Source organism: Uloborus diversus, chromosome 9 (genome assembly GCF_026930045.1).
Source record: "Uloborus diversus isolate 005 chromosome 9, Udiv.v.3.1, whole genome shotgun sequence".
In the NCBI taxonomy this organism is placed as follows: Eukaryota; Metazoa; Arthropoda; class Arachnida; order Araneae; family Uloboridae; genus Uloborus; species Uloborus diversus.
Window position 1 is genome coordinate 157,299,425 of NC_072739.1, and position 57,505 is coordinate 157,356,929.

General features: G+C 31.7%; 1 protein-coding gene across 1 annotated transcript; it reads left to right on the top strand.

Annotated features, from left to right (window-relative positions):
- Nucleotides 1-5,466: 5,466 nt before the first annotated feature.
- LOC129229292 (putative E3 ubiquitin-protein ligase UNKL) lies at nt 5,467-55,642 on the top strand. The gene is made up of 16 exons (XM_054863565.1): nt 5,467-6,019; nt 6,123-6,332; nt 12,090-12,373; nt 15,043-15,178; nt 29,269-29,386; nt 30,382-30,466; nt 30,543-30,652; nt 31,774-31,875; nt 32,040-32,189; nt 35,572-35,764; nt 37,555-37,671; nt 43,603-43,769; nt 44,762-45,010; nt 50,367-50,450; nt 54,592-54,753; nt 55,303-55,642. The coding sequence occupies exons 1-16, from the start codon at nt 5,952-5,954 to the stop codon at nt 55,471-55,473; spliced, it is 2,406 nt and encodes an 801-aa protein (XP_054719540.1). The 5' UTR covers nt 5,467-5,951; the 3' UTR covers nt 55,474-55,642.
- Nucleotides 55,643-57,505: the final 1,863 nt, after the last annotated feature.

Consider the following 57,505-nt stretch of genomic DNA (forward strand, 5'->3'; position numbering starts at 1 on the left):
AAAACTTTTTTCTTAAAAATTGTGCAAATATGGAATTTTTGCTACACAAACTAAAATTAGTTATAAGATATATAAAAATACCTTAGCTTTAAAAATAAAAGGAAATAAAACAATGTTAGAAGCACAGTGCAGGATCACTGCAGACACATGTTTTGGCGTTACGAGGAATTTCTTTTTCAATGCACAAAATGTGAGCTCGTTGATTTAAAGGCATCCGGCAAAAGTCGAATTTTTTGTCGTATGCCTTTACATTCTTTAGTTCACATGTTATGCACTGAAAAGACGATCCTTGTAACACAGAAAAACGTGTCTGCAGTGTTCCTGCACATTTGTTTTTTTGCTTTTAAATATTATTTGTTTATCGAACTAGACCTATAATGAATAAATTTGTGTAATTTGTTTTAATTCCAACTTGATAAGTCATACCTTTTATTTATTCATTTTTAATTTAAAAAATATTATTTTTGCAAAATTTTGTAGTTAAATTTCAGCAGGAATTTAGTCTAAAAACTATTATATGGACAAGGAGGTCTGTACTACTACTTCAATAAGTTCAAATTCATCGATGTGTGTCGGTGGTCCTTCTTTCAACATAAATGGTACTGGGAAACTCGGCCGAGTAGTGAAAGGCCGAGTTACTCGGTACTCGGCCGAGTAGTAAAAGGCCGAGTACTCGGTACTCGGCTACTCGGCCAAAGTGCTACTCGGTACGTCTCTAATTTCAAACAAATCTAAGAAGGTTCTTTTTCTTTTATATAGGAGTTTAGTAAGACTTTATTTGTAGTATGCTTTTCAGTTTTGGTGTCTTTATCTCAGGAAAGATATTTCTATATTGGAAAGGGTTCAAAGAAGGGTTACTAAACTAGTGAGGGGACTTTCAGATTTAGACTATGATACCAGACTTAATAGCCTTAACATGTAATAGACTGGAGCAAAGGAGAGTCAGAGGGGACATGATTCAGTTGTTTAAATTTATCAAAAGGAAAGATGCTAACGGGTTAAATATTTGCATGGAAAGCAGGAGGAGGAGTCATTGTTTTAAGTTATTCAAATCTCAGGCTAACCTGGAAATTAGGAGAAATTACTTCTTTAGTAGGGTCGTGGGCACTTGGAACATCTTACCGGAAGAGGTGGTAATGAGCAAGCTGGTGGATAGCTTTAAGAGGGCCATCGATCTTCATCGGAGACTTTTACAAATACAAAAGTGACGACCGGCAACAGGCTCTGGGCCCAGCTAGACTGTTCCTAGTCAATTTACAATCCCCAGTGAAGATCAATGGCCCTCTTAAAACTGTCAACTCCTTTGCTCATTACCACCTCTTCCGGTAAGCTGTTCCAAGGTTCCACTACTCTACTAAAATAATTTTTCCTAATATCCATGTTAGCCTGAGATTTAAATAGCTTAAAACAATGACCCCTTGACCTGTTTTCAGTGCTAAACTTTAGCCCCGTAACATCTTTCGTTTGAATAAATTTAAACAGCTGAATCATGTCCCCTCGGTCTCTTCTTTGCTCAAAACTGTACATTTTAAGCCTTCTGAGCCTGGAATGGAGTCTAAATGAAAAAGTCCACTTATTAGCCTTGTAGCCCGCCTTTGAACCCTTTCCAATACCTTAATGTCTTTCTTAAGATAAAGAGACCAAAACTGAACAGCATACTCCAAATGGGGTCTTACCAAACATTTGAAGACAGTCCATCGAAGGTTGTCTGTTCACTAATGGCGACGTTAAATACCTCATGGTCAAAGTCTTCCAAGTTTCCATTCAAATCGATAAATCCGGGGGTGCTGCATCAAGGATTGCTCAGATGCTGGTCTGGATCAAAAAACAAAGCTTTCGGTCCTTTCAATGCCCCATCCAACCGGTTAAACCTCATGTAGTGGTAGTTACTAGAAACCCTGAACAGGGCGTACTAATTGTACTGGAGTAGAGTTGCTCACATGGGCGGATTTATGGGGGGGGCAGAGGGGGGCAATGCCCCCCAGTTTTGGGAGAACTTTGTGTAGTAATAACACATTTTCCAAAAATAAAAAAAAATCATTGTTTTTTTCTTTTTTGAATAGTTTAGAAGAGCATGGGTGGATTTATAGGGGGGGCATAAGGGCAATACCCCCCCCCCCCAGTTTTGAGAGGACTTTATATAGTAAAACAAAAAAATCATGACTTTTTTCTTTTTTGAATAGTTCAGTGAAAATAAAGAGAATAGCAAATGTCCTTTTCTGATGGGAGGGGGATTCTTCTATTACTTCGTGATCATTTTTATTAGCACAGGAGCTTAGCTCTTGTACTTATCAATTTAATGAATTTTTTCATTCATCACCTAATGAAGCAATGTATTTATTATTATTTTTTTCAAATGAAAATATTCATTTTTAAAGAGAACTCTAAATATTTGTTTTATTTTTATTAGAATGAATTCTTTACCCTCTGACTGCGCAATTGTTTTAGTTTTAGCGAAGTTGCTTAAGAACATGTATATATTTATGTACTGAAAAACAAGATAAAAATAATATTATGACGAAAATACGAGGACAGATCCAGAAAGTTTTCAAGGAGTGGCGTTTGATTTTTTAGCTGACCTCTTACTATGTATCTGATTTATACATATGTTTGGGGAGGGGGGATGCCACTGCATTTTTATCTAAAGCAACTGAAATGTCAAGATTTAACCAAGGAGGTCCCCAACATTATTTTTTTCCTTTTCCTTTGAAAGAGGCATTCTGAATGTATTTAATAACTTCAATTTTGTGATGATTCAAAGCGAATGTTTCAAAACCTCCTCCTGTTGATCATTGAAGGTGCTCTAAAATTAAGCTTTTTTTAAGTTTAGTTTCAAAAAAATTACCAGAGCATAGTCACAAAACTCATTCTTTCCCCTAACACTGAATACTCTAAATGTCTAAAATCGTGTCTTTAAGACTTAAATGTTGCAAAATACATGGGAGAAGGCTTCGGAAATTCTCCTAACATTGCCAAAAATCGTCTAAAATTGCCTTTTGAAAATTGGGAAACTTCGAAAATTTTCCCGAAGGACAATTCAAATCTAATTTTTCTTTACATCTTCAAAAGGGGTAACACTTCAATTCAGATAAATTATCGGTACAGTCTGTCCTTGTAGAAATATGCCATGCACCCAGTGGCGGATCCAACCGATTGTTTTGGGAGGGGGCCATCCGAAATTTTTGAAAAACTCCGAACTCCCCAGAAATTTTATTAAAATGAAGTTTTAAAAACTCAATTTTCGGGTGTATCAAGACATTAGGTGAGTGGATGAATTTAGGAATCTCCCTCAAAAATGTTTCAAAATTTAAATTTCTGAGACATTTTTGGAAATAAGGAAATTAAAAACTCATTTTGTCAATTTTTGATGATGTACGAAGAAAAGTCAGGCGTCGGGCACTGGCCCCAAAATACTTTTTGAAAATAAAGCTTAGAAACCAAAATATTCTGTCATTATACATTGAGAAGTTAGAAGAGGAGGGGTGCTTTTCTAGCTCTTCAAATGTCCAGCCTAACAATGCATCTTTAGGAAATGTTTGCTTACATTAAAGAAAGTGTGAAGGTGCTTAGAATCCTTCCTTCCTGGAAATATTTTATTTTTGAGGCTCTAAAAATTCGATTTTTAACTATATTTATACATATTTTGAAAGAGATGAAAGATTCGTGAACTCCTCCAAAAACCTCCACAGTATAAACTAGGGAGGGAGGGGGTCCTATCAAAAATCGTTTGTAATTGAAGTCCCAAAATTTTTTATTTAAGTTGCTTTTAAGCAAGTTAAGTGATAAGGGCTGGATAAGCTAGTTTCCATTGACATTTTTCCAAATAAAAGACTTAAAATGCAATTTTTTGCTACATATCAAGGCAAAGGGTATGGGAAAAGAGGGTTCTCCCACTAGTTTCGAAATTAAAGCCATAAAAACGAAAATTTAGGATCTCTTTGGTCTTAGGTATACTCTGAGAACAGTAGCATTTAGAGATTGTCCAAGTGTCTGTTGGAATCAAGAAATGATGTAAAAGATGGAGAAAAATTTTGGAAATAAAAGTTTTGTTTTGAGGGTAGGGACATAATTTATCTCCCATTTAAGGCCTATGCTTCTTTTTCAGTATAACACATGTGTTAAATTTTGTTATCTTCTCATAATATTTTTTTTCTTGTTTTTTTTTCTTAAAAAAATTTCTACAATCACAAGGCTTTGGGAGGGGCCATGCCCCCCCCCTCTAGATCTGCCCCTACATGCACCTCAAAATCAAGGAGATACACAGCTAAATAATTTATAAATGGATTGGTTTACCTAATGTTTTATTCAAATGAATAGCCTCAAATGCTCTCTTTTTGGGGGAAAAAAACTATTTTTGAACCCTTGCTCTTTCATTGTGGCTTAAATAGGCCAGAAATAGTATTCTCACAGTGCATAAACCATCATTTAAAAAATTATAATTAAGTTTACGATATCTACTGCTCAGTGCTATTTTATTGCAGTAATGTACTTAATGTAAGTACCTTAATTCATGCATCTCATTGGTCATTGATTTTGTGCTTCATAACAGTAATTTATGTTTAATAGTAACGCTTTTTCTAAATTACAGTAAAAAGTCAGTTCTTTATAAAAGATACAGTAATATATAGTTAAGAAATGGTCTGAAACAATTTGAGGGGTTATAACACATGTCTGAAATAATTAGGTATGCTTATAAAAAAATTCTAAACATACGTTGTTCTGCAACTTATGTTTAGAATTTCCCCTTGCGCGAGGGGTCTTGGAATGCATCCTTCGCTTAAGTCGGGATTCGACTGTATTGTTTAAAATTCGGCTCATATCTGGAAAGTGTAATACATGTTTACAAATAAAGAAAGTATTAACGTGAATGCAACAATAATAATGAAAATGAATAATTAGATAACTGACCAGCTTGTAAATTAGCTTAAACTGGATTATAATTTATTTAATTTAATTTTTTTTTTTAAATCTGTCCTTAGTAGAAAAATATTGCATAATTCATATTTCATGCATTTCTGTTTGAATTTAAATATTAACTGTGGAGATGAATCTTAGAAAGTATGTCTCTAGTTAGGGCAAACCTGTCTTAGCAGCACAGTGAAGGCTAAGCAGATCCCAACCACAGCATCAGGATGCTGTCAGGTAAGGTTTGCCCCAACTATACTGCTGCGCTAAGTGCAAAAGTTGTATCTGCAGCTGAATTCAAATGAAGAAATTGCCATTTAAAGTTGTGTGCCTCCATATATTTGATTCAAATGCAACTGTTTTATATTTTTAAAAAAAAAAAAATTCCCCCTGACTAATGACCATAAAACATTGTATTTAGGTGAACTATGTGACAAAGAACCACCTGGTGATCATAACTCAATTTTGATGAAAAGCGTAGATATGATTTTTGTGCTTAGCACGGCAGTATAGCTCATTTGGTCCAAATAAGATCTGAGATTAAGGTTCTCTAATCTCTCCAACTTCTCACTTTAAAAATAATAATAATTATTATACTTTTATTTATTCGAATTCATTAAAAAAAAATCTGCATATAAAAATTAACCCAAAAAAATTATTTGAAACATTGTTTTCAAAGAAGCGTTTGAAACAATTAGTTTTTTAGTTCCTTCACAGAGCTATGTTCTTCTGTTGCAAACAAATATTTTCAATATCTCCAATCACTTGCTGGTGAAGGAAAGCCCCGACTTATAACATGAGCTCTGTATCCTTTTTAGCCAAATAGTTTACTTTGAAGATCGTATTCCATTTAAAATCTTTTGTGGAAACTTGTTCAGGACTTTCGTTTTAATCCAAGTGAAAGGAGTTAAAATGAAGCGTGCATGTAGTTGTTGTTTTGATGAAATGACAGCAGGAATCATGTGATTTCGATCACCCAATAGAATTAAAGTATAAGTCAGCGTCACCTGCGCAGATAAGTGCGCGCGAGACGATCCCAATCCAAAATGCCGTCTAGTTCAGAAGGGAAGTCCGTTTCGTCAACAACGCAAGCAGAGAAACCTATTCACTACACGTAAGTTTAGAAAAAAAGATTCTGACTCGCAATATAATCGGAGAATTATGTATAGAGTACCTTTTAACGTAGCTTATGGTGATTCTCTTGCGTTTGATTTCAGATATTTAAAGGAATTTCGCGTGGAGCAGTGTCCGCTGTTCCTGCAGCACAAATGCACACAACATAAACCCTTCACGTGCTTCTATTGGCATTTTATGAATCAACGTCGACGGAGGCCTGTCAGAAGAAGAGATGGTACTTTTAATTATAGCCCTGATGTGTACTGTTCAAAATATGACGAGACGACTGGTATCTGCCCCGACGGAGACGAGTGAGTACTTCCATTGACAGTGCTTGACAACTGGTACTCCCCTGCGCGTGCAGCCATGTTTCTGTTCGTAGGGAAGAAGCTCTTTCGCCTTAACAATCGTTTCCCAATGTTTACTTCCGCTCTCGCTCGGATTTTGAGCCAATTTGGGGGTTTTTTTTAGCCAAAAATTTGAAGTGGATTTCATGTTGGCTTTCTCTGGCTCATCAAGGTCATGGGACGAAAGAAATTTGAGGGGGATGGGCTGATTATTTTCGACATGTGGACGGTTCTTTTGCTTGTAAACAAAATACGCCATATTAGTGCGTCCCGCCATGTTGTGTTGCGCGCGCGCATCTGTGACGTTTTTAGTGTCAGCTTAAGTTAATGTAAGATTCAATCTTGACAGCTGAATGTTTACTGTTTTGAAGCAGCTGATAGCAAAATCAAAATTTTTCATTTTACATTCAAAGCGGTTAAATTCGAGTTATTTCCATAAACTTATTTTTGAATTTCAACTTTTTATGTTGTTTTTGTGTTGAGTTCCTCCTTTAACCCTAAGTTTTTTTGTTCGTTTTTTCTGAAGCTTGCGTTAGTTAATTTTTCTAATAAGTATTTTAGTATAGAAAAGCCAATGCATGTAATAAATTTCATGCAGAAAATTGATATTTTTCCTCTTCACTCAAATTGAGAGGCATTAAAAAGTTTTTTCTCCTGTTCAACTCCTTTTATTTTCGTCTTGTCTTTTTATAAAACACTTTGAGTGATTTTTTTTTTTTTAAATTTTAAAAACTAAAAAAGAGTTAGATTTTAAGCAAAGTTAGTTATGCAACACAAATGAAATGATTGCTTTTGTGCAATAAATTCACGCAAAAAACAAGGTTAAAATTCAAGGGTGCTTGTGATCTGAAAATTCCCAAAATTTTGAGCTGACAATACATTTTAAAACTGAAAAGATAAGAAAAAAAAACCTTTTAAAATGTTTTTTTTTTCCCAATGAGTTTTGTGTGCACAAATTGAAGAAGGGTTTATGTAAGGGTAGAGGGTCGAGTTTCCTCATAGTTTCCAAAAATTTTACACTGTCTTCAGAAAAACTTACCATTATCACCTGTTATGTTTTCTTATAATATCATAAGGAAAATATAAAGTAATAACGTTTCAAATATTAATTTTATTCAAACTGAATCTAATATTAGCATCCATATTAACAACTAAAATACAACTGAATAATCACCATGAGCATCTTTGTTCTTAAGATTTGACAACTCCAACTGTTACCATTCATAACTTCAATAATATGTTGCATCACCTCTGTTAAAATTGCAAACACTGCACTCTGAACAATGAATGTTATTGTATCATAATCCATTATAGCACGGGGTTCTCAAACTGGATGCCGCAATAGGCTAGGGTACTTTGAGAAAATCCAAATTCTTCCTAGGGTGCCGCAAATCGGAAAAGTTGGAAAACCCCTGCAATATGGGAGTCACGGTTTGAAAATATCAAAAATATCCGATATTTTGATATATATCCGATATTTTCAAACAGCAAACAGAGGTCTTCAAAACAGTAAATGCACATCTTCAAATCAAGCTTCATTTTTACTTCCTTTTACAAAAAAGGAAGTATTGTATTCGCGAAAAAATTTTCACTCAAAAATCGCCCTTAATTTCCATTTTGCTCACCCCCAAATGAATGTTGAGTTTTTTTTTCGATTCGACCACATGCGGTCGAGTGCCTAAGAATGTATAGACACGCGAAATATCCATTTTGACCATCACCGAGGTAATTACAACGACTTTTCTCGTGACGTCTGTATGTATGTGCGTATGTGCGTATGTATCTCGCATAACTCAAAAATGGTATGTCCTAGAAAGTTGAAATTTGGTACATAGACTCGTAGTGGGGTCTAGTTGTGCACCTCCCCTTTTGGTTGCTTTCGGATGTTCCTAAGGGGGTCTTTTGCACCTTTTTGGGGGGAAATCATTGTTAATTTCGATGTAAACTCAAGTGGCGTTATAATTTGTCGGACACTTGGCAATATATCGCCAGTCTTTTGGTCGCCAAGTTTTGTCGCCAACTTGGCGACAAATTTGGCGGAGTTTTTTTTTTTTTTGGTTTCAATTTGGCCATTGTTGGTGATATTTAGAGAATAAATATTGAATCACATTAAAATAGCGAATAATGGGGAAATGACATTAAATTGGAGTAAAAGGAAGTCATGTGATGCACACATCAGCTCGTTTAACATTATTATTACAACGTGCAGACTTAAAGTTAAGGTTTCTTTCATCATTTATATCTAATATTTCATTTTACATTTTTATCAATTTAAGTCGAGTTAAATTAGCATTTGCTGTTTTGCTAATTTTTATTTTGTTAGTTTCTGTCTGACTACGGATTGTATGGAAAGACAAACATCCGTTTTACAGCCGGAAATGGAAGAATCTATTATTTTTTACAGATGTCAGCTTTTGCAGAAGCAGAGTCGCATTCAAATGAGCGAAATACGCTCATCAAATTTTTACTCTCCCCCCTTATTCACATAGATTCATCTTATCTGGGCATTTGAAAATTCCATGCAATCCGTGGTTGGACAGTACTTTTACACAGTTATGTAATTCAGAAATAAAAAATATATTCATTAGTCAGTGCACAGTCATAAGATTTTTTTTTTTAAATCAATGTTTAATATTTAATTTGGCACTTTTAATATGAAGTAAAATTGTTACACTGCTAATAATTTTAGGAATATAAAATAAAAAAGGATTATATATTATATTACTTTGTTATGTTAATGATGCATTAATACATCATTGAAATATAGTACGTAACTTTTTGGTTATTTTTAATTATAAATGAACAATATTACTAATATAATATAGTCATAAAACAATTCGGGAGGCACGAAATATCATTTATCTAAGGGGGTTGATTTGGGAACATATTCTCCCCCCTCTTGCAAAACTGTTTTCCTTTTTTTACCATAGAAAAGTCTTAAACAAATCAAACCATAGCTCCTCTGAATTTTATTTTTAATAGCTATGCTACTGACATGCTATATCGTCCAAACAACTTTTCAAACAAACAAAAGTGCCATTTTAGCTTAGGTGACTTTAGCACCTACAGCTGTGAAATTTAGTAGTTAGTTTGAACCTTTTTTGGGGAAGGCAGGGGTGCCTGGCCCAGGGAAGGAGTTGAGGGGTATTTCTCTCTTTTTGGTAGAGGGTCTTTGCAATATTTCAAGGGTGCACCCTTGCTCTTAGGGAGAAGGGTTCCCCTGGCAAAAGGCTTGAAAGCGTTAATTTTGTTAAGTTTTTTATGAAGTTTTTTTTGGAGGGGGGGGGCAAAAATGCTAATATTATTTCAATAAAATGAGCTCATTCCTTAGATTCTATTTTCTATGGTTAGGTTAGCAGGATTTTCATTTTGTTCTGATCAGTGTAGAATAAGCATTCCCACATTTGCATTGAATAAAGATTAAGTCTTCATAAATTCTATTCATGCTACATTATGTATTGATATGGTGACCATATTTTTTGGAATGAAAATTGGTTTAGTAAATCTTAACTTGGGTGGGGGGGGGGGGGGGGGGGGTCAGTACGTAAAATGTTAGACCAAGGTTCTCATTAGAGGAAAATATGCGATTGAGAAAATCTCACCTTCTGTTGAAATTAGAGTGAAAGTTGAGTTTTAAAAATTGAAAGATTATTTTTAAAAATCTTACTATACAATTTAAGAGCCATGACAAAATCCTGAGAAAGTCTCTCAAATATTTTTTGAGTAAGATTTCTTTGAAAAGTGCTCACTCTCACGCTATGTCAAAAACCCTACGTTAGACATTTTTATTCAATTCTATTCCCAAAATGTAGTAAAAAGGATTGCATTCAGAAAAGATGCATTTAAGGGATTTAAATATATTAAGGTATGACAAATGTAATAGATGAATCTATTTCTGGTTTCCTGTGTGTTTCATTTTTAGTGAGCAAAGTTACTAGTTATACTTGATATATATGGTATTTATATTACACACAGGCCCAGCGACAGGATTCTCGGGCCCCTGTGCAATTAAGAAGTCTGGGCCCTTAGATAGTAGCAGGGCCCTTACAATACAAAAACTATAAAAAATATTCAGTAAGTTACCTCCCTATAGCCATGGCTAAGGCAGAAATACATGAAATACACCGCCAGCTCAGTCAATTCCAGCCGATGACTGCAGTTTCGTGCTTATTAGCACTCATCAGCCTGGCATAGGAAGTGACTGAGCCGTAGGTGGAAAACCTCTAAAGGAAACCTAGAGTGCCAAACAAACTGGTAGCTAATACAACATTAGGAGTGACCAAAGTAGTGGTTCGGTTCAACTCCAATTAGATACCAGTTTAAATTCTGTATTAGCTACTAGTTTAGCTTCCTTAAGAGGTTTTGCACTTATGGCTCAGTCACTTCCTATGTCGGGGTGATGAGTTCTTATATGCACGAAACTGCAGTCCTCAGCTGGAATTGATTGAGCTGGGGGTGTATTTCATGCAGAAAAAATAGTTAATAAAAATTATCAGTTAAATTAATCTTCTAAAAACAACACAGAATTGTGCAAAACCAATCACACAAGAACATGAAAACAGCACTGAAATGTGAGCTTGAAAGAAACATAGGTTTAGTATTCTGTTAACCATTCAGCAACCTGCTTATGCACCTGCAGGCCCGTGAGAATGTGAGCGACTAGTGCCTGGCAGGCACAACAGTTCTTGGAAATTTCTCACAGCTGTGCCCATATGCAAAATTGTAGGGGGGGGGCTCAGATATTTTCTCTATGGAAACTGATTTCTTTACAGATAAGTTTTTTTTTTTTTTGACATTTTAAAAAACTTATTCATCAATGGCTGGAAAAGAAATGTTTTTACATTTTTGCAAAGAAAAAATCAATAAAAGCTAGGAAAATCTAATTTCTAAGGGATGAGGGACTTGAGCCCCCACTTGCCCCCATATATGAACTCCCACTGCTGTGCCATCACCCTCAGTGTTTACAATTGGTTTAGAATGAAGCTAAACTAATCATTCTCTTCACATTAAGTACGTCACATTGGTAAAAAGAGCAGCTACAAAGCATTTGAACTTAATCTGTCTTTTTAATTTTTAACAACGAACATACATATTAAGCACTGGGATGTTTTTAATTTCGTCGGCCCGTGAATCCCAGGCCTGTATTGCATCCTCCTCTTCCCTTGGTGCCGGCCCTGATTACATATTGTATTTGAAGATGAAAAGTTATGTATTTAAATTTTTAAAAAAGGATTGGAATATCTGTATTTTAAATTTCTAAATGCATTGTTTGGTTGGAAATTTTCAATTTTTCAGAGTAGATACAGACTGTTTTGAATATTAACTGGTTTATTCTGTAAAATTTCTGGTGTTTTTAGGCCATTGCCATCTTTATTTAATGGTTACTAAGTACTGAAATATAAGGTCTTGATACTAAAAAGCTAAAGATCAGGGATCGTTTATTTAAATCAGCTTGATTTGAATTGTGATTAAAATCACGATTTAAATCAAGTGATTTTTTAAAAAATCAATTGATTTGAATCAAGTGATTTTTTAACAAAATCTTCAATTAAAAGCAGTTGATTTTATTTTTTGAATATATTGCTCTAAATTTAACTATCTGCATTATACTATCTCAACTTCATCTGGCAAAACTACATAGATCCCTCTTTCTGTGTGCTTGCTCTGTGTTGAAAAGTAATGTGTGATTATACAATAACGAAGAATTTGATTCATTTTCAGTTGTTCCTATCTTCATCGCACTGCTGGAGATACAGAAAGACGTTACCATCTTAGGTATTATAAAACAGGTGTGTGTGTTTATGACACAGATAGCAGAGGGTATTGTGTTAAAAATGGACCACACTGTGCTTTTGCTCATGGGATCCATGATCTGCGAAATCCTGTATATGATCTTAGAGAGTTGCAGGCAATGGAATCTAATGAAGAAGGACCAAATGGAATATCCGGTCCCAATAACTTAGACAAAGAAAGAAATGCTTTAAATGAAGATCCCAAATGGCAAGGTAAGAAAGAAATGCTGTTTATGTAATGGTTGTGAAAATAAGTCATTTTGGATTTTTTTCTCCTTGTTTGTTAAGTTTTTGTCTTAAAATATTTATTTTTTGTAAGCTGAAACATAGTTAAGGAAGTTTTAAATTTTCAATTTTTCAAGGGTAGTCTTACAGTGCAATGTTTTACAATATTCTACCTGTGATTTATAGCTTATTAAAACTATTCTGTTTGAAATTGATATGTAATTTTTGGATTGTGATAGAAACAGACAGGGCGGTATGGAAGGGGGTGTTTTATTTGGTTCAAACCCCCTCCGAAATTTTTCATCTAAAGAAATGCTTTCGATTATTTATTTTATTATTTTGATTATTTTTTAGTAACAAAATAATATTTTTGTCATTATTAATATTTCAATTTTATTTCTGAAATGAAATTAGTATGACTGAAAAATTGTACAAACTTATTATGTGTTTATGGTAGTTTATCATAGTTATTGAGAAATTCATTAATTATGCAACAATATGGCAATTTGTAAGAACATCGCCTCCTTCCATTTAGATAATCTATTGTAACAAAAGTCAATAGAATACACATGAAACCAAATTTGATAGACCATATCAATGTTTCAAAAAATGTGTTTGGTAAAACCCCCTCTGAAACAAAAGTCTGGTTACGCCCTAGAAAAAGAAAACCACATGAGGGGCTGTCCAAACGTTGGATCACTTTTTTCCCCACCATTTTTATCTCCCCCCCCCCACTCCATTGTGCAAAAAGCCACACTTCCCTATTTTGTCATATGAGGTTGTGAGAAGCAAAGGGATGCAAGTGGCAAAATTAAAAATTTAGAGATAACCAGTACAAATGGTAGGTGAACCTCTCCTCTGTCTTGGGGCAAGAGATTGTAAAGGGTGTCCCAAAATTAAAGCAAGATTTGAATTTGCCACCATTTTTTCCATAAATTGTTGGCAGCCATGAAAAAAGAACAATTTGACAGTTGAAAGTATAGGGTTAGTAAAAATGGGGTGTTATTGTACCATACAGCTAGAGAGAGTGAAACATTTCAATGACTGCATGAGGCATTCCCTGGTCGCGTACTCTCTCATTTCGGTCATCAGAATTGGCACCCTAGATCGTGTGATTTAACATTTTAAAATTTCTTCTTATGGGGTTATTTGAATTCAAAGGTCTGTGTCAACAAGCCCACAACCACCCGTGCATTACCGTGTTGTGATACCGAGCGCCAATAACAGTAACTGCTTGACCAGCCTCAACTTTCATTATTTTTGAAACAATTGTTCAATAATGAAAGCGCGTTATTGTATCGTATAACGCTCCATTTTTGATTACCCTAAACTCTCAGCTGTCAAATTGTTCTTTTTTCAGGGTTGCCAACCATTTATTGCAAAAATGGCGGCAAATTCAAATCTTGCGTTAATTTTGGGACACCCTTTACTAGCAGCTCTGGTAGGTGCTGCTGTACAGCATGATTTAGAAAAAAATTTCAATGAAAGCCTACCTAGGATCTGATCTTTAAACGTGTTTTACTGAAAACTTAAAATAGTCCACTTGCATTTCTTTGCTTTTTACTGCCTCATATGTCATGCTATTTTTCAAACGTAATCTTTATGGTTTCACATTTCTTGTTGCTCCTCCCAATCCCCTTGTCATTAACTCTCAAAGTCTTGAACCCTCCTCTCCTCTCAAAGAATAATACATAATTATCTTCATACATGATTATTAGTTAAATGCATGATTACCTTATATGTTTCAATACTTGTATGTAACTTTTAAATTGTCTTTCCTTATTTTTTAGTTTTACTGCATTGTGAAATTGCAGTCCAGAACCAATTTATTTTACTTACAAATTAATTAATATACCTTTAATTTAAAAATTTGAATTTAAACTGCAAGAAAGGATATTTTTTTTTTTTTGACTTAAAATACTTTTTAAGTTAAAAAAAAGTTCTGGTTCACCCAGACTTTAATATTCTAGTTAATCCACACTCCCACTTAATTTAATAAATAATTTAATAAATTCAGTCTAATAAAGTTCTTCAATTTCAAAATTATCTTATAAAGTGTTGCTACTTTGTTAAGCATGCAAAACATCTTTATAATGACATAATTTCTGTATCCTTTATTCTGGTTAGTCTCAAGACATTATTCATAAGTATTGTGAAATAAAATAGCATCCCATATAATAGTATATTTCAGTATTATTCAAAAGAATTTCAAATTTTAATTTGTAGTTTTTAACATTATATTTTAAGCTTGTTTTTAGCATTTTATTGTATTTTTCTATAAAAATGATCAAATTTGTAGTAAGTAAATAAGTCCCCTCTCCAAGAATGGCAATACAGCACAAGGTCAAATGTAGCAAGCCATGATAGTTGTATGTAAGTACTTTTATGAAGTTGCTGTTGTAGAGATCCCCATTGAATGTAAACAATTTCTTAAGCCTTCCAAAATTAAATAGGACAATATAAGAATTATTGCACAAATGTAGCAAGCCATGATAGTTGTATGTAAGTACTTTTATGAAGTTGCTGTTGTAGAGATCCCCATTGAATGTAAACAATTTCTTAAGCCTTCCAAAATTAAATAGGACAATATAAGAATTATTGCATTTTGTGTGCACATTAATGATTATAACTTGAATGTTTTTTTTTTTCTATTTTAGATACCAATTATGTTTTAGCAAATTACAAAACAGAACAATGTAAAAGGCCCCCTCGGTTATGTAGACAAGGTTATGCTTGTCCCTCTTTCCATAACAATAGGGATCGTAGGCGAAGTCCTAAGAAATGTAAATATAGGTAAGTTAATAATTATTAATAAATTAAACTTATAAAAATTACATTAAACCTATTTGTATACTTTATAGCAAAGAACCCTTCATTAGTGAACTCGTATAAGATACAAAATTATGTTAGAGGGGTTTACCCCAATTTTGTTTTTTCATGCAGTGCCAACTGTTTAGACAACTTTCTTTTATTCAAAAGTGAACCGATTTTGTCAAAAATTATTCAATATTAATCATAGTTTGAACTACTAGTACTGTGTTCATGAAAAATATTCGACCATAAATAAATAAACAGGGTGCCGGAAAGTTTGCCGCTATAGGGGCCATTTCTGGAGATATTTTCTGAAGTAGAAAAAAGTAAACCAATGGTATTTGCTTTTGCCATCTGCTTGGCACCAATTTGTTCTTGTCCAAGCCAAGCGCATGATTGATGTCTTCAAATACCGCATTACTTTATATGAATCTTGCGGATCTTTCCTTTGAACCAGTGTTGAGCATAATGGCTTATGATCAACATTTTTTCTAATCATACCAAGACTTATTTTTTAACACAATGAAAATAAAATAGTTTATCAATTTATGCATAAGGCTCAGTTTATGTATAATTTTAGGGCTCATTACATTCGTCAAAATTTTAAATAATTTTAATCTATCAACGAAAAAAGTGAATACAAAAAGATAAATCTTAGAAAAGATTGAGCTTTAAATTAAACTATTTGTTTTAAAATTCTACGCCATTTCAATTTGGTTCCAAACTTGAAAGGTTAATTATATATCACAGCTTTGTCTTTTTCTGTTAAGTGTAAAACTTTTGAAATGATAAAGACCATAGGGCAGTTCTCGAAAGGTGGGAACAAAAAAGTTAACTTTGACATCAATTTTGCATTTATTCTATAGTATGCATACCTAGAACACAATATATGAACATGAAAAGACAGCAGGCATTTGTAAAAATTGTTAATTGGCAAATTAAATCAGCAGTCTGTAGGTAACAGATTTTGGACATTGTTGTCCTGTAGGTAACGGATTTTGGACATCATCATAATTTAAGTTTCACCATTTTCACAATTGTTAATCTGATTTTTAACTTTTCCAATGAAAATTTTATTTACTACTTTTTGAATTTTGCAATTTAATAATAAAGATGCTATTAATGAAATACTTGAATGGCTATACATACTGCTCTTTACATATAATAAAGTTTTGGAATGATTTTGAAGAAGTTGATGAAAGGTAAAAAAAAAAAAAACTTCATATTTCCGCATTCTATAAACAAATCTCTATTGGGAAAGAGCAATGTAAAATTTTTTCGGATCTTTTTTTGAATCTGAGATATTAACCGTTTACCCACCAATGTTCCAAAAATGGAACATCATATTTAAGTGAAAATTTTCCCAAGAAATAACGTTAAAATAAACAAGCTTTTTTTAACACAGTTTAGTCTTATTTCAAAGTATTTTTTGATTTCCTGCTTGATTGTTTATATGTTTTCAATTATTTATTGCGATTTTTCAAAGATGAGTGTTTTTTTAGCTTTTTGCAACTTTTTCTTATAAAATTTACCAAAAATTGGCTTTTTGAGAAAATGTGATGATATTTATTATAGTTGTGAAAAATACTTCAATGTATGATTTTAAAATGCTTGTAGAAATGTACAATGATATTTCCGAAAGGTTTACCCCTTCAAAATAGCATGTTCCAATTTTGGAACATTGGCGCTTTTAGGGAGTCAAATTTCCAAGAAGTAAATCGTTCGACTTCCAAGGGGAAATTTCATTTTTCGTAATATATGTTTCTTTTTTTTCTCTCTCATTTTGAATGTACTCTGATGTAGATGTTGGTAAAACCAAGTAAGTTTATATTTTGAAAGGATATGAAGTTTCGTTAGCAAAGAAAATAACAGTCTTCTGTTTGACGGACTATATGGCTCCGAATCCACACCTGCTCGGACAGCTGCATTGTCACGTGATAATAAAAAATAACATTAGTGAGCGTTTTATTCTTCATATTTTAAATGCAGTTCAATAATTCGCTAGCTTTGTTTTCGAGCGAAACGAAATTCTGTTTGACGTATACCAACTGTTTATAAATGTTACAAAAATGTCTATTAGATTTCTTACTGTAGGACAAGCTGTGGCTTATTTAGAGACATTGTCAGATTCGGATTTGTCAGATGTAGATATAGGCCAATTACCCCCTGATGAACTAGGCAATATCACTGAGGAAGAATAGATGTTGACAGAGATGAAATCCTACAATTTTTTGGTTTGTTGCTATTGAGTGGGTACCATTCTGTTCCTTCTGAAGATATGTATTGGAGCAGTGCAGAAGATACATCTGTGCCTATTGTACCAACAGTTATGCCTCAAAATCGTTTTCGAAAAATAAAAAACAACTTTCATTTGATGGACAACCATGAATTAAAACAAAATGACAAACTAAGAAAAGTTTTCCCTATTTAAGAAGAATTGTGTAAAAACCCTCAACAATTTGGTGTAATTCATGAAAAATTGAGCATAGATGAATCTATGGTTCCCTACTACGGTCGGCATTCATGGAAAATGTTTATTAGATGAAAACCAATAAGATTCGGCTTCAAAATTTGGATGCTGTGCTCTTCAAGTGGATACCCATATTCCATGGAGATTTATTCAGGCAAAAAAGAAGGATCCCCTGATGTGCAATTAGGATCCAGAGTTGTAAATGATCTATTATCAGTTTTGACTGACACGTCTAAGCATGAAGTATACTTTGATAACTTTTTTACATCATATGACTTAATTTCTCAGCTATCAAAAAAAAGGCAAAAGAGCAACAGGAACAATTCGCGAAAACCGAACTGGCCATTCTCCACTGAAATCCAAAAAAGCGCTTTCTAAAGAAGATCGATGAAATTTTGACTATTGATCTGATGGATCAGTGTACATGTGCAGCTGGAATGATAATGCAGTGGTTACAGTAGCATCTAATTGTTATACACATGAGCCACTTGCATCTGTAAAATGTTACTCAAATGCGCAGAAATGCAAGATAGATGTGCCACAACCTCATCTTATCAAGAGATACAATGAAGGAATGGGGGGTGTGGACGTCTTGGATAAACTTTTTGGGAGCTACAGACCTCATTTGATTAGTAAAAAATGGTGGTGGAATCTTTTTAGTAATGCTCTGAATATTTCAGTTGTAGCTAGTTGGTTACTTCATTGTGAGTTACACGAAGTGAAGATGAAGCATTTAGAGTTCCGAAGAGAAATAACAACTGTCCTCCTAAGAAGAAAAGTACGAGTAGAAAGTTATCCAGGGCCTCGTTGTCCTTTACATAATCGATCAAGAATGTCTGACGGACATTATATTGTATCTGCATCCCAAGGACGTTGTGCGGTGTGCAAAAAAATACGACTGAGAAATGTTTCCATTGCGAGAAACGACTTCACCAGCAATGCTTCCTTTCATATCATGGGCATTAGATATTTCTGTATTGGATTTTCTGAATTCTGATATGTACATAAATGCAATTTAAAATATTACTTTTCCCGCAATAAAGTATGCTAAGATAAAAACCGCATTCAAAACCTCTTAGTTTAAAAAAATTCTCTGAAAAAAAAAATTCATGCAAAGCGCCAATGTTCCAAAAATGGAACATACTGAAAACACAGTAAAAAAAATTTTTCTAGAAATTTTATTTTATTTCTGTATTTACTAGACATAAATAGACATAATTTCAAAAAATTACTCAAATTTGATCATCCGTCAATAGTTCGGCGGTTAAACGGTCAAATATTGAAATTTTGCCAATTCACTTCAGATTTCAAATCGCTCTTCTAGCTCTTTTAATGAAAAAATAATAGTAAAAATGATTCAGATTGAAAAACTAAAACTAACTATCTGCTCTAATTTAGTAATTGTTCATGAATTTCTTGATGACGAAATCGTACTTTAAAAAATCGAAAATTTTCGAAAGTTTCATTCTTTCCTCTATTTCTGATGTTTTATGAAGATGAGGGAATGCTCTAAATTTACTCAAGCTTTTTTACGTAACATATTGAAGTATCTTTTAGATGCTACTAAATTTTAATCATTGGAATCAGCATATTTTTGTTACTAGAGCAGGGGTCTGGCCAGAGGATATTTGGGTCCGTTAACGGACCCTTCAAAAAAATCCGATCTACCAAAACAATCTACCAAAACGGACCTTTCACAAAATCCCGATCAAACAAAACGGACCTTTCACAAAATCCTGATCAAACAAAACGGACCCTTCACAAAATTCTGATAAACAAGATCGGATCTGTCACAAATTGTTTACTGAAAGAGCAAATCTGAAAGCAAAATAACGCATGTGTATGCATGTGTATAAACCGATAATTTTTGGAACCTTTTTTTAAGTCAAATTAGAGGGATCAGCTTATACAAAATCGGCTAATTTTGAAAAAAAAAAGGAAAAAATCGGCACTCTTGTGATGCTCCTGCAAGGGATAAATAATTGCTACTGCCAAATAAATATAATGGTTGTTTGTTTTATCACAGCTAATTAGCAGCAGTGTTGTTGTAAACTTTTCTGAAAAGGCATTGGTAAGCACTTTTCTCCACTCATGATTTAATAAACAATAATAATATATATCTGCGAAATGAACTTAGAACTGCAAAGGGATAGTAAGGGTGAGGAAAAAATATGATCGCTTCAGATAGGGTTACCAACTTCAAAACTATCACCACTTAGCGTCTGGCGTTGAACCTTTATAATGACTTGATTAGAAAATATTCTCATCATTTAGTCGGCTTGTCAATATTTGGGTTTTGTTTTTATGGTGTGGTGCGCGATGTTTAATTGTTATTTTGGGAGAAAATTATATGGGTTTTGATTTTTCGATGCTAACAAGGATGATTAACTTTAAATAAACTCTTTTAATTACCGTTTTTTTTTCTTTAGATGTCTACATTTTGAAAAATGCAATCTTTTAACATCCGATATGAGAATCATATTTTGTTCTTTTTTCAAGCTAACTTCGCTTTATTAGGATTCAAATCAATGAAAAGTCTCTTTATTTCTGTTAGAACTCTCATTTCAAGTTTTTATAGCAAAATTCCATTTTCTGTTATGAGTCAAAAATTAAAATGCTGAATAGATGGTTTATTTTATTATTATTATTTTTTTTTTGGGGGGGGGGGTGTCAACTGTATCCACAGATATTAATGATATGTTATCATAGGACTCTAAAATGCAATTTTGAAATCATTTTATCAAATATTTCTTTTACAAGCCATTTTTATACTTTTGATGCCTTCACTTTGAGAATTGCGATCTCTTTGCATCCGCTATGGGAATCCGATTTTTCGAATTTTTGATGAATATTACGCTTTGTTAAGAGGTAAACAATTGAAATATCTTTTTATTTTTGTTAAAATCATGGAATTTATAAGTTTTAAACGAAATTCTGTGCTTTTTAAGAGTGTCTTGGGTCAAAAAGTTGAATGCTGAACCCTATTCTGAATTTTGTTTTATTTATTTATATTTTTGTTACAATTATTTTAAATACTGTACAGAAATATATCTAGTATAATTTAACATAATACAGAATGGTAGATATTTTTCTTTTTTGCGAAATTTTTTAATTTTTCACAAAATTAATTCATTTTTCACAAAATTATTTGATTTTTCACAAAAAACGGACCTTGTGAAAAATCCTGGACAGACCCCTGTAGAGTAACTTGAACTAAGGCAAAAAGAAAAGTGGTTTTAAACATCTTTCATATCCAGCTTTTAGGGATATGAATTTCAAAAAAATTAAAAATGGTCGAGCGCCCCCATCTGTCGAACCTGTATGGATTGACCCATAAAACACGAAGAAAATGCTATTTTTCTTAATTTTATTTTATGTTTGGAAATCAAAAACCAATTTTGTGTTTCTTCAGGCAAATAGTAGAAACACAGCTCTATATTCTTGTAAAATTTTAAAGTTGTCTGAATTTTCCCTCATTTGAATTTTTGTGTCTATGTGAAGGGGAAAATCATCATTTTACAAAATGTCACTAAGTTTAAAACTGATTTTGAAGATAAAGGAGTTAAAATACAACTTCAAAAGTAAGGAATTTCTTTTATGATACTTAGCACAATATTGGGAATGAATTTCATCAAAGCTAATGCATTCCTTAAAGATTGAGATTTAAAAAAAAAAAAAATGCTTAATTATAAGAAAATTGAAATATTTTCAGTTTTTGAAGCTCAGTTAAAAGTTAACTATGATAACTTTGAAAATTTTTCTGACATCAGATTAATTACCCTACTCCGTAGATTGCAACAACCTATAACTTTTATGTTTTCATTAAATAGTTAATAAGATACAAGCCTTCAAAAATGCAACATTTAGCATTTATGAGAATGCTGTTCAATTTGACCAATTTTCAATCTCATGTAACTATTCAAATAAAAAGTTTTAAGCAAAAATATTTTAGATATTTTTTTATGGGCATAAAAGAAACCTGTATACCAAATTTCATAAAAATCTGTTACCATGCGGCCACCACGTTTTTCGAATTTTGCTCATTTCGTATGGAATGACCCAACTTGGTGTAATTCTATAGAACACACAGAGGTTCCCAAATTAGGAGCCATAATGGGTAGGCAAAGGGTGCTGCAAAGCATTCTTAGTGTCAACTCCTTATTGTAAAAAAAAAAGTTATGGTTACCCAACTAGTTTCAGATTTTTTACTATTATAATAAAGCAAAAAACATAAACTGCCATTCCTCCTCATTAATAACCTAAAAAATCCTCATTTTATTAAACAAATAGTAAATACAGTAGGCGCTACTTAATGTGATTATGGTTAATGTTGTCATTCGCTTAATGTTATCAGAATCACGAAGTCCGGAAACACTTGTATATTAACATGTGTTAAAAAGAGTCGGATATTGTAATCAGTGTCTTCTTTTATTGTCATTACTTTTTCATCCTTGTTTTTGTTCCTCGAAAGAAATAAGAAGGCAATCCATGACAAAGCTTAACTTTTTTAATGGCATTTTGTGGTATTCAGTAGCAATGCAAACTTTTTTTTAGGAAGGCAACAACTAAAAGTTTGTTCTCAGTGATCATAGAGTATGTAGCTTCCGGGAAAACAAGTTCCCTTCTATCCGTAAAGCAGAAGATTTTTTCTCCCTGTCCACACACCTTAAAAACTTCACTCTTAATGGTCAAACGTTTTATTCATAGAGGAAAAATGCAATGACTTAACGTCAAGAAAGAAATTAACATTTTAGAATGCTTTGACTATTTATCCATGCTGAGTCAATTTCTCAGCCATTACTTTGTAAGTCTTAAAGAATCGTGATGAGATTGAAAACAAAGCGAAGCTAAATGAAAATTTAAATAACAAGCAAAACCCTAGTGAAAAAGATGGTGAAGTTGAATCTGCTTTCAAACTTCTGGTATATGAATATTGGGGGAAAAGATGCAAGAGTGAATGGGCATCTTTTATTTCACCTATTGCTATGTTTTTAAACAGTGCATATTTTGATTTTTCCCTTTTATGACTCGGCTATTTCTGTTCTGCTTATTCAGTAATTTATAATTTAAAACTGCATTTAGTTGAGTCATTGTAATTTTAATTTACGGTTGCAAAACAGAAAAAAAAGCTTTTTTTGGGGGGGGGGGGAATTGTGTCTGCTGGATTCTTTTCGGTTATTGTTATCAGTTAGCTTTTGTTATCAAATTGTGTTTCTCCCAAGTGAATATATTAAGCGGCGCCTACTGTAGTAATGTTTCAACATACTTTCATTTTCTTTCTGCAACATAATGCAAGAGAATATACAATAAATATGAGCAAGATGGTTTCTTATCTCTGTAATAGCTCTATCTATTTAAATAAAACAAAGAATTTGTATGTATGTGTGTATACAGTAAAACCTGCGTATAACAATACTGTTCATAACGATAAACCTGCCTACAACGATATTTCCATTTGGTCCTCGCGAATGTCCTATTTACTCAATGCATTTTAAACCTGCATACAAAGATAATCATTTTCTAACAAAACCTGTCTGCAACAATATTTTTTTCTCTCTAGTAAGCTCCTGGAATGTGAGATAAGAAAAGAATGGATTATTTCTAATGTTAGTCTACCATTTTGTAGCTGAGGGGTAAAAGGAGGGGGGAAGAAATGATTGTTGAAATGTGTACAGCTGTTTATATCTTTTGGAAAAGGCGCCCAACTAGGAACGCGGGAGTTATCTTTCTCCGTCAGTTTCAAACCATTTTTCATTTGTAGAGGACAGATTTCACTTGATTTGGAAAGACGATGTTTCAAGCAAAATTCGCTTTTGAAGTAATTTGCATAAAAAAAGTATTAAAAAGTTGTCAAGTTTTTTTTTGAAAAAAAAAAAATTTGTAAATTTCTTACAAAATAAACTGATGTTCATAATATCTTAAATACAGTTTTATACATTTTACTTTGCAAAACTTTCATTTTAAGTTGTATGTAAGGCCACAGAACTATATTTTTTGAATTTGAAATTTTTTTAATTCAAACTGTCTACTGTGATAATCTGTCTATAACAATATTTTTTTCTCGGTCCGCAGAGTATCATTATAGACATGTTTGACTGTATTTCCTGCATAAGTCCACAGTGTATATCGGATCTTGACCAAATTAGGCTGCGAAGAAGTCGAGCACACAAGGAGGAACATAGAGAGGCTTTCAGAAGACAAAGAAGCACCAAACTATTTGAATTTTAATTTGATTTCTGTCTCATTTAAAAGCCTGAAAAATATCCATGAAGTAGATTTACTTCCTTTGAATTAAAAAAAAAAGGCTGTAAAATCACCAGCCCAATGTGCATGGGCGGATTTAAGGGGGGCAGAGGGGGGGGCAATGCCCCCCCAGTTTTGGGAGGACTTTATGTAGTAACAACACATCTTCCAAAAATTAAAATAAAAAAAAATATTATTATTTTTTTCTTTTTTGAATAGTTCAGAAGGGCATGGGTGGATTTATTGGGGGGGCATACGGGGCAAGGCCCCCCAGTTCTAGGAGAACTTTATGTAGTAACAACACATCTTCCAAAATCTTAAAACAAAAAAATCATGACTTTTTCTTTTTTGAATAGTTCAATGAAAATGAAGAGAAAAGGGAATGTCCTTTTCTGATGGGAGAAAAGGAAAAAAAAAAAAAAAAACGAACATTAAATGCAAATAGTACAGCTGTCACTGGGGTGCTGAAAATGTGTCTAAATTCACTATTTTGGACTGAAAACCATTTGGGCAAGTATGAATGAAAATATAGGCTAAACATGCATTAAGCTGCAACACTTATAATAAATTGAAGATTAATTTAACAAATTAGAACCTAAAGCAAAGATACCCCCCCCCATTCGCACTAACAGAATGATCTACTCGTTATGATTTGTGTCCACATTTAAAGTATTTATTTGTGCATAATATTTATGTTCTTAGTAGATTAATTGGCCTTTTGAGAAATTCTAAACAACATAGTTTTTTTCCCTTCTCTCCCTCTCTCTCTTTTTTTATCATTTATTTTTTTTTAAGAGAGAGAGAAAGAAAATAAATACTATTGCAAATTGAAATAAATTTCAATTATCTGAGTGTCCTGATTAAATGAATCTTTTTACTTAGAGGGAGAGTATAATTTTACTTACTTTATAAATATTGTTTAAAAAGTAAGGTAAGTCATTATCATCTAAGTCTAAGTGAGTCAGTCCTCGTCATTATTGAAATCTAAATGATTGAATCATCAAAATTTTTGGAAAAATTTGCTGAAATTTTATAAAAGTCTATAAAAACCTAACAAAGATTGGTAAAATCGTAAAAATCCTTTAACCGTAAAAACTGACGAATTTTCGCAAAAATTACAAAAAATCAAGCAAAAATCTGAATTACAAACAGAACCGAAGTTGCCTGTAAGATGAACAAGCTATTTCTTAGGGCCCCTGCTTTGAAGTGGGTCCCTAGCTTCCCAAAAAAAAATTCATGATTCGTTCCTTAAAAAATGGAAACTGATTTAAAAAAGCAATTTCATTTTTAAGTGCTTGAAAACCTTGAACATTTGGAAACGTGTGGCTACAAACCTTAAATTTTAAAATTTCTAATAAATGGTAGAGGGGGAGGGATGCCAAAGTATGTCAAATTAAGCTCCTTGCCACATCCTGTATTAAATAAGCAAAAATATTCAATCCCGAATGCAGTATTTTGGAAATTCTTTTGTATTGATTGCTTTTATCTTACTTCTTCTGCATATTGTCTATCTGTTTAGCACGGAAAAAAATACACACTACTTCTATTTCTTTTCGTTTTCTGCCCCACTTGCAACTGAAGAAAAGTTGTTGTTATGATAAATCTATGGTTTCTTTTGTCTTTTAAATTTAAAATAGCTATTTCTTACAAAGTTAGAACAGGACTGTAAAAATTTACAATCAAGTACTAAAATATCAGAGACTGGAAAGTACAAATGAAGTGAGTCATTCCATTTCAAATCAGGAAGGCAGGTATGAAAAGTGTCATATGACCATCACCGATTTTTTTGAAAAAAATACAGTAGTTACAACTAAGGGACATATGAAATATCCCAAAAGGATTTTGCAAGAAAAAATTTTTTTCTTCAGTTACAGCCTATTAAAATTCTGCACAAAATCCGCCATTTTGGAAAAAACCGGCAAAACACTCTGTTTCAAATGGACACTATTTCAAAAGTATTTAACCTATTTGAATAATTCTTTTTTCTAAAAATAAATAAGGACCCATATATCCTCCAGACATCGTTTTTGAAAGTTTAGGTTTTTTGATAAAGAAAAAAAAATCATTTTTGCCGCGAAAAAACTGCATTTTTACAGATTTTATGATTTTTTTTCTCCATGAAGAAAAAGTTTTTTTTACTAAACGGAGGTGGCAGTCTAAAGCCCTTATATGATAGTTTCATAACATATTTTATTATAATCCTTGGATGCATACAGCCATGGAAATAAAATTTAAAATTTTAAAAATTTTCAAAAATTAGCGATTTTTGAAGTGATTTTACTCAAAAAAACCCACTTTTTAAAAATCTAAAAATTGGCTCATTTGAACCCATATAATGCTCAACAAGTGGATAGACACCGCATCCCGTATTTTTCCCCATAAAATGTTTTATAATTTTTTGAAAGTGATCCTATTGCCCATTGCATGCATGTAAAATAAAAATGTCTAATAATTTCAGTAACTGAAATTCTGATTATATTGATGCCTAATAGCTACAATAATGGTGCACTTTATCAGGAACAACTAAAATCTTACTGACTTTTAATAATATATCAGTAACAAACCGCTTTTGATGACCCAGTCAATTCGTCTTTTTGTGTGACTCTGTGTGTAGTCTTTAGATAGAAGAGCCTTTGGTGATTATATTAATGACTAATAGCTACGATAATGATGTACTTTATCAGTAACAGTTAAATATATTCCCCTTTTTTATATAAATATTAATTTATTTTGTCTCCAAAGCTATGCATTCACCGTTACTTTCATATGCAGCTACAAATCATATTTTTTCTCTTTCAATTGTCATTCTCTTCAACTCAATTACGCGACAGGGGAAACCATCAAAGGGAAGAACAATACAATGCATTTAAAACGATGAATTTTAATTTCGTGCTTTGGTTGTCACATAATTTTTGGATCCTACCTCGTATGATTACTTTTATACGTATGAATATTTATACTAAATTCAAACCGCAAAACTCACTTGTAGTTTAAGAATGTAAAAAGCCCACCTGTTTTATGAGAGAAGTAATCAATTGAACATGGTTGTAAGTTTAAGCGATCAAACAATTCACCAAAGGTAGCTATTGTAGCCAGGGATCCAATTTCTAACAAAAGAAGTGCAGGATCCCTATAATCTTCAGAACTTATTTTAATGCTTAAGTGGCCTGAATTCAGTCAAATATACAAAAATTTGAATGAAACAAATAAGGAAGTATGGGAGCTCAGCTCCCATAACAATTAGGCGCTGATCATCAGAAAAATATATTTACATAACCAAGTACAAAAAGACGAATTGACTGGGTCATCAGAAGCGGTTTGATACTAGTATATTATTAAAGATCAGTAAAATTTTATTTGTTGCTGATAAAGTGCACCATTATTGTAGCTATTAGACATTAATATAATCAGATTTTCAGTGACTGAAATTATTAGAAATTTTTATTTTACATGCATGCAATGGGTGATAAGATCACTTTCAAAAAATCATAAAACATTTTATGGGAAAAAATACGGGATGTGGTGTTTATCCACTTGTTAAGCATTATATGGAGTTCGAATGAGCCAATTTTTAGATTTAAAAAAAAATGGGTTTTTTGAGTAAAATAACTTCAAAAATCGCTAATTTTTGAAAATTTTCAAAATTTCAAATTTTATTTCCGAGGCTGTATGCATCCAAGGATTATAATAAAATATCTTATGAAACTATTATATAAGGGCTTTAGACTGCCACCTCCGTTTAGTAAAAAAAACTTTTCTTTCATGGAGAAAAAAAATCATAAAATCTGTAAAAATGCAGTTTTTTCGCGGCAAAAATGAATTTTTTTCTTTATCAAAAAACCTAACTAAACTTTCAAAAACGATGTCTAAAGGATATATGGGTCCTTATATGTCCCTTAGTTGTAACTACTGTAATTTTTTCAAAAAAATCGGTGATGGTCATGTCACAGACCCTGCCTGATCTGAAATGGAATGGCTCGTGTGTTAAATAATTTTATTTATTCTAGAGTCCTTGAAAATAATTAGATAAGTTTTGAAAATCCTAAGCAAAATGGGCTCCAATTACTTCTACTGCTTATTGTTAATATGTTTACCCAGGGGAAAAAAGGATACACTACCTCTATATTCTTTTTCGTTTTCTGCATTACTTATAATTAAAAAAGGGTTGTTGTAATGAGAAATCTATTGTTTATGTTTTCTTTCAAACTTAAAATGGCTATTTCTTACAAAGTTTGAACAATACTGTACAACTATATAATCTAGTTATCAATTTCTATGTCTACCCAATTAACCTTTATAAGGCTTCAAAATGTAGAAATTTATATCCATTTTACAAAATTTCCTCTGAGGGAGAAACCCCCGGTCCCCTAATTTTGGAGATATTCTATTTCTCACTTAAAAGGGAGCCTTGCATCAATCACTCTCTTGATACCAGCTCCAACTCTTAAGGTCAGCACACATTAATGAAAACGACACATAAAAAAGTAAAGCATGGATTTATGCATCACAGGAAACAGACAAAAACATGGGGGTGGGGGGTGGGCAATAAAAATGTTGCTCAAAAAAATAAAAAATCCTGCCCCCCCCCCCCCCCAGGAACTCAGTCCTAAATCCGCCTATGCCAATGTGATAAATCACCAGGAGAAAAGTTATAAGCATTTTTAAGGAATGGAACATTCAATATTAAATCAAAATTTATCACCTGGGTCGCAATCTCAGTTTTAATAAGCTTGTATAAAATCGTTGATAAGAAAGATCTGTTGCATTTTTTTTTTTCTCTACTGTGAACAAGTAAAATTCTTACTTTTCTTTTGAGGTTTTTCTTGTTATTGGAGCGTTTAAAAAATTTTCTTTTTGGTTATTTTTCCACGATATGTTGCGAAAGAATTTTTTTGCTCAAGCCTGATTGTCGAATGTACACATCACTTGACATAACTTCTATTTTTGAGGTAGACCGTGTAAAACCAGGCCAGACAGCTAGTTAGGATATAAATAAATAAATGTATGCTCATATATAGATAAGTAGATTTATAATAGAGGTAAATTATTAGGGTGCATGAGAAAATTTTAGTTATTCAAAGGTTGCCATTGCTTTGAAAAGTTTTGGAACGTCTACTATAGAACATTCAAGACTGGAAACTTTCTCTCCATTATTATAATTTGTTTTCCTACTGCCACAGAGTGTAAAAAACAAAGTAGAATTGATGCACAGTTAAGTTAAAGGGTGAAAAAAATATTATATGAATAGATGTATATATGGTGTGCAATTTAATCATTTCTTCTTTTTTCTCCCTCCTTGATGTAGTACTTTAATTTTGCTCACTAAAGTTCTATGCTTATGTTAATTTGCATATTGCAGATCAACCCCTTGCCCTAATGTGAAGCAAGCAGATGAGTGGGGAGACCCTGCAAATTGTGAAAATGGCGATGGTTGTCCTTATTGTCATACACGTACAGAACAACAATTTCATCCAGAGGTGTTTATTAAATTTTTATTCCTTAAGAGTTTTTGTAATAAAGAGAAATTGACCCAGTGAAAAGCAAAGAGAGACATGTGACCATTTTAATGTTTTATATAAAATACGTTAAAATCCAGATCCTAGTTAAGCTTTTATAGAAATGTTTTTCAAAATCTTTTTGTAACACAGCACCTACTGGGACTATTAGTATCATCTCTTGCTTCAAAACAGAGGAACGGTTCTCCTACCATTTCTACTAATCACTTCGAAATTTTTACTTTTGGCTCTTACAACCGTTGCTTCTCGCTACATAATGTGTTTTCAAATAGTTTTGTTTTCATGGTTTATTAGATGTCAGTGATTTTAAAAGATTCTGTTGTAGGATAGATTTACAAACTGTTTTAAAGATGATAAATCATTATCATAATCAAATTTATTTATTAATAAATATATATCCTTTGCATTTCTGTTTTGAATTTCTATTTTGTTTTTTTCTATGCAGAGCAACAAAACTTGTATATAAATTTGCATATTTAAACATTGATAAGTCTCTGAGAATTTTTCGTAGTGATAAAACTAAGCTTTATATACATGCAAATTGCTAAATATTCTGTATGTCTTCATAAAGGTTAACAAAAGCATACAAGACCTCTTGTATCATCAATAGGATGTATTAAAATTAACTATATATTAGTTCTAAGGTGGACCTCTAAACTGCTTCGTATTTTTAATACTTTTTAGAATATCATCGGTAAATACGAAACAGTTGAATTATAGGAAGTTAATTATAGTTCTATCTAGAAAACACGTTAATGTAGGGATTCCAGCTTTCTAAAATTAATATGTGCATGCATTCATTTTTGATATTTAGTTTAATCCTCCTTCCCATTTTTTTTTTTTTTTTTTTTTTTTGTGTAATTTAAGTAATTATAAAACATTTTTTAAAAATATTATTTTAATTTTTATTTCTGTTTTAACTGTTGTACAAAGCTTAACATTCTATGGATTTTCAGATTTACAAATCCACAAAGTGCAATGATATTTTACAAACTGGATATTGTCCCCGTGGTCCTTTCTGTGCTTTTGCTCATGTAGATAGTAAGTAAGATATTTTTTAAAAATAAATTATTTTATTGTTTTGTTTTGGGTTCTAACTATGTTTTCCTTTTTTCAGAGGAAATATCAGCAGTCCGAGATTTAGGACCTGACCACACTACAGATTTAGCAGCAATTTTATCTAGTGCCCTGCCCCCATCAACAAGCACACAAAATCAACACATTCCTGTTAGTACTTTTTTCTTTTTAGATTTCATAACTATGATATTGTTTGAAAAAAGTATAGAATACTGAATTTTATGAAAATGCTCTTGCATAGGCAAAGTTTTTTTTTTAATTTTAAATATGACAAATTATGAACTATTTTTTTCTCCCTGATCTTTTTTTTTTCTTTCTAATGGGACTGCGGTATAGGTACTGCCTTTTGCACACCTAGTGCAATCCCCCGGCATAGCAATCACTCTTTCACGTGGCACCACTGTTGCCATAAGAATTTGGATGCCAATTTTCTGCACAAGATGGAGGCACTTGGGCTGTATTTGATGCAAAACAGCATTGGGACTTTAATTTTACCAAGAGATACTCCGTGCCAAACAAGTACTCGAGGGATCTTTTACATGCCGCATAATCATACGTGATGGACGCTTGTTGATTTTCTGCATCTTGAAAATCCACCCTTTGGAGCCAGGACGTAAGCCTTTGGGTGTAAGAGACCAGCGTCTAACCACTACACCACTCTGTCGGCTTATTTTCTGATCTAAACTCGCACATTTCTTTCTTGTTATAAGAACTAACTTAGAATTTATTAATTGCTATTGCCACTTTATGTAAGTTGCATGATGATCCTTCAACTGCTTGACACAATGAAGGTGAAATTTAACGTAAAGCAATAATCCCATAATAAATTGGTGGCAAAAATTATATGGAAGCATGAAACTCTGAAAAACATTTTCTCATTTTGAGCTCAGTTGCAGTCTTTTTTGTATTTAGCGTGGCAGTTTATGCCAAAGTTTTCTGAGTGTATAGTACCATACTATAATTGGTGATATTGATCGATATAAATCCAAGAATTCTAGTGGGCCCCTAAATCCCCACCCCTCATTGTGTTCCATGTTTGTCTAAAATGAAATTTCAAATGCTGAAAGGTCTGATTTCTTACCTTTCATATGGTAGTACATTTTTCTTAACGATATTTTTTCATCTTACCTCTAAACTTTACTCTGGATTGAACCTTTGCATGTTGATATTTCTCTCTCATTTAAAATTAATTTGTACTTAATTTATTAGCATAATTTTATCATGCATGCATAAGAAAATGCACCATTATTTAAAACTTCTTTCTCAAATAGGAAAATCAAGACGAGGCCCAAATTCAAAAAACTGACCTAACAGCGGCAGAGCAAGATCAAGAAAATGCAAATCGTACTTCTAACTCTTTGCCTGAAGTTCAGGTATAAAGAACTTTTGTCTTGAATTATTTAAGGATAATTTCCAAGAGATGAATTAAATTTTCTGATGTTTATAAATGCATTGTTTCAAAATGGCAAATTATGCATTGATTAAAATGTTAAACATTAAAGATTTGAAAATATATCAACATGGTTTTTTTTGGCAGCCAAATGCTTTAGATCAATACCCTTCTTCAAATCATCCTTTACCAACTCCGATAAGCAGGCCAAGATCATATAGTTCCTCAACAAATCATTCTGGTGATTCTATGACACACTACCCTAAGGCACCTGGTTCTGAAAGGGAAGACAGAGAGGCAAGCATTACTTTTATCTGTACAAATATTATAAAGAGAGAATGCAGATTTTTGTGTGTTTATATATTCGAGGTAATCTCCGGAACCACTGCACCAATTTGAGACATTCCTTCACTATATGAAAGGTGCTTTCTTACTAAGTAACATAGGCTATAATTCGAAAAAAAAAAACAAAAAAAACGATAGTTATTTTTTTTATTTCAATTTAGGCCCAAATTTCGCATAAATTAACGAATATGGGAGTGATAAATTACTTGCACATATTAATATTATGTATCGTTGAAAAGGGTAGAATTTTCCGCATTCTAAAAAATTTGTTTTAACTCTCTAACTTAATTACGGCGGGAGTAATTTGCGTTTTTCGCCCGAACGTTTTTAGGCTTAGCTGAAATTTAGGCACTACTTTCTTTGTTAAATCTATCAATAAAAAGTGAAGGAATCTTCTCACCATTTTCTTTTTGACTCCGTTGGAAAAAGCAACATTTTTTATCTCTCTCAACCTATGGTCGAAAAACTTAGCTTCTATCTTCAAGGGAAAAAAAGTTGCAAGCTATTTTAAGTCAAGTTCGAAAAATGTCATTTTGATTCAGGTTGTCACCCATTTTATTTTCTCGTTTCCACGGTTACGCTTTTTGAATCCGTTGTTTCTTTCCTTATTTTGCATTTAATTTCTTTAACTTATTTTATTTCGTGTTTCCATGGTTAAGCTTTTAAAATCCATCTTTCGCATTTTAATTTCTTAAAAGTATTTTAATATGTGTCATCATTGTTTGGGAGGGTAATTTTGCATATGGGTGTTTTTTTTTCTTTTATTTAAGCCTGATTGTTGAATATATGTCACATGACACAATTTTTATTCTCTAGGTAAGCCGGGCAACACAGCTTTTAATATATAAAGATTTGAAAGCTACTGTTAATGTGATTTTATACTTATTTGTTTGTTTGGAGAAATGTTTATTATTGCCAAAGAAAAAACATCTGCTTCACTCGCAAAAGGGCTGAATTCCAGTAGCGTGGTCGCTTAGGCGCTGAACAGTTCAGTCTAGGATTATTGTTTTAAAGCAACCATAAATGTAATTCATTGTTTTGAAAGAAAAGAAACTTTTGATTTGTTTTTATCGGATTGAAATGTACGATATTTTCTTTTTTTCTGACGATTTTTGAATGTTCCACTGAATATTTTTTTTTTGTTAGACGGATGGATTATGATAGCGTGGTTGCTGGGCAAGTTTGGCGATAAACAATAGAGTTGCTGAACTATTTTTACATTTGAAAGATATTATTTGATATCTTTTATTGTATATTTGACGAAATATTTTAAATTGCAGTAAAAACCTCTTCACTCACTAGTTTTAAAACAACTAAATCTAATTTAATAATTTGACAAAAAGTTTTAAATTCCAAAGAAACATTAATATATATATATATATATATATATATATATATATATATATATATATATATATATATATATATATATATTTGAACAGATGTGTACGCATTTTATACAAAGAAAAATGATCATTTCACATCAGAGGGGGAGGGGGTCAATTTTTTTTATACAACGTACTTAAATTAAATTTTTAGCACGGGCATTGCTGTGCGGGTACTGCTCGTCTTAATATATAAAAATCTTCCGAGCGGACGTTTGTCACCGTAAGGCTTTTAAACGACTGAACTAATTTTGATCAAATTGTTGTGGGGAGCATGTTTTATATAAGCACGATGGATCGAATCGGAAACTTTTTGTTAATTAATTAACACATTGGATGGTTATATCCCTCAAATGATTAATATTTATTTTAACCTATTGTTGAGCCAGAACTGAAATAAATATTTAACCCGTTGCCAAAGGACAATAAGAAAGCCAGCTCGGCTGTCTTTAATGAAATTTCCTACTGTGATATGTCAATTGAGAGTAGATAAAACTTAGAGAGAGAGAGAGAGTGAAGCCTTCATTTCTCTTGAAAGCAATGATTTTAGGTCACGTGATATATTTTAAAGTGTGTGGCATGCGTTCTGTCGTCGTAGATAAACCATGTGACCGGATCAGTGCCTTAGGTTTTCCTAACCAAATGATCAGAAAGTACCGTACCTAGCAACATTTGTTTCGTGTCTCAAATCCATCTGCCACCAATGTCAAGAAGACTTTAAGGATTATCTAACTAATCTACATCATTAAAGGAAAAGGTGATGGAACTTAAAGATGAAACAAATTTAATTATCATTCTGATAAATTACAACAGGGTTGTTCTGTACACAAAAGATCAGTGCAGTGGAAGATCTTTATCTTTGGTGGAAAGAATAAATTCGACAATATATGAAGTTTTAAAAGTTTTGTTTAAAAAATCGGACCGCTAATCGGTTGGAGTTAACTTTGCTCACTGATCGGCTAGATTACAGTAACGTGGTGGCTTGGCGACTTTGGATATAAGCAATAGAGTTGCATGATCATTTATTTACATTTTAAAGATACTGTTAATGTAATTTACTGTATTTTTTGTTTGGTTGGCAAAATTTTTCGAATTGAAAAGAATTGTTTTTCATTTTAAAGAGTGTTTAGTCATTTTAGTTGAAGAATGTGTTTATTTTACATTGGGAGGGGAGTATACTGAATAATAGTTCTCTTATTCAGAGACCTGTTTTTACCTTTATCATTTTTTTAAACGATATTCTTTGTTCTTTTTCATATAGCGGAATTTGCAGCTGGAACTTTTCAATTTACAAAGTTTGAAAGGAACAACATCTGTCAGATCCTCTAGTGTACAATAATCTTTTAACTATATTAAGAAAGATATTCTGCCCCCTACCCCCAGTTACCGTTGAAAAAAGATTTATTTTTCGGCAGGTTGGGCCAAATACGTGTAAAACATTTTCTTTATAGCATCTTCTGTTTGGAATTAAAAATAATATCTCACAAATATAGATAAAGCAAACATTTTACGCAGTTTTATAAACTTGGCGAGTCTCTGACAAAAGTATGGGTATTGTGGTCCTTTGGCAATAAATAACGGACTTGGATTTATTATTTTGCATTTTTATGCTGCTTTTAATTGCAAAAATAGAAAATGAAATTAAACAAAATAGCATATTAAAACTTATTCGATAGGCAGAGTTATAATATCGTGATTGGGACAAGTGTTCAAAAATCTTGATGCTACAGCCATTACAAAAACTGGGGACAAACCATTTTTTCTGTAACTATTTGGCCTCTGCCTATGTTGAACATTAACTTGAATCGATAAAAAAAACTACACCAATGTGGCGAAGCCTCGGGTAAAAGCTAGTCTATCTATATTATATGTTAATTTTCTTAGTTTATGCTTATTACATTTGGGAAGATTTGCTGAGTTTGTAAATAACCAAATATCTTATCTTCTAGGCATGCATACGGCGTCAGTTGCAAGCAATAGATGATGATCCTAAATTAGATTCAATGGAAAAAGCTCGCCGAAAGCAAAGTATTCACTTAGCATGTGATGTTTCCTTAAGTCATTTATCAAGCTCTATGAAAACTATGTCCCCTTTAGCAACATCTTTTTATCCTGCAGCTGACACTGTAGAATCAGTTGTTGGTATGTTTATTATTTTAATTTTGTTACTGGTTTTAAGAAATATTATGATTTCCAAAGTTTTTTTAAATTAAAATTAAATTAGCATACTTAATATTATTTGTACTACCTGAAATAGTTCTGCTGAATGATTTATTTATTTATTTATTTTGTGAAACTGTAATTATGAAATCTTGCAGTTTCACAAATAAATTTTGATAAATTTTGCTTACAAGCTCAAATGGAATTTGTTAAATATTAGGGTTTATATTTTGTTATATATATCAGGGTGTTCATTAGTGTTCTACCTTTTCATGAAGTGTACTCTAGAGTGCAATTTTTATATTTGAAAAAATAGTAGCATATCATTTTAACCAACATATATGACTTAGTAAAATTTTGCGTTAATTCAGAAATTTTATTCAAAATTCCCTGGAAGCCTTCTACTATCCAACCTGCATTGATGAATAATACATTGAGATAGGATTACATTCAATAGAGCTGAAAAAGATAATTTGAACTTTTAATTTTATTATCAGATATTTAATTTTTGGTATTAGCAGTTATTAGTGTGTGATGTGTATTTTTGATTGTAATTTAAATGAATACAGTTGATTCTCTCTATTCTGATCACTCATGGGACCGAATAAAAGTGTTTAGATTATTATGTGGTTTTCATTATTGAGGAAGACTGAGTAGTACATATGTATTTGCCGTGATCATCAAAATTTGTTTGAAATATTAGGGTGTTCCAATTAGTTAGAGAGTGTTCAGATTAGAGAGTGTGAACTGTATTTTTATCTAGAAAATTTTATCAGTTACTATAGATCTCAAATTGAATTATATTTCTAAAATAAGTTATAACAGAGTTTTAGTATAAATTATTTTGATGAAGCAACAAATTTTGTTTCGATTCAGTCAGAAATTAGAGTTACTGTGATCAGGATGGTTCAGTAGTTCATTTAAAAATAGCTCAAGGATTTCACATCACTTTAATTAGACATTTTTTTTGTTACATGAAAAATAAATTTTTGGCTTAAAAAAGAACAAATTTATCCAATATCTTGCATAATTTTTTAAAAAAGGGTGATTTTTTTCATTCCTCATTAACTTTAACACTTTTCAACTGTTAAAGAAAAAAAGAACTGTAGTTTTTGACTTATTATCTGAATATTGTGTAAAATTTTGGGGTCATGTTTCATATGCCATTGCAAAATGTCTGAGAAACTTTAGTTTTGAAGAAATCTCTGAAATATTGATTATTCAAGAATGTTGACCAGCTATGCAATACAATGATTTAAATACTCTTTTTAAAAAAATGAAAAAGAAACGCTAAGTATCCTCTATAAATTATGTAAAAATTAGATTTGTCTAAGTCTATTAAATAATGGAAATACCAATTGCTATAAGATTATTAAAGTAGTGCTAAAAATTATTAAGAAAAAATGTTCATATCCGTAAGTGAACATTTTGAAGTATGACTTATTTCATTGGAATGAAGGAGGAACTGATTACAGAACTAGACAATACCATTTGTACTTCTAACACCATGAATCCTTAGCTTACTGTCAAAAGTCATTCATATTTCATGTCCTACACTGTTATTTTTGTCATTGATGTAGATTTAAAAGTATAAGAAGATTCTAAAATCTTTTTTATTTATTTATTTTTTTTTTTTTAATTAATTTGCCAGTTATTCTATAATAAATTGTCCAGTTTGATGTCTTATTTTTCACTTGTAAACAAATGCAACTCATTTATCTGTAACATTTGTAAAATTGAAGTAATTAATTGAAATGTTTGAATTTTTGTAGGAAATGCATTAGATGATTTAAATATAGAAGACATTAATGTAGAAGCATCTTTAAATAGGGAATTAATTAATGATTCTGTTTCTGGAAGCAATTCTATAACAGGAATAAGTGGGTCAAGTAAGTTTTTCCTTTATAAAAATTTTATGTCTCGTTAATAAGGTTATTAAATACAATTTTTGGATATGTTTTAAGCGTCATACTAGGAACATATATTTATTACAGTAACCCCTCAGTATGTTGCATTGTCAATAGACAATAAAAATCTCGATACTGCTGAGGTCTTCAAAAATATTGATCTTGCTTACCTTCAAGTAACATATGTGCATTTATAATAAATCTAGCCTGTTCTTACATCAAGTTGAATTTCTGAGAAAAAACAATAAAAAAATAATCTTACCAAATGCTTTGAAAACAAAATAATAAGAAAATTAAAAATATTTCAGTGTTTTTTTTTTGGCGAAACTGTAGTCCAAATTATTTCTTAAAATTTTATAAGCTCAAAATAGTACACTGCCCTCCATCATTTTTGGCTGTAAAGGGAAGAAAAGAATTTTCATGGGAAATATTGTGCTTTTACTATTTTAGGGGTCTGTCTCACTTAAAGAAAAATTCTTTTTTTTCGAGAGACAGATGAAAAGTAGTGTATATCCAAATGCAGGGTATAATGAAGGGCAAGATTCCCGGTAGAGCATGAGAATCGCACATTTTTAAAAGAAACCTTACCCAAAAAAAGAAATTATGCGGGATTTGCTCGCGATTTTGTCATTTTTGTTAAATTGAACCACTAATAGCAAGTACAAAGGAAGAAAAACCCATACAGAGCAGAAAAAGTTCAAATGGCAATTTTCAAGACGACCCTGATTTTGCTGAACCCTCTTTTTTTACTGCAATGATCCACAAGAATTAGCACAGTAACTCTAGATTGACTAAAAAATGAACGAAACTCTGATTTGAAAGAAGTTGTTCCATTAACAACTTAAAAATTGTGAGTACTCTTTCTATACAAAAAGCAAGGGCAAAAATTTCGTTTTTGAATTTATTTATTACACTTTGCTTTAATTCTTTCAAAAACATATCTCTTCACCTCAACAAAAAAAAGAGAATAATAATAGTTTTTCCAAATGGTGTGACTGAAGAATCTTTTGATTTTACAAGTTCAAAAAAAAAAAAAAATTATTCATTAACAAAAGGTAGAAGATTAAAACTTGTATATATTCAGTGTATTTAAGGTGACATTTAAATAGCTCTGAATGAATAAGAAATAACATTAGCTCCAACAAAAAGTGTGTTATTAATTTAGGAGCTAACTAACTTGAGTAAAATGTCTGCTAAAAAGTTTTCCCTTGTCAGGCCGAGGAGTCGGTCACCTTTCTCACCTTTAGTCACCTTTTGAAAATTTGGTTACTTTTAGTCACCTTTTGCAACTTTTGTCACCTTTCTCACCTTTCTTGAAATGTGTCTTAGGTTTTTTTTTTCAAAATAATTAAATCTTTGAAAAGTATCTGAATGATAGCTTTAACAGTGAAATTAATAAAAAAAAATAGCCTTAAATATGCCCCCCCCCACCTTGTTGTTTAAGAAAAATAGCTATGCTACTGGGAAGTCGGGGGAATTTTTTTTATTGCTTGTAATTGCACCCTATGAGCAGAACTAGTCTTTCTATCCCTTCTACAGATGGACTTGCTTCTTTTAACATACATTCCCGAAAATAAGGAGCATGTTTATCCTATTATACTTTGAGCTTTGATGAAACTACCAATGTCAAAGACAAAAAAGAACTGCAACGAACAGTAATATATTGATCTGAAAGCCAATGTTGCATCACAACAAGACATCTCAAAACTTTCTTCTTGGGCAGGGCAGTTGGTGAAATTTCGATTGAGAAGCTATGTGAAGCACTTACCGAGAATAATTATCCATGAATAAATGTCTCATGCTTGCCTCAGATGGTCCTTATGTTAATAAAAAGGTTTTTAGGTTGTTTGACACTATTATCCTTGAGACACGAGAAAAAAGACTAATAAATATTGGTACTTGCAGTATTCATACAATGCATAATGCGTATGTCAAAGCATTGCAGTATTTAGGTGAAGAAGCATCTGAACTTCTTCTTAGTACTTATAGCTGTTTTGATGGTTGGCCTCCCCGTTAGGAGGACTTTGAAGAAGTGCAAGCTCAACTAAATACACCTCATCACAAGTTCCTGAAACACACAACTACCCATTGGCTTACCCTTGGACCTGCAGCAGACAGACTACTGGAACAGTGGGATGCTCTTCAGTATTATTTTTTTAAACATGTGCCTTTAAAAACGAATTCAGCTATGCAATGCAGGTCATATAAAGCTGTTGCAAATGCTTTAAAGAGACCTTCTATAAAAGCTGAGCTGCATTTTATCTTTTCATCTGCTGATTTGTTTATGCAGTTCACGAAACGCTTTCAATGCCAAGTGCCTATGATACATAAATTGTACCAAGAAATAGAGACCATTGTTCAGACTTTTATGGATCGGGTTATAAAAGCCTCTGTCATAAAGAAAGTTGATTTTTCAAACGTAGACACGGACAGGTCCAGATTTGGAAGTGTGGAGGCCCCTAATCAGGGTTCGAAAAGATCATATTTTCGAAAATATCCGATACTTTGATATATATCCAAATATTTTGATATATATGTATATATCCAATATTTTCGATCAGCACTTTAATAGTAAATACATCCCCTGACCCGTGAAAGTTAGGATATTTTGTAAAAAATTTTTTGAGGGGGGTCCCTTTGTTGTGGAGGCCCCGGGGCAGTAGCCCCGCCTGCCCTCCCCTAAATCCAGCCCTGGACACGGATGAACTGTTTGCAGTTGGTAACAGACTACCTCTTGAAGATCTCGTTAGTGGAGAGGTGACAGATGAACTGTCAAAACTGAAAGAAAATGAAAAGGTTTGGTTTTTAAAAGCTGTTAAAAAGCATTGTGTGACTTCATGCAAGTATGTAACAGAAAAAGGTTGCATATCAAGCGGGTTACTGAAAAGTTTTAAATTTTTGGATCCAAAAGAGAGAAGTAAATCTAGAAGCTGTAAGGATTTGATAAAGGTTGCCAAAATCATGCCTTTTAATGTTCCACTCGATAGGTTGCAAGATGAATGGAAACTTTTGCAGCTGGAAAAAGATGATAAAGCATCAGAAAACAAAACCATTGATATCTACTGGCAGCAGCACATTTCGAAAAAGGACTCAACTTCCAATGATCTAAAGTTTCCTAATTTTTCTAAGGTGATAAAAGCTTCACTTGCATTATCACATGGTAATGCTGACATTGAAAGACTATTTTCCATTACAAAGCAGCTTTTTGGTGAAAATAAGACAGCAAGGACTGAAAGATTTTTAAACAGCATACTTATAGTTAAAGACACTATAAAAAAGAATATCCTCATTTGTTTTCTTTACCAATTGGTACAGAAATGATTAAATGTGCACAACAAGCACACGCAAATTACACAACATACATGGAGGAATGTAAAAGGAAAAAGGATTTGGAATTGAAATAAGCAAAAAGAAGAGCAAAAAAGAAAGGATTATGAAGAAGAAACTAAGAAAACGGAAAAAATTAAAACATCTATTGAAAGTAAAACTGTAGAAATCTTTACAAAAAGCATATAGGCTATTTTGGTAAAAGTCAGTAAAAAGGGTATCAAATCAGTAAATAATCCTTTTCTGTTCTTTGAGTTCTTAACAAATTGCTTTTGGTCACCTTTTAGTTACTTTTTTGTCACCTTTTAGTCACCTTTGTTTTCAAATTTGTCACCTTTCTCACTTTTTTCAAAGGCCATCAGCAGTCCTCGGCTTGCTTGTTTCATTAGATAAATTATTATGAGCTCAATTTTTTTGAATGCATGCCTGAATGCATAAAATACTAGACAATTTTCTGTCATACTTTAACAATGAAACCTCTGTTACAAATTTCCCCAATACAAGATAAGGGGTAGTAATACTTAGTCTTTAAAAATTGTAATCTTTAGTGGAATGAATATATATATATTTTAAGTGTTTCTCAATTTTTAAAAATCTCGCTCAAATTTTAACTGAGAGTGGGATTTACTCACCCACTTTATACCCTCTAACTGGAACGCTGTAAGGGGTCGATGCATTTATCATTTCATTCAATATTTTGAGATTTATTGACAAATTATTTGAACAAAAGATTAAATATCCGTAATGGAAAAAATTTCATGCAAATTTATGTGTTACAAGTTTTATCAAAATTTAGTTGAAATCAAAGTTGAAATGAAAATGAGAAAATGTATTAAGCAACATTTACTGTTAATTTAAATATTTTTTACAAGCCTCAGTTCCAAATATTTTCATGTTCCGCAATTAAACTACTTCATTTATTCAAGTAAATATAATTTTTTAGCCCAATTTTTCAAGATTTTTCTGAAGGAATTAAATATTTTTTTAAACTAAAATTTAAAGTTTTATTGTGTCAAGGTCAGGTTTTTTAGATAGATTCAATGCTCTCTGATAGATATGTAAGAAAATATTTTCTAATTATGTTTTAGAAATTTCAAAAGTAATTAATATGCACAACAATTAATGTGACAAACAGTATGATTTTTAAAGAGTATTGGGATTGATTCGAATCCATCCCCTCTCTATCAGGGTTGGCCGGATTGGACCCAATTGGGTTGGACCCAATGGGTTTTTTTGAAAAAACCCATTTAAAAAAACCCATTATTTAGCCCACTTTTGGTTTTTTTAAAATTTTTTGAGAAGTTTTTAAAAAAATTAATTAATTTAAATACTTTTACAATTTAAACTTCTATTTAGTTTGTTCTTCACCACAGACAATGGACATAAAAAATGAATTTTGAACTTTAATAGTATTTCTTAACTCTTAACGGCATTAAAAATATTTCAAAGATTTGAAAAATATATATTTAACTTTTATCTTTAACTGGTCAATAAATAACTCAAATTATCTTGACTAAGTCCTGTCACGTCTGGTTTTCTCAATATTTGTAGACTATACAGAGGAAACTACTCTAGCTAGCTAAAAGGCTTTCATGTGAATTATTTTCTGCAAATCAACAAGTCACAAATCTCGAATAAACAAGGTATATTTTTTAGAAATTAACAGGTTTTCAAACGGTCGGACAGAAAACAGAAAAGGATGTACAGTATTTTCATTATCTTACGAAAAAGTTTAATATTTGTTACTCTGTACATAGAAATAGAAAAACAGGCAACATACAATTCAAAGAAATGTCTTGATTAAGCTGGAATTCAGTAAAAAGGGATTTAAACTACATGAGGTTCTACAGTAGTTTTGCATAATAAAATGAAATACAATAAAGTAAAATGCAAAAAAAAAATGTAGTAATTACAAACGAACAATAGATTTTATCACTTGAGATGTAACTTTGCCTTAACTGTTGGTAATCATGGAAACTAAAAAATCTGAAACTTCACCATTCTTGGGTTTCGTTGTCTTTCATACTCTTCTTCAGAAAACGCTGAATTTTAACTAGTTTTCCAGCTTTTTTTTACCCCAAGACAATTTTTGTACATATACTTACGCTACAATATGCTATAAGTACCCTACATTTTCCCTAAAAAAAAGACAAAAAAACCCACATTTCTTTTAAAAAACCCAGCTTTAGTTGGGTTTTTTTGGGTTTTATTTAAAAAAACCCCAAAAACCCTGGGTCCATGGGCTTTTTTAAAAAAACCCGGGTTTTTGCCAACCCTGCTCTCTATTCCTCAACTTTTGTTAATAACACAGGCCTGCAACCAATAGCTGATTATGATAGATTTTCGGACGCTGATTTCAAAGTTTTTAATTTTTTAACAAAATATAACTGTTAAACTACATTTTAACTCATGATAAATTGATTTTTTCAGAAAAACTTTTTTCTGTGGCTTCAAAGTTTCCGGACATTTCTCCTTTTTTTGCGTGTGCATTTTTTTTAAATGGATTTTTTTTTAATTTAAGTTTTTAAAATGAAATATTAGCAATGTTTTATGCGTAAATAAAATAATAAAATTTTACTTTTACAGGTTTATTAGGTGCTTCAGCTCCAGTAAATATTCCTTGTAGTGGTGACATTCATGATAGAGTGCTAACTAATTTATCCCCACCTGTTACATCTCCTTTAGGTTCTTTATCTCATAGTTTACAATTAGGTTCATCATCTCTCACTCAGGCTGACCATTCATTAGACAAAGTAAGTAATAGGTAATCAATGTCAAGGGAAACCAACTCGCTTGTCATTAACTTTTTGCACATTGACAATACATCATATTCTATGTTCAAAATTTTAAAAATTTTTTAGTGTAAAGAGAAAGAAAATTTTTTATATATATATATTTTGTTTGCTTTAACAGTACATTTTAAATATTGCAACAGAAATCTAACACAAGAAGAGTTTTGACACTCAGTTGCATTCAACCTGTTGACCACCCCTCGATCTACATTATGCCAAAGTATACTTTTATTTAGTTTAGATTCAGATTTATTGATCAAAGTAAAAACTTCATTCAATCTAATTTGATAAGCCCCGAAGTAAATACTCTTTTCTGTACAGCAAATATAAATTTAACATGTCTCTCAAAACCTAAAACAATGCTGCATATTTGCATGTACAGGGGTTAAAATCATGGAATTAAATTATTATTTATTTTAATTTTTAAATTAATATTTCTTTTTTAGTTCAACTATAATGCTGTATATTCAGTAAATTTCCGCCAATAGCCAGGGCAAAAGCAGAAATACATGAAATACACCGCCAGCTCAGTCATTTCCAGCCGAGGACTTCGAGTTAAACCGAACCATTGTTTCGGTCACTCGTCTGGTCTGCGCTAATTCTATATTAGCTACCAGTTTGTTTGGCACTCTTGGCTTCCTTAAGAGTTTTTCCATCTCCAGCTCAGTCACTTTCCTATGCCGGGCTGATGAGTGCTAATAAGCACGAAACTGCAGTCCTGGGCTGGAAATGACTGTGCTGGCGGTGTATTTCATGTATAATAATGTTTAAAAAATTGTTTAAAAAATCTCTTCTGAAATATTGATTTCTGGGTTTAGAAGAAATTTTGACCCTCCTTGAACTCGATTGTTTTCAGTAATGCTTGTCTTATTTATTTTTAACTTTTAAATAACATATTTATACTCTTCAGCTATTGTTGGAAACCCATCTTTTATTTGTTTTCATTTTTACAGGCAGCAGCAGCATTTTATTCAGGGTCTTTCACAAATTCTAAGTTCCACTACCCTGGTTCTAGTTTATATGACTTTACAGCACCACAGAATATGTCGCCTTCTAACAGAATAGGAGCACAGCAGTCTTTAGTTCATGGATTTAATTCTTTAGGATCTTCGAATATCACAGATATTCAGAGGATACGGGATGAATTTTCTTCAAATAGGCTAAAGATGCCATGGGAGGAAAATTCAATGCAATCTAGATCTGTAAGTATGATAAATTTTTTAACAAAAATTAAATGATAATTTTTTAATGTTTTCAACCTATGTAGACGTTAAATTTTAATTATAGGGATTACTTAACTTAGTTGGAGATAACTCATAATATCATAATAAAGTTGTCAAGTATTAGTCAGATTTGGAATTAAGCTGCATATGGGCTTACATACCCAATCAACTGTTGTTTTTGATAGAAGATTTTTACATTTTTCACTATTTTCTCTCCTTCTGACCAGAAAACATAACTTTCCATTTTTCTCCTGGTTGAGCTGCCTGTAAATGATGTGACACTTTTTAAAACGATTTTGACTCCCTTCCCCTTTTCACTAAGTACTCATACTTCATCTTACTCCCCCTCCCTTGTCATGTGTGACACTAGTTTTCATAAATGTATTCCAATTTATGGATTGCCCCGATTCTAATTCTCTTTTGCACTTTTTGTCAAATTTTAGTCAATTCCATGTAGAATTTGTTTTACTGAGGCGAATTACATGCAATTCTTCTATTTACGCTACGCCATATGCTATATTAGGCTTTTACCATACAATCACCTTCAATTAGTGTCGAACAACTTTAATTCCTTGTCATAAATCCTAATTTTGTTTTTTTGTGCTAGATATTTTCTGAACTGTTTGTCTTATGCTTAGTGTAAAAATTGATGAATTGAATCAACCAAGTTTCTATTTTGTTACATTACTGACTTCTACAGGGTGATTCGTGTCAAATCAATCATTTTTACAATATGATCTACACCACTCACTTTACCAGAAGGTAAAATATAAAATACTGAATCTTATAGAAGTAGTAATAAGCAATGAATTAGAGCAGGGCTTCCCCAACTTTATAGCCAACAGACCCTTTTTGCAAACCAATATTAAATGTGGACCACCCTTCCCAAAACAAAATAGTTCTTGGAGGCGCCCCTAAATGATGTCACACTTTTTAAGATTATTTTCTACATGCTTGACCCTTCTCCCCCTCTGCTGTGGCACAAAGTGACATACTTCACTTACCCCTTCTTGTTACATGTCAAGCTATTTTTCATAAGCATTTTGTTTTAATAAGATGTGTGATGTCCCTTTTCTTGTTACCCCCTTCTTTCCCTTGCCACAAACTAAAAGTTTCCCAAACCCATATTGATCAGGCAGAAATCAATTGGTAACAAAACAATGAAAATTCAAAATGAAACATTGAATTAATGGGAAGAGTGAGGTTGGTTTAATTGGGCACAATTTTACTGCATTAGGTTTGATTTTAGACTGCTGGAGTGGAATATCAGAATCTAGACAGCGTCGGTATTTAGTTTCGCAGAGTAATCCTCAGACACTTTGTGAACTTGGACCGTTGTTTCTATTTTTAGAACACTTTGAAGCACTTTTTGGAACAGCTTTCAAAATATTTCTGAGAGCACTTTTCAAAACACTCATTTGGTTCAGCATACATTTTTACACTTTTCGGAACGCATTTTGAGGACATTTTTTGAACACTGATACATGTCTCTTCTTTTAGAACACTTTGTAACACAGTTTTTGGGCCATTTTTACAGAACCTATGGACCATACCTTTGATTATATCGGTAGTTTTTGTTGTTAATTTTGCAGCAGTGTTGCAGGGCAACTGTCAATTGCCGCCGGCAATGGACAGTCTTCGACAAAGGAAGGCTATCCTTTTTCCCTCCATTCTCGACACCAACCAGCAACGATTCATTGCAACAAAATTTCTGATAGTATAGTGAAAGATTCTATTGATTTAGTATTTAAAGAAACAAGTTGAAATTATATCTGTACAAAAGAAAGCAATGATTTCACAAGTTCACCCAAATGTGTTCCCAATCTGTTCTCAAACAGTTTTCTGATCTTTGGTTTAACAAATATCCCGAGCGTATCACATTTGAATTAAATTTAAAACACATGTCAGTAATTTCTTTTTAACGGAGCTAATTATACACATTTATGATACACATTTTAGTTCACATTCAATCAACTAGAATGTGTGTGGGGTAGCAGCATGATCTTCAGCATTATTTCTTGAGGTGTCAGGAAGTAGGGTACAAAGGTGAAAATTCTAGTTTTCAAATAAAAGAGCATTATTTGAATGTCATTTAACTTGTTTTAAAAACTTTTCTCAAAGTTTGTGGTGGACCTCCTGCTAAGGCTCGGCGGACACCCAAGGTGTCCGCGGACCACAGTTTGGGAAGCCCAGAATTAGAAGATGGGGAGGTGAAGGTTACTTTGACCCAAAAGTAGATTTAATTACCGGAAAGATCTTTGTTTCATTTCTTTCACTTGTTGAAAGTGATGACTCGACCAATAACTTCCAAGACAAGGGGAAGAATTTTAAGATGAAGAAAGGGCAATCTTCTTTTTGCCATTTGAATCAACATGGGAAACATGAAAGAGTTGCATTTCAAGGCCAGGCTTGGACAAATATTTTCCTTTCAAGAAATTTACCTTTTTGATTAGATGTTGGTAATTTCCACAGAGATGTGAAAGATGTTTTGTAGGATTCAAAATACAGCGCAGTGTACATCTAAGGTTATCATAAAAAGGTCCAAGTGCATCACTCGCCTAAAAATCCCTGATTAAGCTAGTTGGGGCACCAGTCAACATAGGTCACTGGACTTAATAACTGTAATTGTGTAGTAGTTATTAAATGTTAAATTCAAGGCTACTTCCTTTTTAAAAAATATTTACGCTAATTTCTTTTAAAGCAAAATCAGGTAATACACAAATGAAATTCTTTTCATCAAAGCAAGGAATTAGAAAGGTTGTCATAAAAAGGGCAGAGTGCATCTCCCACCTAAGAATTCCTGGTGAAATGCTCACTGTATAAAATTATTATAATCTTCAGTCAGTTAGAATTTACTGTTTTTTGGAATAAACTCTTCCTAAAATACTTGGTTTAAAATTACTGTATTGCCAAATCGAATATGTTAATGAATTATATGAGTAAGTTTTGTTATTAACCCGCCCCCTCCCAGGAAACAGTTCTGGTTTCATTATTGATGAAGTGTAATCCTCTCCTGTGCAGTGTCCCACACTGTACCTGAAGTCCCATTTGTCGAGGGAACTCCCTGACATCTAAAACAGATGAACTGTAAAAACGGTAGGTGCAGGGGACTTTGGGATGTTTTGTGTAGTGATCACAAAAAAAAAAAAGACTCCAATTTCAAAATGTTCTTACAAAAAAAAAAATTCTTTTTAAAACCATAAAAATTGTTGCAGAAGTAGGTTCTGTTCTCTTTAACGATCATAGTTGTCAGCACTACAAAAATCACTTTTTCTGTTGACTCAGATTCTCATTCAAATAACCCAAATTTTAGAACTCAAGAATGGGAATTTTTTGTTGTAGTTTGAAATTTTTAATTTGTGTTATAACAGTGAACCATTGTTGTTCTCCCTGAAGCCTTTAATCATGGTTTTGTAAAAGGTTCAAATTAATTTTTGAGAACATAAACACATTTTTTTTCTTCTGCCCAAGGTGGCGGTGTGAACAAAGGGCACCAGTATGGTTGGTAAAAAAACCAAAAAAAAAAACGTTTTTTTGTTTAAACCAGGTTTTTTTTGGTTTAAACCGGGTTTTTTTTTGGTTTAAGTACTATTTGCGAGAAAAACAATTAATTTTTGGAAGGTAATTAAGGTTCCATGTAATTAACAGTTATTCAATAGTCACATTATACCTAATTTCTTGATTAATTAAAGAGATAAGAACAAAATCTTGTGACTAAATTAAATAATTAAAATAGCTTTCTGCGGGGAAATATTGATTGAAATGTTGTAAAATACTTGATTAACATATTAGTATGCATGTATATATAGACCCTTTATGATACGAAATACTTCAAGAAGTGGTTGTGATGCAGGTTACGATAAAATATAATGAAGAACCAAGAAAAAAACTTTATAAAACCAACATAATATGAATAATTATGGGATAAAGGTAAAAGTTATATTTTTAAGCATAATCTTTTCAAAAGAACAATTTTCACATTTTTTCTTTCTGATCTTACATAACGCTGATTTTTATATACACAATGTCGCAAATATTGAAGTAAAGCAAAATGTACAACAGTACATGATTGAACAGTCAAAAAATCGATTGCTGTTGTACTGACAAAGTTTTTAAAAAAGTGCTGCTCTATATTTGACTCCGTTCTTATTTTGGAAAGACTTGGAAAAGATATCGACTATCGCTAAAGCAAAGAACCAAATCAAAAATACAAAAATTGGTGTAACATGGCTTAAATTACAGCTTATTTACTGGCATACATGTTGCATCCAGCATTGAAGTTTAAAAAATATTAAATGCAAACTCTTTAGAACAAATAAATGTGTAGCAAATTCTGTTTCAAGAATTTTTTTTTTGCCAAAAACGTTATATCTTCTGCAACAGTGACTGAGTGGTGGAAAAGCCAGGAAAAAGAATTTGAAAAATGCAATGCAACCGTCTTTAAAAGTCTTCAGCATTACTAAAACCAGCTTCAGAAAAGTGCAGTGCATATATTTTCGTCATTTAGATATCATTTATAACTCAAAAATTGATTAGGCTCTGGAAAAGCTTCAAAACTTGCTTTTTGTTCAAAGTACTAAATAACATAAAAATAATATTAATTTATAACGTAAAAGTTGCTATGTATTTATGCGTATGTTATTGTGGTGTAAAGTTGATTTTATGTAATAGTAAAAAGAGTTATACACATATTTCTGAAATGAGTTGAATACATTACATATACCGGGTGTCCGAAAAGTCCTCGACACATAACAAAGGTATTTTAGGTTAAATGTGTCAAGGACTTTTCGGACACCCTGTATATTTATTTATAAATGTAATTTTACAGTTTTTGTTCGTAACAGATTAAAAATATTTTGCTTTAAACCAAAAGAACCGTTTTCTCCAACAGTCTTTAGAAAAAATTCATTTAGTTGAAAGCCTTGAACAAAAAGACTAGCTTTGAAGCTTTTTCCAATCCTAATTTGTTTCTTATTCAATATGTGTGGGAAAATCAATGTAAACCTATAAAATGGATTTTTTTTTTGTTTTGGCTTTAAAAAAAAAAAAAAAAAACATTAAAAAAAAACCGCATGGTTTTTTTAAAAACCAATTGGTTTAAACCAAACAACCCTGGGCACCAGCCCCTGCAAAATAAATTGATTTAAAAAACATTTGTTGACTGCGAAACTTATGTCTGCATGATCAATTAAACTCTCTCGTGTTTTTTCATTATATTTCGAACTGTTTCATGACTGCCGCTGAAAATGGTTAATGTTTAAATTCATTTATTTTAATTAAAGAGTTGCTTTTTCTGTCTTTTTCAAAGTTCTTTAAAAATGAAATTTTGTTGAAGGTTTATCAAACGTGTGAAGCATGGAAACGAGAAGCTGAAGAATCTTCAAGGAGAGAACGCTTAGTAGAACAACAAAGAGACGAGGTAATTTTAGAGAGATCTTTTTTTTTTTTTTTTTTTTTTTGTGTAGAATTAATAAAAAAAGTTCGATAATCAAAACCAGTGAACACAAATGATTTAATTTAAAATTCAAATTTTAAAACAAACAAGCAATACTAAAATTGCATTTTATTTTTTGATTTGGATAAATATTTTTTTATTTATTCCATATCCTAACTGTGCCTGGTTCACTTAAAGCAAGTTATTACATTTGTTTTAAAAAATTGCAATATATTTTTATTTGAAGAATAGAATTTTGCCAGAGGTGATTTGATCTGTTAAAAATAAATAATTCAAAACCTTAATAGCTGTGATGATAAACTTTCAGTGCTATTTTTAACATTTTAATTAAGAATAATAAAATATGCTATAAGATAGACTAATCTTTTAAATTCTCCCTTTACATACTTTGAAATACTTTTGATAAATGCATTACGAATTATGATCCATTCTGAATAAAAGGCAACTCAATTGCTTTAAATGTTGGCCTAAATATGATTCAAAATGCCAAAAAGAAATTTTTTAAATAAAATATTTTGAATTGCATTTCCATGCATAACTGATGTAAGACTAATGTGAGAAATGTTTACAAAATATTTGAGTACTCATTGTAATTCAAACAATACTATTCTTACAGATGAATACTAATGTTGATGAAATTCAACATTTTTACTAAAAGCTAGCTGTGTCGCCCAGTTTTGCACGTTCTACCTCGAAAATAAAAGTTATGTCAAGTAACGCATGTTCAATCAAGCTTGAACAAAAAAAAAAAAAGTAAATTTTGCGGCAGATTGCTGAAAAATAACCAAAAAGTAAACATTTTAAATCCCCCGATCACAGGAAAAGCCTGTAAAACAAAAGCAGAATATATTTTATTTGTTCATATTCGCGAAAAAAAAAGGAAACATCTTTCGTCTGAATTATTTTCTTCACACTACAAATTTTAATAAAAGCACTGTTTGGGAAAGTTGACTGATTTCCGTCTTGAACACTTCACCAAACTTTTACCCATGATATTAAAGGAATAATATACGTAGAGAGGGAATGTTTGCATTACTTGCATAGAACTGTCAATTATTGACCTAAGTTTCCTGTAACCACTGTGTTTTGTCAGCACACATAAATTATATAAACTCACGTTAGAGTCGTATTATATCACTTTGCCCCCTTCTTTTAGACTAGGATCGTCCATATTGTCTATTGAATTTTCCGATTATTTGTCTCCTTTGCAATTGTGAAACATTTATTGAATCAGCAGATTTTGTTTTTGGCTTAAATGAAAGCCAATTAAATGTACTGTAACAATATGCCTAGTTTTTTTTCAATTAGAGTGGAAATTTATGCCCATATTTGGTGTAGAGTTCACGATGGCCAGTTCACTGGCGTTCGGGAGAAGTAACTTGGACGTAGATACATAGATACATACGCTAGGTTTTTAATAATATAAGATGTTAGGAAGAAGAAAATTTCCTCCCTGAAGTTTCAAGAGTTTTTTTGAATTATGTTTTAGTTTTATGTGTTTTAATGATACAGTGAAACCTGTGTAAGTTGACCACTTGCGGTGCAATACTTTGGTGGTCAACTTAGACAGGTGGTCAACTTATAAAGGGGGTAATGATGGTGATGATGATTTTTTTTTTTTTTTTGTAAGTCTTGCACCATGCATTCATTTTTTGCCTAATTGACACTTACTCTTTCTGTTCAACTCACTTTCATTGTTTAGCATTACTTTGAATCAATAATATAAAATGTTATTCGAATATTTTTAGAGATTATTTTCCCAGAATAATGTATAGTATTAAGATAAATAAATACCTTTGTGCTGAATAGTAAAGTCAGAACAAACAACGTAAGTAGAAGCACAAATTTGTAAATTACAGCAGACACGTGTTTCGGCGTTACAGGGAACGCCTTTTTCAATGCAAAAAATAATGAGCTTATGGATGAAAAGAGATGTCTTTTCATCCATAAGCTCATTATTTTTTGCATTGAAAAAGGCGTTCCCTGTAACGCCGAAACACGTGTCTGCTGTAATTTACAAATTTGTGCTTCTACTTACGTTGTTTGTTCTGACTTTAATGTATAGTATGTTATGAAAATTTAAAATTTCAGTAAATTGATCAAAAAAAAAAGTCTTATTGTTTATGAAAAGTTAATCATTTTACATTAATAGTTCCTAAAAAATTATAGTTAATCAAAAAATAAAAATTTTTTCGTTTAACAACAAAAGAAAAACAAGTTTGGAGAATAAAAGGGTTCTTAGTAGTTATCCCATGTGGTTAAACTCAAAAGGAGGTTTAGTTATGCTGCTGTTTCATTAGTTGGTAAAATGCTGGTCTGGCATCAAAAATATTCTTGGAAAGCTATAAAAAAATAATAAAAATAATAATTTGTTGAATAAAATTTTTAAAAATAAACCAAGTGGTCAACTTACAAAGGGTTTTTTACAATACTCCAAACCAAACTTGGGGTTCATTAGTGGTCAAGATAGAGAGGTGGTCAAGTTACTGAGGTTTTCTTTCATTATATAAGATAGGACTAATTCCGTTCCTGACAAAAGCGGTCAACATAGACGGGTGGTCAACTTACAAAGGTGGTCAACTTTACAGGTTTTACTGTACTTATTACATAACTTTTTTGCAAAACTAAAAAATAAAAATATTATGAATTTTTTGTAGTATTTTATTTTAAGTCTGATTTTAAACAGCTCTGAAACCTGTGATTAAAAGGTAACTTTCAGCTTTTTGAAAAATATTGAATCAATATAAGCGTTATTTTGTTTATTTATCCTTTTTTCCCCCATTAAAAACAAAGGTTTTAGAGACCCTCTCCTCACCCCTCTTGATTATACATTACATTCTAAAGTTTTAAACAATAATCTCAGAAAAATTGCAACTGAAAAATGTCTTTATCTTTGGTTCAGCAGTGAACATCATTTAACTTAGAAAGTAAATTACCAATGTTGTTTGATATTAGTTGTACACATTTTTATTGATGGGGAGGAAGAGGAGCAACCTTTTAAGCTATATTTGAGAACCAGGCAGCATAGGTATGTCACTGAATTTAGTAGATATAATTGCGTAACATTTATTAAATGCTAAAGTTCAGGCTATTTCATCAAAAAATTAATGGAAAAAAATTATGCTTATTGAGCAATCACAAACTGCTTATTATCCTCACTTGACTAAAGTTGATGTTGCTCTATTTTTTAAAATTGTCATGACAATGAAAAAAATAAGTAGCTTGTTTTTATATTTATTGCAAGGACGAATTTTCGTCCCCATAGTTACAAATCATTTGCATTTATTCAAGGTTAAACTTAAGCAGATTTTACTTTCAAAAGGAGGGAGAGACGTAAAATTACAAATTTTCAAGAAAACATCAACATAGATGAATTTAAAAAGAAATAAAAATGCATAAGGTAATAAATACTTTGTAAATAATGTTTATAATAAGTGTACTGGTGGATATCAGCCTTAAAATCTTTATCTTTATTACTGCATCCTAATCACTATTTCTTCTTTGGGGATATGCCTGATATTACGTATTCTGAAAAGTAACCAATCATGTGACGGGTGCAAATTCCTCGGCCATTTCCATTTTATTCCGTTTGTTGAAACAAGAAACCCAACAAGTGGGGCCTTATCGCAATTTGTGATTGCAAAAAACATAATTTGAATTCAAGACATCGAAATGCAAATGAATGTTGGATATTTTTCTTTTTTTAATTTTGAAGCAAAATCATTACAGAATACTCAAAATCTTTTCATTAAAGCAAGGAATTTTTATTGAGGCTCTTCATTACTATTATACTAAAATACAGAACTAGACATCTTACTGCTAAGATAAAGTATCTTGTAATCCTCATCCTATTGTTTTTTGTTTCTTTTCAACTATGGTTAAGATGAATTGATTTTGAAGGCTCCTTTGAGTTTGTTTTAACAAAGTTTGACTGTAGTGTTAAAGCTAAATCAGCTCTATTACCTACTTTTATTGATATAGGCATGATCTGCACAATTATTTTTATTGCAATTGTGAATGTTGTACTAATAAAATAGAAAAAATAAACCAAAGTTTTTATTTTGAAACTTTTTCTATTTTACCATAATGGTTTATTTCTTTGCAGGCATTAACAAAAGTAAATAACCTACAAAAACAATTAGATGATTTAACTGGTGGACCTTTTCTTCACACACTAACTAGGATATCAGAATTAGAGACTTTACCTTTAAGCAAATTAAAACAACTTCAAGAACAACTTAGGGAAGACTTAGAAAAAATAGATAAGGTACTATATTTTACTTTATTCAGTAAGTTACCGCCCTATAGCCAGGGCTAAGGTAGAAATACATGAAATACACCGCCAACTCAGTCAATTCCTGCAGAGGACTGCAGTTTCGTGCTTATTAGCACTCAACAGCTCGGCATAGGACTAACTGAGCTGGAGGTGGAAAACCTCTTAAGGAAGCCAAGAGTGCCAAACAAACTGGTACCTAATACCAGTTATAGTTCATTATATATGATCATTATTCGAGTTGAACCGAACCATTGTTTCGGTCACTCGTCTGGTCTGTGCTAATTCTATATTAGCTACCAGTTTGTTTGGCACTCTTGGCTTCCTTAAGAGGTTTTCCACCTCTAGCTCAGTGAGTGCTAATAAGCACGAAACTGCAGTCCTCGGCTGGATTGACTGAGCTGGCGGTGTATTTCATGTATATTTTACTTTGTTTTGTTTTAAATTTTGCATGATTATTCGCCACAATTTCTAATTTGTGAGATACTTTCTGTAATTTTTTTTCCAAGAGTAGTACTCATTTTTATGAACATTTCTTTTCAGGTTGTATTTTATCAAACTGCTACTAAATGTATGATATGTGAAGAACGCAATCGTAGTGTTACAGTGGTGCCGTGCAGTCATTATGTTTTATGTAATCAGTGTGCTCCACACCAAAAGAACTGCCCTTATTGTAGAGAAGAAATTACATCATTATCTAATGCATCTTTATAAGAATAATTGTTTTTAGGTTTTTGAGATTGAAATTTTAATATAGTTCTCTCCTGCTCGCTGTGAACATCATATATATATATTTCCATTTGTATAATGTACAACTCTGTAAATGAAACAAATTATTCCAGATTTTATCTACTGTGTTGTTGGACATTGTAATGTGACTGAAAAGTGCTATTTTCTATAAATATTTATTTAAAGCAAGTGGAGACATTTTTGCTAAGGTGTCTCCATTTACAATTGTGATTAATATTTCACTATTAAAGTCTTTACTTCATCTTATAAAAGTATTGTGCATTTAGGTTACTTCATTGATTGCATATAGGAAGTATGTGGGATGAAGATTTATAAGTCATTATTTAATAACATGTTCAGCGCTATGATTAAAAATGTTTTGTCCGTTGAAAGTTTCTTACTTAATTTCTTAATTGTTTATTAAACTCAAATGTTTTTATATGCTTGTTTTTACATACTTTATTGCAAGAGCAGTTAACATAATTAGAACAAAAGAAAGAAATTTAAGATTTTCCTAAGACCAGGATAGTATTTTTGAATTATTCATTGTTGTGTAATATAAGCTGCCCAATAGATGTTTTATTTATATTTTTTCAGTTTGTGTTTACTGTTAGTTGAATAAAAAGTAATTATTTTAATGTAATGTGTATATTTATAATGTGGGCATTATATATTATATTTTTTAACTTGATTGTCCTAGACAGTTTGAAAAAAATTTGGTTAGAGTCATAAGTGTACAAAATCCATTTACACAAATTGAGAGATGTATCCATTGAATATAAAACTGTTGAATTCAATTAAAATTATAATTTTCCTATAATCTGCTCCTAATCACAATGTCAGGTGATATGCAATATATTTTTCAAAATTATTATTATTGCATTCTAAATACATTCATTATTATTTCAATACATTTTGATACTTTCATCTATGAATGTTAGGTAACATTTTGTAATAGTTTACTTTTATATTTTGATGCAATTTTTAACTAATACATTTTTACGTAATACATAAGATGATTGAAATTGGAAACAATCAACTAATAATTTTAAAGATTTAGCTTTCTCTTTGCGGTAAAAGTTTGACTTGAAACATTACAATTTTTTAGGCAATTAATGTTAAACTCCTTGGCAGTGTTAACAATGCTTTAAAGCTGAAGTTTATCTTGTTTGTTTAGCTATACTTATTAATTATTTTGTAATCATTAATTTTATTATAGTTTATTTGTTTATTGATTTTTAAAATTCTATACATTAAGTTATAATTCACTTCAAATCAATTATATAACTCAAACAATTATAAAATGAAACTTTTTTTTTTTCAATAACTTAGCTGGTCTCATTAGAATTTTTTAAATGTAATTTTAATGATCATTCCGGAAAAGGTTAAATTATAACTAGCACTGGCAACATGGAATTTGAAGTACATGGATTGTGTTTACTGAATATTTTTACCTTTTTGTTTCATGTATGTTTTCCTGTTTTAGTAGAAATGCTGAAATACTCATTGTCTGCGTAAAAAAAAATCCTAGTGTAGAAGTTTGCTTTTCTTATGAATTTGGAAATGCAACTTTGTATTGACACTTGATGTTATTTACTTCTATAAAATTTACTTCTTGCTTAGTTCATTTTGAAAAATTCTTTTGTATTAACTTTTGCCTAATTAAAATTCATGAAGCAAGGTGGCAACAGAAACTGCCAATCAGAGAAAAGTTGGGGAATTTTTTCAATCAGGGGAATTGGGGGCGGGAGGGGGGAAATCACAATTGATTAAGGAGAAGAAAATAATATTTTTGCTTTGCAAAACTAAGTATCATAATTTTCTGCGCCCACTGCCTGTGGATTATCTGTTAAAAATGTCTAGAAATAATGAGGTGTAGCTGCAGATTTCTGGAAGCAAAGTATTGGTTTTAAATTTTCAATAATATTTTCATTTAGATAGTTAACTGTACTATTTTAAAAGTTTTTTTTTTTTTTTTCAATTAAGTTCACTTGGTATGTTTTTAATTACTATTTGA

Bases quoted from the DNA above. Each gene is read 5' to 3' on its own strand.
- LOC129229292 (XM_054863565.1), top strand. From the start codon at position 5,952: ATGCCGTCTAGTTCAGAAGGGAAGTCCGTTTCGTCAACAACGCAAGCA. The intron at 12,374-15,042 runs GTAAGAAAGAAA...TTTCTATTTTAG, and splicing joins TGAAGATCCCAAATGGCAAG to ATACCAATTATGTTTTAGCA. The intron at 29,387-30,381 runs GTGTTTATTAAA...ATGGATTTTCAG, and splicing joins AACAACAATTTCATCCAGAG to ATTTACAAATCCACAAAGTG.